Here is a 72,089-nt window from a genome sequence, read left to right as displayed (position 1 = left end):
CGGGACAGAGGTCTCAGGCCGTGAAATAAAGAGGAGCATGTCATCCGCAAATAAACTTACACGGAGCTCATGGCCGTGAACCAATACTCCAGAGTAATCTGGGAGGTGACGCAGTTTAATAGCCAGGGGCTCTATGGCGATAGCAAATAAAAGTGGAGAAAGGGGGCAGCCCTGCCTTGTGCCTCGGTGAAGAGGAATAGGAGCAGGCAAGTAGCCATTGCACATAATGCGGGATGAGGAGGGGGAATATAGGTTACGTATCATGTTGATCAGGTCCAGCGGAAACCCAAACTTATCCAGCGTCGTGTATAAGTGATCCCAACTGACAAGATCAAACGCTTTCTCCGCGTCAAGGGAGAGGACGTATTGGGGGTCGGGGTCTCCGCTGGAATGCAATCAGGTGGCCGCGGCAAGGACTTTTCGGATATTGTTAGTGGAGTGTCGGCCTGAGATGAAGCCAGTTTGGTCGGGGTGGATAATGGAGGGGAGCAATCCCTTTAACCTATCTGCAATGATTTTCGTAAACAGTTTATAGTCAACGTTGAGCAAGGAGATGGGGCGGTATGAACCGGGGAGATGAGGATCCCTCCCGGGCTTTGGAAGAAGACGTATCAGGGCTTCATTAAAGTATAGAGGGAGGGAATGGGAAGATAAAATTTTATTAAATACCAGGGTCAGAGGATTCAGTAATTTAGGTAAGAGCATTTTGTAAAATTCCCCAGAAAACCCATCGGGTCCAGGAGCCTTCAAGGGCTTTAGATGTTTGATTGCCGCCTCCACCTCCTGGGTAGTAATCGGCAAGCAAAGATCCCCCATCACCGATGCTGATATTTGAGGCAAGGAAATAGAGTCCCAGAAGGAGGTTTTAGCTGCTAAGTCGAGAGGAGGGGGGGAGTATATGTCGGTATAAAATTCTGAGAGGATCTGCGCCATGTCCACAGATTTGGTAGCCAACGAGCCATCGTCTCGTTTCAGTGTCTGAATCACTGAGGACGGCACTGAACCCCGCAGAAGATTTGAAAGAAGACGGCCCGTTTTATTGCCGTACCTATAGAAGCGATGGTTTTTGTTAAAGGTATGACGGTCGCCCATTAATGTCAATACAGCACCAAACTGGGACTTGCATTCTAAATATACCTTCTTTGTGATAGGAGACGGGCACTGTTTGAATTGTTGGTAGGCATCAGTCAGGCAGCGTTGGGAGGTCTTAAACTCAGAAAGAAATTGTTTCATTCTTGTGGAAACATATTCCACAAGCCTGCCGCGTATAACCGCCTTCGAGGCCTGCCAAAACAATAGGGGATCAGTTTCAGCAATACTTGCATTATCCAGTCTGAACTCCTCCCAGAACACCTCCAACCTGTTCCGAAATTGTAGGGAAGAGGTAAAGGAAGTGGGGAAACGCCAGCATTTAAAGGAGCCATAATCTAATGAGGTGGTAAGGGAAACCCAAACTAAGGCGTGATCAGAGAGAGAAATTGTTTCCATCTGTGCTTCAGTATTTTGGGGAATCAGGGAATCTGAGAGCAATAAAAAATCTATTCTGGACAGAGTGCCATGGGCAGCCGAGAGACATGAGTATTCCCTGTCAGTGGGATGAAGAAATCTCCAAGCATCAGTCAGATGCAGTTGTTGTGCAAAAAAGGGGACACCCAAGGTAGGAGGGGAGCGTGCACGAGCGGAGGAGTTCGAATCCATATAAGCGGAGACCACAACATTGAAGTCTCCGCCCACAATCATTGGACAGGGCATAAACGGGCACAGAGTTGTTATGAGACTCTTGAAAAAACCCTTTGAATATGAGTTTGGGGCATACACGGAACATAAGACATATTTGGTATTATGAAGTAAAATTTCAAGCACTAAAAATCTACCAGCAGGATCGCACAGGGAAGTGAGGACTTCAATATGCAAACTACGCCTAGCGAGGATCAACACACCCCTGGCCTTAGAAGAATAGGGAGCATCTGAGAGCACCTGCCAGCCCAGGACACCCAATTTCTGGGCCTCCGGGGCGAGGAGATGCGTCTCCTGTATAAACACCAAATCCATATGTAATCTATTTAAATAGAGCAGGATCTTCTTCCTCTTGATAGGGGAGTGGATACCCCCAACATTCCATGTGCCCACCTTAATAGCAGACATAAGGCATTAAGTAATGAGTAATCATGCAGGAGGACATCTTACAAGCCCATAAGCAATGTAGGGTGGGAAAAGACACAAGAGGAAGGGAGGGAGGGGGAAGACACAAAGATAGTAGAGACATAGAGATGAGATGGAGATATTAGACCCACCGGGGGGTCTCACAACAATATTTTTGCAACAACTTCACGGTATTACAATGAAAGTGACAATCGAGAGCAGCAAGGAGGACATTGCTCCCAGCCAGCAGCCACTTTAATGAGCAGCATAGGGAATGGGGGGGATGGGGGGGGAGAGGGAGGGGGGTATGAGGAGAAGGGTGTAAGGGAGGGGGGTGGGGGGAGATATGGAGTGGGAGGGAGGGGGGTTGGGGGGTAAGGGGTATGGGTGAGCGGTCAGAATGACATCAGCCTACCCTCAAGTGGATGGGTAGAACAGGCATTCAAGCATGTAAAACCATATAAAACTGGAAACCGGCATATAGGAATACATTGCATTAGAGGAAATTTATGTCACTTTAAGATTATATATACATCACCCAGAAAACCATTGGGGGAACAGCGAGAAGGTCCAAATAAGACTAACAGGGGAGCTCGTAGTCCACGGGGTGGGAAAGAGAAATAAATGTAAGATGATGGTGACCAAGCCAGGGTAACAATGGTGACAGGACAGTGTCCTTAAAAGACGGCTATTTTGGCACTTGGTCGGGGACTTCGGTTTCCGAGAGATAGGCAGCAGCATCCTCCAGGGTGTGGAAGTCCTTAAAGGATGTGCCATCGAAAATCCTCAGGCGTGCAGGGTAGAGTAGAGCAAACTTACGGCCCTCATGGGCCAATTTTGAGCAAGTGGGAGAGAACGCCTTGCGTAACCTGGTAAACTCCGGGGAGAAGTCCTGAAAGATTAATAATTTGGCATCTTCCCAAACAAGGTCTCTTGTGCGGCGGGAAGCAGACCACAGGGCCTCTTTATGGAGGTAGTTGAAGCATCGAAATAGCACAGCACGTGGTCGGGTGGATGCAGCGGAGCGACCAGGGCCTGTTCTATGTGCACGTTCCACCACGAGATCCGAGCAAACATCTTGGATTCCAAGAAGATCTGGGAGTGTGTGTCGAAGGAAGTGGTAAAGAGCTTGGCCCTTAATCGTCTCTGGGAGCCCGATAAGCCTGAGATTGTTTCTACGCGATCTATTTTCGAGATCGTCGATTTTTGACCATATGTTTTCCGATTTCTGCAGTTTAGCGGAGATGTCGGAAAGTTCAGCGATTTGCTGAAAATTTTCACCAGCAGTATGTTCCACTTGTAAAACACGCTTGGATAGTTGTTTATACTGGCTTTTGATGTCCAGGACAGCTTGCTGCAGCGCAGCAGCATGCAGCCGAGCCTGTTCTTGGAATAATGGCTGGACGGTCTCTTTCACCGCTCTGACAATGTCCTCATAGGACAAGGAGTGCCCGGGGGTGGAGGCGTGCAGGGACGAGCCTGGAGCTGCGGAGCCAGCAAGGGATGGAGAGACAGTGTGCACCGGGGTCAAGGGAGGAGCTGAGGTAACCGCCGCACGAGCTCCGGCTTCCAGGGAAACCGCGGCGGCCATTTTAGAGGCCGAGCCGCGGCTTTCAGATTTGGCACGTGGAGGCTTTCCTTGCATCGTGGGAGCCAAAAAACGTTCCATAGAGGGGGGCCGGGTGTACGGGGAGCGGGCCGGTATGAGTGACCGCTCAATGGATGCCCAGAACGGGCGATATGTTAAGGGTTAGTGGCTGCAGGCACCGGAGCTTCTAAGCAGCGTGTCACTCCATGCAGTGCCGGAACCGGAAGTCGGGCCAAAGTAATTTAAGTGTTCCAGGTTTGCCTGACTGCAGAGGTAAGCAGAGGATGCTCCTGCTCCCTCTGGCCGCTGGTCAGGGACAGCTATAGGGAATGATTCAGACCTGATTGTAGATGTGCTAAATTTAGCTCATCTACAATCAGTTTCTCTGACATACGGGGGGACGCCCTGCACAGGGCCTCGCATGTCAGATGGTTTCCCACCGCGATCCGGGTCACAGCGGCAGCATGTGACATGATGCAGCTGCCGCGGCCCGTCCCCGCAATGGTCCGGACATGCCTGCGTTGTCCAGACTGCTCCCCACCAACAGCATTCTAACGCTGTTAGCACGGCCCCCTCCCGCCCCGCGACCTCCTCTGCCTTTGAATCAGGAAGAGGCAACCGCAGCCCTGAGATGCTTTCGTATCTCACTGGGCCTCATGGGGTGTATACGCACCAGTGGCGCACCCAGGGGGGGTTTCCGAGCACCCAGAAACCCCCCTCCTCTAAAAAAAAAAACATTTATTTTTTATTTTTTTTTAGCTGCATGAGTATTATTAATGACTGTCTAGCGTCCTCTGAAGCCTGCTGTCTTCCTGGTGGCACTTGTAAGTGCAATAAAAGTTTACTTTATTTTAATTATAGTACATATATATCCATGTGCATACATATATACACATGTATATACATACATACATACATATAAACACACACACATATGATATATATATACATGTGTATATATATATATATGTGTACTGTATGTGTGTGTACATATATATATATATATGTATGCATGTTTAATATGCTATGTATATGTGTATATGTATGTGTGTGTGTATGTATGTGTATATATATATATATATGTATATATATATATATATATATGTGTGTAGATATATGTGTGTATATATATATATATAAGCAGAGACAAACGAGGCGGCACTCAAAGACTTGAAAAAAGCATCAAACGTGTATTTAGTGCTATCAACGTTTCGGGGACCACCTCCCCTTCGTCAGGAGGTGGTCCCCGAAACGTTGATAGCACTAAATACACGTTTGATGCTTTTTTCAAGTCTTTGAGTGCCGCCTCGTTTGTCTCTGCTCGTATACTGGGGTGACCCCCCGGGGGAAGGCACCTTAGCAAGTTGGTCCGGTGGGACTACTGGAGTGCCGGAGTCAAGTGATTGTTATATATATATATATATATATATATACACACACACACACACACACACACACACACACACACACAGACACACTAGTTTTACGGACCCAGCATATACTGGGTCACCTCAGTCCCCACCCCCGTGATTGGCTCCGCCCAGTTTTGGAAAACCCCCCCATGCATATCCTGCGTTTGCCACTGCGTACAGTGCGCCCGCTGTACGAGAGCACTCCCCAAAGGGCTTCAGACTGCGATCACTGCTGTTGCCATTGCAGTGAACGGGTCTGAATTAGGCTAAAAGACTAGCACAGGTGCGAGATTTTTTGAAAACTCGCACCTAATTGAATGTATATACAGTATATAGGTATTGCCCGTTATTTCATTAGCTATTTAAACCACATCCACATAACACAAACCACACCTCCAATATTATTGTTATGCCCATTTCTGCATTGTTTTCCCTGTGAAAAGCTGGGCCATTTTCTTGAGTCTGCCCCCCTGGCTGAAAGTTGCCAGTCAGCCCCAGTCTCCCTCAGTCAAATAAATACAAAGTCTAGGTTATTTGATCCTCCACATTTTCTGAGTGTTCTATAGTTTCAGGAGTAAGAATTAAAATCAACCGCCTCACTTTCATGCTCCTATGATCTTATCCTCCCCAGCTGTATTCGCTTGTTGGAGCCCTATCCCAAGCCTGAGCTGACACCAAGCGGCCATCTCCAAAGAGAACTTTGTTTAATGTATTTGGGTGGGACACCAGGTGGAAATCTAATAACTATGGATTGCTGATCACATTCCCACCGAACACCAGTAAGAGTCTATTGGTTTATAACGGTGGGCCATACACAAACCAGACCTGGGAAAGAAATCCCCATACAAGCCTCATGACAATAGTCACAAGCTTTGGACATGGATTGCTGGTCGGCTCCCTACAAACAGTAAAATGATATCCACAAGACCTTCAGACTCACAAGAGAATCCAGCCGGTCATTGTTATGGCGTGAACCAGATACTGCTCTCAGCAAGCTTAAGCTACCCGGGATATAGGGCTAGAAAGTAGGGGGAGATAATGTGATGTCACAGCCTGCACCTCGTGTCACACAGTATTAAAAGACACAGGTACTTTCTTAGCCCTGGTCCTACCATGGATTCCACTAATTGACAATCTGTTATTAGTTATGTCCTGGGCAATAGTTAAAAAGTCCATTGTTCTAAGTCCTCTGACTGTATAATCAGTATGAGGGTAAGCAGTAAACAGGTTATCTCTGGTGCTAAAGGTAAGGCCCATATTCACGGGCAGATGTGGGGAGAGATGTGCACACATCTCTTCCCCACCCCCCCCTCGCCGCTCAGCATAGCGTGATGTGTGCTGAGCGTGCGGTGGAATGGGGGGCCGCTCATTTCACCCAGCGGGTGAAATGAGCGACCTGCTAGATTGAGCCTGCATGCAGGCCAATCTAGCACCGGCGATAGCGACGCGCGGGACCCCGCATGGCTATCGCTGTGGGGGGTACACACGGAGAGATCATGCTTAAAATCTAAGCAATCTAGTCAGATTGCTTAGATTCTAAGCTGGGATCACTCCGTGAGTACCCCCCTTTAGTCTGATCCTATACATCCCACTGTGTGCTGTAACCATTGTCACACCCCGCGGGCAGCGGCGGCCGCGCTTACCGCTGCGGGTGTCCTGGATGGCCTGGCGTCTCTCCCCTCCGGCGGCCTCGGGGGTCCGGCGTCGGGTCGGCGGGTCTCTCCGGCGGCTCCCGGAGCGAGGGCGCCGCCATGCTGCTTTAGATTAGGTAGGCGGAGCGGGGCTGACGTCATCTGCCCGCTCCGCCAATCAGACCAAGGCGGGAGGTTCAAAGCCAAACGCCGAGCAGGGAGCCGGCGCCTGTGTATCATCGTTCTGCTTGTCTGAAGCAGTGATTTCCAGAGCTCCCTTGTTCCTATTTTCCGCTGTGTCTCCAGTGTCTCCAGTGTCTCCAGTGTCTCCAGTGTCTCCAGTGTTCCAGTGTCTCCAGTGTCTCCAGTGTCCCAGTGTCTCCAGTGTCTCCAGTGTCCCAGTGTCTCCAGTGTCTTCACGCACTTCCGTGCCTCCAAGCGCCCGAGCGCCATCACGCACCTCCGTGCCTCCAAGCGCCCGAGCGCCATCACGCATCTCCGTGCCTCCAAGCGCCCGAGCGCCATCACGCACTTCCGTGCCTCCAAGCGCCCGAGCGCCCGAGCGCCATCACGCACCTCCGTGCCTCCAAGCGCCCGAGCGCCATCACGCACCTCCGTGCCTCCAAGCGCCCGAGCGCCATCACGCACCTCCGTGCCTCCAAGCGCCCGAGCGCCATCACGCACCTCCGTGCCTCCAAGCGCCCGAGCGCCATCACGCACTTCCGTGCCTCCAAGCGCCCGAGCGCTATCACGCACCTCCGTGCCACCAAGGCGCCTGAGCGCCATCAGCACCTCAGTACCTCGGCACCTCAGTGCCTCTGTTCCTCAGCACTCCGGTGCCTCAGCACCATAGAACCTCAGCACCTCGGAGCCTCTGCACCTTAGTATCACAGAACTCCAACACCTCAGTACCTCGGTGTCTCAGCACCTCAGTGCCTTCAGCACCTCAATAATACCAGCATCTCTGTACCTCAGCACTCAGCACTTTCACTAGTCTTGTTTTTCAGGAGACCTTCATCATTCCTCCGTGCTTCCTGCTTACCGTCTTCATCCTGTATGAAGAAGACCTACATCCGGCCATCTCTATTGCGACCCAGTAGCGGTTCCTCTTCCCTGTCACCGGAAGAAGCCCCGAGTCCACAACACCCTTCGACCAGGTCAGTGATAGTATACACAGGCCACATGGACCCGGGGAATCGGAACCCAGAAGCAAGTGCCATCCAAGATCTGGTTTCCCGTGTACAGAGTCAGGAAGCGGCGCAAAACCAGGTGATGCGGTATCTCCAAGAGCTATCCGGCAGGTTGGATCAAATTCAGGTTTCCCTGGCTTCAGTAGTTCCAGTTCCAGCTCCAGTACCCACTCCGGCAGTCGTTCCTGTTAATGCTCACGCAGTGTCCGGTACCAGGTCACGCCTTCAGCTTCCCACTCCCTCTCGCTACAACGGCAACCCGAAGAATTGCCGTGGTTTTCTTAACCAGTGCGAGGTGCAGTTTGAACTCCTCGCACACAATTTTCCCACGGATCGATCCAAAGTAGCATACATTATTTCCTTGCTTGAGGGTTCAGCGTTGGAATGGGTGTCTCCTTTATGGGAGCGATCTGATCCTTTGGTTTCCAACTACACTAATTTCATCTCATCTTTCCGCCGGATCTTTGATGAGCCTGGCAGAACGGCCGCTGCCTCTTCAGATCTTCTTAGAGTTCGACAAGGCTCTCGTTCAGTGGGTCAGTATGTGATTCATTTTCAGACCATAGCTTCCGAATTGCGCTGGGATAATGATGCCTTACGGGCCGCTTTCTGGAACGGGCTGTCCGACCGTCTTAAAGACGAATTGATTACAAGAGATTTGCCAGATTCCTTGGAACAGTTGATCTCGCTCTGTGTGAAAGTGGATCTCCGCATGCAGGAACGAGTTGGCGAACGTTCTCGGTCTGATCGGTGCAGATTCCGGGCTCCTCCGTCTAAACCATCGGTTACGACAGCTCCAGACGAACCCATGCAAATTAATCGGTCTCGACTGTCTCCAGAGGAGCGACAGCGTCGGCGTGAGAACAAACTTTGCCTCTACTGTGGAGCCGCGGATCACTTCCTCAAGTCTTGCAAAGCTCGCCCGGGAAACGGGCAATCCTAGCCTGTTCCGGGGAAGTCAAGCTGGGTGTGGTTTCTCAATCTTCTCCAGAAGTGGACTGTTTACTCTCAGTATCTTTGTCTACTAAAACAAAAGTCAAGACCGTTATGGCTCTTTTGGATTCAGGTGCTGCGGGGAATTTTATTTCTCTTTCCTGCGCCCAGAGTTTGGGTTTGAAATTACAGTTGGTCGAACGACCTATTACTATTACAGCCATTAACGGGGTTCAAATTCCTAACGCCTTGATTACGAGTCAGTCTGAGTCAATTCAGCTACAAGTGGGAGCTTTACATCATGAACAACTGAAGTTTCTAGTTATTCAGGAAATGTCTCACGATCTCGTTTTGGGTTTTCCCTGGCTCAGGCTACACAACCCTCATGTCGACTGGGGGTCGACACAAATAATTTCTTGGAGTCCTTTCTGCCGATTGAATTGTCTTACTCCTGTCGTTCCACTCCGTGCGTCGGCCAAGTTGGACGTGGAGTTAGTTCCTGAGGCTTATCGAGAGTTTTTGGATGTCTTCTCGGAACAGGCGGCTGATAAATTACCTCCGCATAGGGCTTGGGACTGTCCCATTGAGCTCATTCCTGGGAAAATACCGCCTCGAGGTCGCACTTATCCTTTGTCGGTTCCAGAGACACAAGCTATGTCTGAGTACATTAAGTCGAATTTGCAGAAGGGCTTCATCCGTCCCTCCACTTCTCCAGCGGGAGCTGGCTTCTTCTTTGTAAAAAAAAAAGATGGAGGGCTGAGACCATGCATCGACTATCGTGGTTTAAATGAAGTCACCATTAAAAACAAGTATCCTCTGCCGCTCATCACAGAGCTTTTTGATAGAGTGCGTGGAGCTCGAGTATTTACTAAGCTTGACTTAAGAGGAGCATACAACTTGATACGTATTCGTCAAGGAGATGAGTGGAAGACGGCTTTCAATACGAGAGATGGGCATTATGAGTACCTGGTAATGCCATTTGGCCTCAGCAACGCCCCCGCTGTCTTTCAAGGATTCATTAATGAAGTCTTTCGGGATATGTTGTATCTGAATGTAGTAGTCTATTTGGATGACATTTTGATTTTTTCTAAGAATCTTTCTGAGCACCGACTACAAGTTAAGGAAGTACTCCTTCGGTTGCGCAAGAATCATCTTTATGGCAAGATCTCCAAGTGCACCTTTGAGGTTCCTTCTATTTCATTTTTGGGCTACATTATTTCTGGAACTGAATTGCGTATGGATCCGGAGAAACTTTCGGCCATCCGGGATTGGACTCAACCTCTTTCCTTAAAAGCAGTGCAACGATTTCTAGGATTCGCAAATTATTATCGGAAATTTATAAGAGGTTTCTCTACCATCGTGGCACCTATTACGGCTCTGACTAAAAAAGGGGCTGACCCAAGCAATTGGCCTTCTGAAGCAATAGCAGCGTTCAAACAGTTGAAGACCGCCTTTATATCTGCTCCCGTACTTCAGCAGCCAGATTTCCTAAAACCATTCTTTTTGGAGGTTGATGCTTCCACGGTAGGCATAGGTGCGGTACTCTCGCAATACGCCTCAGATGGGAAGTTGCATCCGTGTGGGTTTCATTCTCGCAAGTTCTCCCCTGCTGAACTAAATTACACCATCGGAGACAAAGAGCTACTGGCAATTAAGTCTGCGTTGGAAGAATGGAGGTATCTTCTGGAGGGTGCTAAACACTTAATCACAATTTTTACGGACCACAAGAATTTACTGTATCTAAAGACGGCCCAATGTTTGAACCCCCGTCAGGCGAGATGGGCGCTCTTCTTTACCAGATTTTCCTTTATCATCAAGTATCGGGCTGGAATTCTAAATACCAAGGCGGATGCCCTATCCCGTTCAGTGATGGCTTCCGATGAGGAGAATACTATGGAGAAGGCATTAATCCTCAGTCCCATCTCTATTTCTGCAGCTCCCACTAGGTTGGGCCCTCCTCCGGGAAGAATGTCGGTACCAGTTAAATTTCGACCGAGACTGTTGCAGTGGGCACACACTTCTAAGTTTTCTGGTCATCCGGGAATTCAGAAAATGTGGGAATTTCTGCGAAGATCATACTGGTGGGACACTATGAAAAAAGATGTTCAAGAGTATGTCAATTCGTGTCCTCAATGTGCTCAGCACAAAACTCCACGTCTGCCGCCTACGGGTTTGTTGCATCCTTTGTCCATTCCTAAAAAGCCTTGGACTCATATCTCGATGGACTTTGTTACTGAATTACCGCTCTCTAAGGGTCATAACACCATTTGGGTGATCATTGACCGATTCTCTAAGATGGCACATTTTATTCCGTTGACCGGATTACCCTCCGCTTCCAAGTTGGCCCTGTTATTCATCCAAGAGCATTTCCGCCTGCACGGGTTACCTCTGGAAATAGTCTCAGATCGGGGAGTACAGTTTACAGCGAGATTCTGGAGAGCCCTCTGTTCAACTCTACAAATTAAGCTCAAATTCTCTTCTGCTTACCATCCACAGACTAATGGGCAAACTGAACGCGTCAATCAGGATCTAGAGACTTTTCTCCGTATTTACCTTTCCCCTTCTCAAGATAACTGGGTGGAGTTGTTGCCGTGGGCTGAGTTTGCCCACAACCATTTTTATCATTCTTCTACTGGTGAGTCTCCATTCTTTATTAATTATGGATTTCATCCCCAAGTTCCGGAGTTGCCCATTTGTCCTCCAGAAGAAGTTCCTGCTGCAGCCTCAACTCTTCGACATTTCACTCAAATTTGGAGCCGAGTTCAGGCCAATCTTAAGAGGGTTTCCGGTCGCTATAAATTCTTTGCGGATAGGAAACGACGAGCAGCTCCTCAATATAAGGTTGGTGACAAGGTATGGCTCTCTACCCGCAATCTTCGTTTGAAAGTACCCACCATGAAATTTGCCCCAAGGTTCATTGGTCCTTTCTCAGTGCGGCAAGTCTTGAACCCGGTCGTTTGCAAATTGGAGTTGCCTTCCCACCTTCGAATTCCAAACTCCTTCCACGTCTCTCTCCTCCGCCCCCTCATTCTAAATCGGTTCCACTCAGCATCTCCTAGGCCAACTACTACTGTGTCTGAAGCTGGGACAGAATTTGAAATCAAAGCTATTCTTGACTCTCGTTATTTTCATAAGAAATTACAGTACTTGGTAGAATGGAAAGGTTATGGTCCTGAAGAGAGAAGTTGGATCAATGCTACTGAGGTAATGGCTCCCCGACTGGTTCGAATCTTCCATTCCAGACATCCAACTAAACCCGGAAAGTGTCCAGGGGCCACTCCTGGAGGAGGGGGTACTGTCACACCCCGCGGGCAGCGGCGGCCGCGCTTACCGCTGCGGGTGTCCTGGATGGCCTGGCGTCTCTCCCCTCCGGCGGCCTCGGGGGTCCGGCGTCGGGTCGGCGGGTCTCTCCGGCGGCTCCCGGAGCGAGGGCGCCGCCATGCTGCTTTAGATTAGGTAGGCGGAGCGGGGCTGACGTCATCTGCCCGCTCCGCCAATCAGACCAAGGCGGGAGGTTCAAAGCCAAACGCCGAGCAGGGAGCCGGCGCCTGTGTATCATCGTTCTGCTTGTCTGAAGCAGTGATTTCCAGAGCTCCCTTGTTCCTATTTTCCGCTGTGTCTCCAGTGTCTCCAGTGTCTCCAGTGTTCCAGTGTCTCCAGTGTCTCCAGTGTCCCAGTGTCTCCAGTGTCTCCAGTGTCCCAGTGTCTCCAGTGTCTTCACGCACTTCCGTGCCTCCAAGCGCCCGAGCGCCATCACGCACCTCCGTGCCTCCAAGCGCCCGAGCGCCATCACGCACCTCCGTGCCTCCAAGTGCCCGAGCGCCATCACGCACTTCCGTGCCTCCAAGCGCCCGAGCGCCATCACGCACCTCCGTGCCTCCAAGCGCCCGAGCGCCATCACGCACCTCCGTGCCTCCAAGCGCCCGAGCGCCATCACGCACCTCCGTGCCTCCAAGCGCCCGAGCGCCATCACGCACCTCCGTGCCTCCAAGCGCCCGAGCGCCATCACGCACTTCCGTGCCTCCAAGCGCCCGAGCGCTATCACGCACCTCCGTGCCACCAAGGCGCCTGAGCGCCATCAGCACCTCAGTACCTCGGCACCTCAGTGCCTCTGTTCCTCAGCACTCCGGTGCCTCAGCACCATAGAACCTCAGCACCTCGGAGCCTCTGCACCTTAGTATCACAGAACTCCAACACCTCAGTACCTCGGTGTCTCAGCACCTCAGTGCCTTCAGCACCTCAATAATACCAGCATCTCTGTACCTCAGCACTCAGCACTTTCACTAGTCTTGTTTTTCAGGAGACCTTCATCATTCCTCCGTGCTTCCTGCTTACCGTCTTCATCCTGTATGAAGAAGACCTACATCCGGCCATCTCTATTGCGACCCAGTAGCGGTTCCTCTTCCCTGTCACCGGAAGAAGCCCCGAGTCCACAACACCCTTCGACCAGGTCAGTGATAACCATGATATCTTGTCTCCACTCCTCATCAGACTCTGTGACATACTGACTGACCTGCTTGTATTATGAATAGACACGGTAGGGTATAAAAAGAGCAGTGTGCTTTACTGAGGGGTGTTATCATTAGAGAAGGTCTAGAGGAAAATAGCTGGAGCTGACTAGGCATTAAGGTGCCATCAGTGGGGAGAGTTTGTGGTGAAGGGCACTGTGTGAGCAGGCCAAAGGACACATAACTACTGCTGGAATGTAACAGAAGGAGACCACAGACATCTGTAATCATATTCTACTATGGGGACCTAGTAAGTGAGATTCCATCCTGGCTTGTAATTGTTAATGTTATAATGTACTGTGGCTATTTGCACTTAGGTTGTATACAGTGTTCCAGGGCAAGCTGGGCTTGGTTACATAGGAGTAGATGTGAAAGCAAGGCAAGGCAACACTGGTCCTTCTATGGCACGCAACAGTTTATACTGGAGGCTTTTGCCCTGTACCCTATTGAAACTAAGCCAGGCTAGCACAATCAGTAGATCATACGACTCTTGCTTGGTTTCATACATTAAAGTACACAAATAGGTGCAAAGCTACACACCTGTGAAGCATTGGTTGCTCAGGGGTAGCTTTCTCAGCTGCCATATGGGGAGCCCGGGTTTGATTTCTGGCCAATGCAGTACTGAGCCTTTGATGATATAGTGCATTTTGTGAAAGTGAAGCTAGCTATTTGCACTTTAGTGGTGCAGGTATACAGTGTTCCACATACAACAGTACAGGAAAAGGGCAAACAACTGCCCAATGTGGGGCTCAAACCCACAATTATGAGATTAAGAGTCTCATGCTCTACTCACTAAGCTAGCCAGGTTTGGTTACTGAAGAGTGGACTTGAGAGGAAGGCAAGGCAAGGCACCTTCTATGGCACATAACAGTTTATACTTTACAGTATTTTGCCCTGCAACCTATTGAAACCAAGCCAGTCAAGCACAGCCAGTAAATCCTGAGACTCCTGCTTGGTTTCAAACACTGAATTACACAGTGTAAAGTAAGTGTAAAGTTAAGCACCTGTGAAGCATTGGTGGCTCAGTGGTAGAAATTTCACTTGCCATGTAGGAGGCTTGGGACTATTTCATGGCCAATGCAGTCTGGAGGTATTGATGAATAGGCAGTGCATTTTTTTGTTAAAGTAAGATTGAGGCTGACCATTAGAGCTTGAGTGGTACAGGTTGTAGAGGGGGTTATTCATAGATGGATACAGATCTTGCTTCCAGCAGCAATATCTACATCCATATCCTCCTATGTTGGGGGCCACCCAGCATGTGTATAGTGCTGCCTCGCGATGTGTCTGCAATGTAATTGCAGATGCATCGATTTGAGGTTGACCCCCGCAGCTGTCAATCACTATCACCCCTTTCTCTGATGCTATAGCATGATGACGGTCGTGCACATGTACTATTGCGTGTGAGCAGACCAGATGGATACGGCTGCATACAGATGTGCAGCTGCATCCATCTCTGAATTGTTCCCATAGTCTTTCACATACAAAGGTACAGCAAACGGGTAGTTTTTCATCTGCCATTTATTATTATTATTATTATTATTATTATTACTATTATTATTATCCTTTATTTACATGTTGTCACATTGCATCCACAGCACCCAATTACAGAGTACATAAACAAATAAGCAAAACAAGAAAACAGTGACTTACAATTCAAGATAATATAGGACAAGTACAGGGTATATAAATATAGCTATGTCAGCAGAAAACTGAGGGATTTTGGGGCCGTCGAAGGGAGAATTGAAAAGATGATTGGTTAAGTAAGAGACAGAAAAGCACATGCGTGAAGAGGGCCCTGCTCATGAAAGCTTACATTCTAAAGGGGAGGGGCACATAGACAGGGGTGACACAGATGGGGTAGAAAGTGAACATGGGCCACAGAGGGCTTAGGATGAGAGATGGCTGGGTTTAGTGCAAAAGTGGGTCTAAAGAACCTGTTTGAAGTTTTGTTGAGAGGTGGAGGTGGAAAGTTTGAGGGGGAGAGGTAGAGAATTGCTTAGAAAGGGAGCAGCATGTGCAAAATCTTGGCAGTTTTGTGTTCTCCCTTCCCATCTCACTAACCCCTCCCACCATCTGTGCCATAAAGGAGCAATTAGCAGAAATTATTGCTCCATGTCCTGCATATTGATGGGAAGATAAAGCACCCCTTACTGCCTGCGGGACAACACAGACACCACCGATAAAACCCCCCACTGCTGGAGGATGAGTAGGGGTGCCTGTGTTCTGCTTTGCCCAGGGGCCTACACTGCTGTTAAAACGTCCCTGTTTGTGAGAAGTACTGATTGTGTGGTTTGAAGGAGAGGGAGGAGTCAATGATTATTCCAAGACATTGCACTTGGGGGCTAGTAGTGCCATCAATAGATAATTAAATTGTGGGAGGTGAGGTTGTGCAGGAGGGTGGGAAAATGATCACCTCAGTCTTCGACATGTTAAGTTTAAGAACACACTGGGAAATCCAAGAAGAGATAGCAGAGAGACAGTTGGATACACAAGTGAGGAGAGTGGGGGAGGGATCAGGGGAGGAAAGCAGATTTGAGTATCATTAGCATATAGATGATATTGTAAAGTCAAAAGAGCTAATGAACTCACCTAAAGTGGACATAAATGGGGTAATTCCAAGTTGATCGCAGCAGGATTGGGCAAAACCATGTGCACTGCAGGGGAGGCAGATATAACATGTGCAGAGAGAGTTAGATTTGGGTGGGGTGTGTTCAATCTGCAATCTAATTTGCAGTGTAAAAATAAAGCAGCCAGTATTTACCCTGCACAGAAATAAAATAACCCACCCAAATCTAACTCTCTCTGCACATGTTATATCTGCCTCCCCTGCAGTGCACATGGTTTTGCCCAATTGCTATCAAAAATCCTGCTGCAATCAACTTGGAATTACCCCCATAGAGAGAGAGAGAGAAAAGGAGAGGACCAAGAACAGAACCTTGGGGGGACACATACAGTTAGTGGAAGTGGGGGTGAAGGCGGAGTCATGAAAGGAGACAGAAATGGAATGACCAGAGAGGGAGGAGGATAGCCAGGAGAGGGCAGTATCATGCAGACCAATGGAGTGGAGGACTTGCAGAAGGAGGGGGTGGTCCACAGTGTCAAAAGCAGCAGAGAGGTCAAGGAGAATAAGCAGAGAGTAGTGGACCTTGGATTTAGCAGAAAGGAGGTCACTGCAGACTTGAGCGAGGCCAGTTTCAGAGGAGAAGATGGAAGCCAGACTGGAATGGGTCAAGCAGTGAGTGGAAAGAGAGAAAGGCAGTAAGGCTGTTGTAGACAATACACTCAAGAAGTTTGGAGGCAGAAGGGAGGAGACTGATGGTCAGTAGTCAGGCAGAGGGGATAGTGCCTGATGAGAGGAAGAGGTTGAAGAGGTAGCAAACATTCCAATTTATCAATAACAATACATCATGTGCATAGGCAATGTCTGGCACCCCAATCTCACATGCCTGATTCAGCGATCGCCGAGCAGGCTGATTACCGATTACTTGTCCCCTCTGCGCTGCACCCTGTCAGGACTGCATTACTGACCGGACGCCTGGGTTAATCAAGGGTGCCACTGACACCGGCTTTCAAATTCCCAGCTCCACCTCCATGTACAAAAAGAGTGTGATGTGACGTGATTACGTCATGCTGCTCGCACGCCCACCCGTCACACCCGCCATATACACACCTCTCTCCTTCTATGTTATGCCAACGCCAGCCACTGATGAGGATCAGCATGCAGCCAGCGTTCCTCTTAGGAAGACAAATTCAATACTGGCAGGCGGCCAGCAGCAGCATTGACGCGTCACTCGTTTTTCCAGCAGCAGCAGTACTAGTCTGAAACTGTGAGTGTCATTGAGTGACTGACTTGTAAGTAAGCTGCTGCAACTTGCAGGGGAAAGAGAGGGTGAGCCAGAGCAGGCTGAGGAGTGTAATTGCAGTGAGTGCCATCATGGGTGTTTGTTTGGTGCACGCCACAACATCTGACAATGTATCTGCTTTATTAGGATTGGTACAAAGGTGGATATTTTATATGCGTTGACCATCAATAGATGGTGCTAGACATGCCCAAAAGGCGGTGCTAGACACACTCCTCCGAAGGTGCACCCCCTAATAAAATGTGCTGTGCACGCCAGTGTGCATAGGCAATCTATTACAAAAGCTGATGCCTTATGCCTATGACAATGATATAACTATTTTATCACCCAATTAGTTAACTAATAGTTCAGTGAAATCAGTAGAGATAATCTGCAGGGTAATTTCAAATTCTGTTTACCTAATAATAACCATTAAAAAATGCAGCATATCAGGAGAAATAGTCTGCAGCTTTCAAACTTCTGTTTACCTAATAAAGACCATTTAAAAATGCAATCCTAACCTAGGATGCAAGATTTTCTGAGCACATTTCTCAAACATTGAAGAATCTGCACCATGGGTCTAATTCAGATTTAGAACATCTACGATCAGCCACCCGCATGTCTGGCTCTGCCCCTCACCCCCACAGGTACAAAAGTATCACATGGCGGCAATGCTTTTGTACCTGAGGAGTAGCTTCCTACCTGCGCAGCTCCTGCACGCTGGCAAGGAGCGACTCATCGCTTTTTAGGTCACAGCAGCTACGCGTGATGTCACGCAGCCTCCACAGGCCGCCCCCGCACGTTCCGGGCATGACTGCGTTGCCTGGACTGCACCCCCAAAATGTCGGCCAAACGCCGCCGGCCCGCCCCCTCCCACCCAGCTACCGCCTCTGCCTGTCAATCAGGCAGAGGCGATTGCTGTGCTGAGATGGCCATCGGCTCTCTGGCATGCGCAGTTCAGAACTGATTGCCCGCTGTGCGAAAACGCACAGCAGCAATCAGGTCCAAATTAGGCCAAAAAGTATCTAATTATATGTATTACCTATGCAATTTTTTTTTTACAGTTAAGTTTTATTTTTTCTCATACGTCCTAGAGGATGCTGGGGTCCACTTCATGACCATGGGGTATAGACGGTTCCGCAGGAGCCATGGGCACTCTTAAGACTTTTCAATGGGTGTGAACTGGCTCCTCCCTCTATGCCCCTCCTCCAGACCTCAGTTTTAGAAATGTGCCCAGGCAGACTGGATGCACTCCAGAGGAGCTCTACTGAGTTTCTCTGAAAAGACTTATGTTAGGTTTTTTATTTTCAGGGAGAACTGCTGGCAACAATCTCCCTGCTTCATGGGACTGAGGGGGCAGAAGTAGGAACCAACTTCCTGAAGAGTTTCATGGTTCTGCTTCTGGCTGACAGGACACCATTAGCTCCTGAAGGGTACTGAATGCTAGCTGTGACTAGATGCTCACTCCCACAGCACGCCGTCACCCCCCTCACAGAGCCAGAAGTCAGAAGACAGGTGAGTGTGAGAAGATAGATCTTCAATCAAGTAAAGGGATGGCTGAGGTACCACGCGGCTGGCGGGAGCGCAGCGCGCCATTGCTGCCCACACACACAGGCACTGCAGGGTGGAGGGCGCCCTGGGCAGCAAAATACCTATATAAACTGGCTAAAAGGGGGATTAAGTTGCCCAGGCACAGCCCTTCCCCCGCCAGTATAAATATTATGTAAACTCTCTGAGGTAAAAACGCGCCATTGCGGGGGCGGAGCTGCTTCCTCAGGCAGCCAGCACACTGCTCAGCGCCATTTTCTCTCTCTCCTCAGGCTGCAGAGACATCGCTGGTCCTCTTCCACTTCTGACTACAGGTATCAGGGTGCAAAACAGGGGGGGCACATGCAAATTTGGTGCTTTACAAGTGCGTTTACTGTGTAAAATAGCACTGCATGTCAGTGGGCATTTTGTGTTCACAAGCATTAGATACTGGTGCTGGGGTTGTGAACTGGCTGCTCCTAAACTGTGTCCCTCTGACAGATTTTACTGTGGGTCTGTCCCCTATAAATCCCAGTGTGTCTGTGTGTGTTGTGCACAGTCTTGTAATGTGCTGGCGCTGCCGACACTCCAAGAGCCTGCATGGGTGAAAGAAATACGTGATAGTATGCATCATATCAATAGGAGATTAGATAAGTCTGAATCTCATGCAGGATGCTGGAGAAAATCTGTGGAAGATGTGATTTTTCAGGGTTCTGTTCTTCCATCTACAGGTGACCCTCTGGGTCACATAAGAAACCGTTTGCAACTATTGTGAATACTGATACCGACACGGACACTGATTCCTGTGTCGACGATAGTGACTCCAGGGAAATAGATCATAAATTGGAAAAAAAGTATACAATATATGATTGTGGCTATAAGAGAAGTTCTGGAAGTCACGGAAGCCACTCCTGTACCTCAGGACAAGGCCTATTTCTATAAAGAAAAGAAATATAAGGTCACTTTCCCTCCTTCCCACGAGCTGAATACTTTATTCGAAGGGGTGTGGGTAAATCCCGAAAAGAAATTTCATATTCCCAACAGGATTCAGATAGCTTATCCTTTCCCTGTAGAGGACAGGAAAAAATGGGAGTCTCCCCCTGTGTTAGACAGTGCACTGTCCAGGTTGACAAAGAAGGTAATTCTCCCTGCACCTGGCACGGCTCTTGAGTTCACAAGCTGCTACCATGGCAGTATCGGCTCGGAGGGCATTGTGGATTCGCCAGTGGAACGCGGATGCAGATTCTAAATGGAATATAGAGGCTCTCCCATATAAAGGTGAGGCCTTATTTGGTGATGGACTGGATGCGTTAGTCTAGGCGGCTACCGCAGGTAAGTCGACTTTTTTGCCTTATGCTCCAGCACCGGCAAAAAAGACATATCACTCTCAAATGCAGTCCTTTCGGCCCAATAAATACAACAAGGCAAAAAGGTTCCCCCTTCTTTGCAGGTAGGGGAAGGGGAAGGGGAAAGAAGCCCACAGCGGCTTCAGGATCCCAGGAGCAGAAGTCAACCCCTACTTCTGCCAAATCTACAGCATGACGCTGGGGCTCCCTTGCGGGAGGCCGCTCAGGTGGGGGCACGTCTAAAACCGTTCAGCCAAGGTTGGATTCAGTCTGGCCTGGACCCCTGGGTTTTGCAGATAGTATCCCAGGGGTACAAGCTGGAGTTTCAAGACGTTCCCCCATGCCGATTTTTCAAATCGACTTTGCCAGCTTCTCTTCCAGAACGAGAGGCAGTAACAGCGGCAATTCAAAAATTATGTCAGGATCAGGTCATAGTCCTGGTACCTTTGTCACAACAAGGGGAGGGGTTTTATTCAAGCCTCTTTGTAGTTCTGAAGCCGGACGGCTCGGTCAGACCGATCCTAAACCTAAAAAAATCTGAATCTCTACTTGAAACGGTTCAAGTTCAAGATGGAATCACTCAGGGCAGTGATTTCCAGTCTGGAGGAGGGGGATTACATGGTGTCAGTAGACATAAAGGATGCTTGCCTGCATGTTCCCATTTATCCTCCTCACAAGGCTTATCTGAGATTTGCGGTTCAGGATTGCCATTACCAGTTCCAGACGTTGCCTTTCGGTCTCTCCACGGCGCCGACGGTATTCACCAAGGTGATGGCGGAGATGATGGTCCTTCTTCGTCAAAAAGGAGTCAATATAATTCCTTATCTGGACGATCTCCTGATAAAGATCTAGGGAGCATTTGCTATGGAACATCACACTCTCCCTGTCCATACTCCAACAACACGGTTGGATCGTAAATTTTCCAAAGTCACATTTGGAACCGACGACAAGATTGTCTTTTCTCGGGATGATTCAGGACACAGAAGTTCAGGGAGTATTTCTTCCGGTGGAAAAGGCTCTGGAAATCCAGAAAATGGTAAAAAAAGATATTGAAACCATCAAGTGTCTCGATCCATCAGTGCATTCGGTTGTTGGGGAAATGGTGACGGCCTACGAGGCCATACAGTTTGGCAGGTTCCATGCCAGAGTATTCCAGTGGGACCTGTTGGACAAGTGGTCGGGATCCCACCTACACTTGCACCGAAAGATAGTCCTGTCGTCAAAAGCCAGGATTTCGCTCCTGTGGTGGCTACACAGTTCGCACCTTCTAGAGGGACGCAGGTTCGGGATTCAGGGCTGGGTCCTGGTAACCACGGACGCAAATCTCCGAGGCTGGGGAGCTGTCACTCAGGGGGAAAGCTTCCAAGGAAAATGGTCAAGTCAGGAAGCCTGTCTTCACATAAACGTGCTGGAATTGAGAGCCATTTACAACGGCCTTCAACAAGCAGTACATCTTCTTCAAGATCATCCCGTGCAGATCCAGTCGGACAATGTAACAGCAGTCGCGTACATAAACAGGCAGGGTGGAACAAAAAGCAGAGCGGCAATGGCAGAGGTGACGAAGATCCTCCTCTGGGCAGAAAGACATGTAAAGGCTCTGTCGGCAATTTTCATTCCGGGAGTAGACAACTGGGAAGCAGACTTCCTCAGCAGACACGATCTCCATCCAGGAGAGTGGGGCCTCCACCAAGAAGACTTCGCAGAGGTGACAAGTCTTTGGGGAGTTCCTCAAGTAGACGTGATGGCATCTCATCTTAACAAGAAGCTTCAGAAATATTGTTCCAGGTCGAGAGACCCTCAAGCAACAGCAGTGGATGCTCTAGTGACCCAGTGGGTATTGCGGTCAATGTATGTCTTCCCTCCACTTCCGCTGATCCCCAAAGATCTCAGGATCATAAGAAGAACAAGGGTTCGAGCAAACTTCATTGCCCCAGACTGGCCAAGGAGGGCTTGGTATCCAGATCTTCAGGAGCTGCTCATAAAAGATCCTCGGCCTCTTCCTCTTCGCGAGGTCCTGCTACAGCAGGTGCCGTGCGTGTATCAAGACTTACTGCGGCTACGTTTCATGGCATGGCTGTTGAGCGCCGGATCCTAGCCCGAAAGGGTATTCCAAAGGAAGTCATTCCCACACTTGTTCAGGCCAGGAAAGGAGTAACGTCGAAACATTACCACCGTATTAGGAGAAAATATGTGTCTTGGTTCTGAATCCAAGAAGGTTCTTGCAGAAGAGTTTTAGTTGGGACGTTTTCTCCATTTTCTGCAGGCTGGTGTGAAGGTGGGCCTTCGATTGGGGTAAATCAAAGTCCAGATTTGGCCTTGTCAATTTTCTTCCAAAAACAATTGGCTGCTCTTCCAGAGGTTCAGACCTTCGTGAAAGGGGTTCTGCACATCCAGCCTTCATTTGTGCTCCTGTGGCACCATGGGACCTTAATGTGGTGTTGCAGTTCCTTCAATCGGATTGGTTTGAGCCTCTACAAGAGATAGAGTTGAAGTTTCTCACTTGGAAAGTGGTGATGCTTTTGGCATTGGCATCCGCAAGGCGGGTATCTGAATTGGGGGCCTTGTCTCACAAGAGCCCTTACCTGGTCTTCCATGAAGATAGGGTGGAGTAGAGAACTCGCCAACATTTTCTTCCAAAGGTGGTTTCATCTTTCCACATAAACCAACCTATTGTGGTGCCAGTTATTGCTGACACGTTGACTGAGTCGAAGTCTCTAGATGTGGTTAGAGCTTTGAAGATTTATGTCACTAGAACAGCTAGGATTCGGAAAACAGAGGCCCTGTTTGTCCTGTATTCTCCCAATAAGATTGGGTGTCCTGCTTCCAAGCAGACTATTGCGCGCTGGATCAGAGCTATGATTCAGCATGCACATTCTATGGCTGGATTGCCGTTACCTACGTCGGTGAAGGCCCATTCTACTAGAAAGGTGGGCTCATCCTGGGCGGCTGTCCGGGGGGTCTCGGCATTGCAACTTTGCCGAGCAGCTACTTGGTCAAGGTCAAACACATTTGCTAAGTTCTACAAGTTTGACACCTTGGCTGATGAAGACCTCAAGTTCGGTCAATCGGTGCTGCAGGGTCATCCGCACTCTCCCGCCCGTACTGGAGCATTGGTATAAACCCCATGGTCATGAAGTGGACCCCAGCATCCTCTAGGACGTATGAGAAAATAGGATTTTAATACCTACCGGTAAATCCTTTTCTCCTAGTCCGTAGAGGATGCTGGGCGCCCGTCCCAGTGCGTACTTTACCTTCAGTTTTTTGTTCATTAGAATTACACATGATTTGTTATACAGGTTGAGTATCCCTTATCCAAAATGCTTGGTACCAGAGGTATTTTGGATGTGGGATTTTTCCGTATTTTGGAATAATTGCATACCATAATGAGATATCATGGTGATGGGACCCAAGTCTAAGCACAGAATGCATTTATGTTTCATATACACCTTATACACACAGCCTGAAGGTCATTTTAGCCAATATGTTTTATAATTTTGTGCATTAAACAAAGTGTGTGTACATTGACACAATTCATTTATGTTTCTTATACACCTTATACACACAGCCTGAAGGTCATTTAATACAATATTTTTAATAACTTTGTGTATTAAACAAGGTTTGTGTACATCGAGCCATCAAAAAACAAAAGTTTAACTATCTCACTCTCACTCAAAAAAGTCCGTATTTCGGAATATTCCGTATTTCGGATATTTGGATATGGGATACTCAACCTGTATTAGTTTCAGCATGTTGCTGTAATTGGTTCATGCCTGTTGGCGTGTGTTATGTTGAATGCCATGTTGTGCGGCATGGTTGAGGTGTGAGCTGGTATGTATCTCACCACTAGTATTAAAGTAAATCCCTTCCTCGAAATGTCCGTCTCCCTGGGCACAGTTCCTATAACTGAGGTCTGGAGGAGGGGCATAGAGGGAGGAGCCAGTTCACACCCATTGAAAAGTCTTAAGAGTGCCCATGGCTCCTGCGGAACCGTCTATACCCCATAGTCATGAGGTGGACCCCAGCATCCTCTAGGAGAAAAGGATTTACCGGTAGGTATTAAAATCCTATTATTTTATTTATCTTTACACATTATTTTCAAAACTAAATTTCAAACTAGCATGTCTAGAAAAGGGTGTATTGTTTATGTTCTACAATGTCTGTAAAGGAAGTGGGTGTAGGTTTGTGTTTCAGATTGATACAATTTGAAATGATCAGTCACTTTCACAGCAATGTAGATGAGAGCCACAAATTCTATAATCCAGAAGTCAAAAGCTCAACTGAAATGATATTGAAGACGTTTTTTTTACTGCTGGCCCCTGTCCTGGCTTTAGAAACATGCATCAAAGGTTAGTACAATAATTGTATTCATGTCACCACTTAATATATTTATATGAATCAGTAGGCTGAGCTTTTGTACAGCTGCAGTAAAGTAACACTAACAAGTTTGATTGTTTCCATTTCCAGGATATAAAACACAGATACAAAAAAAATAATGGTCATGCAAAGAGGAATAACAGCAATTTGTTTAGATGGATAACTCAAGTTGTTTAGAGAATATGTTTTTTATACATTTACCTAGTGTTGAGATGTTCTACAGGATCTAACACTTGACATATACTGTAATGTATGATAAATGTTGGCAAACTAGCCAACAACTGGTTTGAATGATTATCATTTAGTTTTTAAATTGGCTGAAAAACTGTCTGGATCTTTGAGTTTGGCTATCAAATCTGTCTGATCCACTTGGAGGCAGTGAATGGAAAATGGGTTGGGTAAGATATGCCAGCGTATGGGATTCCAGTGGTCAGAAGACCGACCACGGCATCCCAATGGTGAGAGTCCCAACAGAGGTGAGGTTAGTAAACTTAATTACCACCAATGGCCCCCTAACCATCCCTTCCCGCAGCCTACACCTAACCCTCCCTCCCCCACAGCCTAACCCTAACCCTCCCACGGGGTGCGTACCCCTTAGTCCCCCTCCCCACAGCCTAACCCTAACTCTCACACACCCCTGCCCCCCACCACACCCTAACCCTAACCCTCCACACACAGCCTAAATCTAAACTTTCCCCCGGTGGCTTATTTCTCCGTTGGCCGGTGAAATCATTGTTTGGGATCCAAGTGGTCTGAATCCCGGCGCCGAGATAGTGATCAATGTCGGGATCCAGACCAGATCCCTGGAGAACACTTCATACTGCTTATGTAATCACTCCTGTCATCACTCAGTTGCTAATTCCCTCCTTCATGTTGGTTACAGTATCATGCAGTCTACGCAGGGCTGCCATAAGGGGGGACTACATGGACTCGAGTCCCAGATCCCAAAAGAGAGGGGGCCCAGGTGCCAGCACTGTGAAATATAGGAAGCAGAAATAAACTCACTTACAATGGGAGATTAAACAATTATGCACTATATGTTCCATGCGCTGAGACTATGGCATACAAGCATAAGCAGGCAACATACAATTAAAATGCTCTCCCAGTGGTCAGAGAGAGTGTCATGAGAAAACCTGGCATTTATATTTGTTTAGTGTGTTTACTACTAAGAAAAGACATGTGAAATCATACAGTATACATTTAAGGGTTGGGTATGTGTGACCAGCAGTCAGGAGAGCACCTTTCACCTTCCCGACGCTGGAATCCCGGCATCGAGATGACCATCACATAACTACATCCCTACATTTAAAGTACACAGTAAAAAAAAGTGTTACACAACACCATTGCTCACCTATTACACAGAGCAGCATAAAAGAAATCTGTGAGTGAGGCTTAAAATCTAATAGATGGCAACTCACTGTGCTTAATTAGTTGATGTCACTGAAGAAAGTCCGGAACCTGGATTCCTGTATGTCCGTGTGCTAACTACAGCTAACAAATGAGATAATAATCAACCAAGTACAATCTTGAATATGGTGCTACTTTGTATTACTGCCTGATTTAATACGCAGATTGACACATTAAACCTAGTGAGTGAGGTCTAAGAAACTATAGGAGTACATACAACAGCCACTCTAATAGAAAACAGCAACTAATTAATAATATAGCAGCTGAATATCTTGACGATGTGTTATAATGATAATCAAATTAACTAAGTACAAGAAGAATTGACAATTTATAACTCTACCAGAGACTATATCTTAATATCACAGAGTAGGAGAACACAAATAGGTTGAACTCGATGGACAAATGTCTTTTTTCAACCTCACAAACTATGTAACTATGTAACTATACTATCTAATGCCTGTCCTGTCTATCCACATCTAGATAAATTTGAATTGATCAAATACACATTAATGGTTTAGTATCATGGGATTACATGAATATACCATTAATAGGAGTCTTTTAATATATCAAGAACATTCAGTGACTGCTGGCAATATAATCAATTTGTGAGTTACATTTATATTAATAAATTAAATAATCCCATATGTACTAATTCCCCTAGCACAGTAGTGGTGATATAATTACATGCATGAGAACATCAGAGTTGTGGCTCAAATGATTTGTAACAATATACAGATACTCTTGGTAATGTGACAGCATTGTTACTAATAAATGTAAACATTTGTAGCAATTACACTCTTAGAATTGAAAGGATTGTGCTGCAGCTGATTGAATATATTGTAAATTAAGGAGATACAAACTAAAATAGTGATAATACAATTACAATGGATCCATGAATGTCATGACATGGTTATTCCAGTATATTACTATAGTCTACCAGCTGAATTATAGGATTATAATTATTTACCTGCTGGTAAATAAAAGTCTTTATTTTGGTGGTTTATATAATCTCAGAGGAGCCACATGAATCGATGTACTAGTAGTGGTGAGTCATATCCACAATAGAAGACCTAGATGAAGGAAAGTTGTGTTTACTACATTATTGGGAATAATAAAGATCACAGAGACATCAAGGACACCTTACTGTAATATATATATATATATATATATATATACATATAAATATATATATATACACACACACACACCACACTAACCAGCTTGGCTAACCTTTGAACACATACAGACTGGTAAGTGTCATTGTTAGATCAACTCTGCGTTATTTTCTCTCCTTATAATAGAGTTTTCTTACTACTGTACTGTATTTATGTTATACACTCATACACTTGCAATATTTATGATTCGTTCATTTGTACAAGTGGCCATTCCTACACCTACAGTACCTTAAGTGATTAATGATATATGTAACAGCTGTTAAGGGTAATATACAGTATACACAAACGTTTCAAATATTGTTAGCCTAGGTATCAGAGGTATTCCATTTTAAGTCAAATTTTTAAATTGGGTAGTCATTTATATAGTTCTTTTTTCTATGCCATTTTTAATCATTCACGTTTTTGGGGGGTTTATTTGTTTTTTTTTGTATTTTTACATTTTATGCACTTGTCAAGTGGCAGTTGATATTTTCTATTATTGTTGTGGTGGCTATAGATATGTAGGGTTACATTAACTAAGATGGGGGTTCAATTTAAAATGGGATGTTGCCCATAGCAACCAACCAGATTCTACTTCTTATTTATCTAGCACCTGCTAGAAGATAATACCTGGAAACTGATTGGTTGCTATGGGCAATATCCCATCTTAAATAGAACTCCCATCTTAGTAAATTTACCCCCATAGTGTTTAGTGATGACGCAATATTCCTGTGACAGCCAGGTGAGCCAGCTACAATGAACACGGTGTGAGGGAGTATTTAAAGCATGTTGTATTCACTCTTTGTATGTTCTTCCTGACAAAGCGCAACAGAGTGCTGAAACATTGAAAACTACTGTATGTTATGCTGATAGTAGTCTTATTTGGTCCGGAGGGAGATGGGGGGGCCTGCCTATTTTCTCAGTCAAGGGCCCAGAATTTCTGATGGAAGCCCTGGCTATGTAGCCTAGCCAGTTTAAAAATGGGTGGATAAGTAAAAGTTAATAGCTGCAACAAAGACAGACTTAATTTGCCTGTTATATGTCTTTTCCAGTGAGACAATGAGAATGCACTTACCCCTTACAATAATTTATATTGTGTGTGTGTGTACCCCTACAGTATGTCTGAAAGTTAACAGTATGTTTCCATAGTTAATGTACCTTCTGTGCTGTTTGTAAATACAGTACTGTAGCTTCACAGCAAAGTTAGCATTTGTGAGATTTTGTATGCACCCATTGTGCAAAAGAAAATAAGCCTGTAATTGGGGTTTCCAGTTACTCAGAAACCCCCCACCCCTTCCCTGTTTTTACTAGTGGATCGCACCCAACCTATGCATCAACTGGTTGATGTAAGTGATCCAGATGCATGCAGAAGGTTTCACACACACAACTCTGCAAGGCCTTTCTACAATTCTGTCTACAAACCCTCACATAATTTAGCCTAAGTGCGAACTCCCCATTATCAACCTGTTATGCTCATTCAGCTGCAAGTAGATTTGACTCTGAATTTCCTGCAGATGCGTACAATCAACTACGTTGACTGTGCAGAGAGAAAAATTATGCTCAAGGTTCCACAACCTTAGACTTGTTTGCATAAACCTCACTGTGAGGAAGAGCAAGCAGTCACTATATTAAAGTCAATTACAATATAGGGGTGAATGTCTGATTAGTGAAAGACCAGTAAAGAGTGAATTGCAATAGTTAATATAGGATATAATGAGAGCATGAATTAAAGTTTTAGCACTGTGCATACAGGTGCATTTTCTTTTGCAACTTTTTTGGGAGGCCACCCACAAATATCAAATATCTCAGGATGTGTCTAATGGGGTTGCATTGTAGATATCTGCTGCGGTTTAGCATTTTTGAACGCAAAAGTAGCCTCCTTCATTGTGGAGGACAGGTGGGGCAACAGTGTTGTCAGTGTCGGCAACACTGTTGTATGTATTAAAGCTAAAAAATAAAGGCCCTCTATCTTCCCCATAATATAATATAGACAGATACTGTAAGGGTACAGGTACTTGAAAGAGGGAAGTCCCCACGTAAGAGCTAATGTCTTGTGATAGCATTGATCACTAGACAATGTCACCCCACGCTAGGGAAAACAAACATTTTTGGTGGTAAACTTACCATATGCCCTAATCACCCCCATAATAACAGCTACCAAAGTTTGGGCATTCACGTTCATATTTGAAAGAAGGGAGTCTTTTCATGTTATTACCAGACAATATTACTCCACACTATGTGCCCTATTACACCAAAAATGTAATCTGTAAATATAGCCACCCACATATAAAAGAGGGAAGTACCTGCTTTCAAATTATGTGGCCCCCTCAGCAGCTATTGATGAAATATGGTATACTCTACTGTTGATCAGAGTAGTTCTTAAGCCATGCAGAACAAAAAAATGTAAGTGTGTACTCTAAGGGCCTAATTCTGAGTTGATCGCAGCATCAAATTTGTTAGCAGTTGAGCAAAACCATGTGCACTGCAGGGGGGACAGATATAACACGTGCAGAGAGAGTTAGATTTGGGTGTGGTGTGTTCAAAGTGAAATCTAAATTGCAGTGTAAAAATAAAGCAGCCAGTATTTACCCTGCACAGAAACAAAATAACCCACCCAAATCTAACTCTCTCTGCACATGTTATATCTGCCTCCCCTGCAGTGCACATGGTTTTGCCCAACTGCTAAAAAATATCCTGCTGCGATCAACTTGGAATTACCCCCTAAGCACTAAAAATAGTGATAATCAGAACAATTATAATAAACTCTACATTTCAACATGGGGTACAAATAAGGTGCTTAATGCATGTTTGGCCAAAAATGCATGCCCACCTAGCATGTCAAGGTGAACCTAATCAACTGGGTACATAACATCCCTAATACTCACACATTGTATCAATTTATCCAGAATTACCTATAATGGTTCCCATTATAATATGTAGACAGAAAATGCAAGGACCTATAGTAATTAAAATCACCTTAAGGGCAGGTGGGAGGGTTTGCTAGTCCAAGCAAAAGTCGTATCTACCATTATGTGTACGGGATCAGTATGATATCCCAGTATTTGAGATGCTTGCTGTCACATGACTGACCCCGGCATCTCGAAACCGAGAAAGCCAACACCTGTGGGGGGGTAAGTACACTAACCCTGCCCCCCCTACCGTAACCCTCTTGGGGTGGCAGCTAGGGCTAAACCTGGAGGGGGGGGGGCTAGAGCTAAATCTCAGGGGGAGGTGGCTACAGCTAACCAACCCCCTAGTGCCGAACCCAACCTCCGGGCCCTAACCCTAATACCTATCCCGATACTTACCTTCAGGTTGTCGGCAGTCTGTGTCCCGGCGCCGGTCTCCTGAACGGTGTCGGGATTCCGTCATCAGTCATATAACCACCGGCATCCCAACTGCTGGGACGCTAAACGCATCCCACTTGTACATATATACACAATTATAAAATAGTGGGGAGGGTATTATAGTGTATCCTTAGTGCTTAGAGTGTGGAACTCCATTTTCCTTTCTTCTGTGTGGCACTACAAGTCTCAGTATGCTAGAACCTCTTATTATGTTCAAAATTAGGGTATGCAGTCGCACCCCTCATCCTTAGCTATTGATCCAGCATCCATTTAAAACTTTTAGTCTAGACACAAATAAACATAAATAAATCTACCAGCTGTTTTAAAATATGTTATCTTAAATGCCATTTATGAAATCTAATGACAAACATAACATTGACACTATACTAATTTGCCTTCTCATTCTTGTACTAGTACATACAGTACTTTATGGCTTGCTACAAACTACATATTGTCCATTTGTATCTTTCTTTATATTATGAATATATATATATATATATATATATATATATATATACACATACTGTATATATATATATATATATATATATATATATATATATATACTGTATTTCGTCTCAGAAATCCACACACTTGTCTAGTAATGGAAACATCTTATTAATTAATATGTATTAGGACATTTGAAATCCTTTAAATATTGTATAATTTTATATTTTCATGAAATACTTCCATAATAAAAATTCTATGATTCAAAATACAAAATGCTTCTCCTTTACCCAGGGTCAGTTTAAGAGTGAGAGGCCCCTTGTGCAGTCTCTTTGCAGGCCCCCTATCCTCCAGCAGCACAGTAGACTGTGGTAGAGTCTACTGCACATGCACAGGTCTCCAGGAACATGGCGTCTGTGCTATATTCCTGGAGAATTCTCACCCACTGCACCATTTTCTTATTGACTTCTGTCTGCAACACCACCCGATGTGTGATTTTGAAGAGGTAAGTATATTTATATGGGTACTGTCAGGAATCTGACTCTTTAACGTGTTTCATGCTCAAAGTGTTTCAGCACTTACTTTTTCTGCATGCCAGGTTTTGCGGGAGCTGATACCTAGACATCATCAAAATGGATCACGTCAGCTGGTTGCAATCCATCCAATCTGAGTGATTCTTTTCTCAGCTGATCCTGACAGTCAATTAGAGACGTACAGTTCCTATGTAAGCCTTCCTTGGAGGTCATGTGATTGCTAGAGCAATAAGTCACAACCTGACTAATAAGCTCAATCTTGCAGCCAGTTATTCTGCTTATTGTAGCTCCTGTTTGTAGTAGAATTCAGTTCAATTGTTCCTGCATTACTGGAATCCTTGCCTGGGAAGCCTTCCCATCACTGACTCCTGAGTTCAATTGAGCTGAGTTCCTGTTAAACAAACTATACTAATAACTAGTTGCAGTAACCTACAGTTGTGCCTGTGTCACTACTGGTCTACTCACCCATCTGCTGACTTCTAAGTGCACAGTGTTTCCATCAGCTACTGGTTTAGCACACTCTTCATCCTGCTGCAAGAAATCTTGGGTCCTAGTCTGCAATTAACCCCTGAATCCTCAGTGATCAAGTATATTTTCCTGAGTGTACATTTTCCAGCTCTTTGTCACAATACCTGCATCCTGTATTACAGACTCTATCTCCCAGTATCCAGAGACTGTTTCCTACCACAGACTTCAGTGTTTCACTCAGCTCAACTTCTGTTAACCCAGCTACAGTGCTATCTCATTGGTAAACTACTGGTCCCAGTCAGTAACCAGTATTACTCATTTTCTCCAGCTATAGTGGAATCTCCTTGGTGGACCACAGGTTCCAGCCAGTTAACAGTACTCCTTGGTGTCTTCAGCTACAACACCATCTCCTTGGCGAACTACTGTTCCAGCCAGCAACCAGTATTACTCTGTGTTATCATTCATAGCTCTGCTCTAATGCTGTACTACTCATCCTTACCAGCAACCAGTTCTACCAGACACAGCACTACTCCTCTGGTGTATTACTGATTCCAGCTAGCTGGGAGTGCTATAGTGTGGTTCCTGCAATTCTACCAGTCATCTTCAAAAGAACAATAGGTCCTAGCCAGCTAGCAGTCCTGTGCTCAAAGCTGGTCCCAGCTGAGCTCTCAAGCCAAACTAGTTCCAACCAGCACCTGAAGACAAGCCAGTTTCAGCCCGGCACTTGAAGAAAAGCCAGTTCCAGCTTAGCACAAGAAATACCACCAGTTCCAGCCCAGTCCTGTATTATAGCTGGTCCAAAACCGGCATGAGAAGTACCAACGGTCAACGTAGGGTCAGAAGCATCTCCAGTTCCAGTCTGGTCCAGAAACTTCACCGGTACCAGTCAAGCCAGAAGCGTAATCAGTTCCAGACCAATCTGGTCAGAAGCAGTACCAATTCCAACATGTTCTAGAGCCAAAATTGGATCCAGTCTACTCAGAAGCTTCATCAGTTTTAGCCCAGTCCAGAGACATTGACGGCTCTAGTCCAGTCCAGAGATATCACAGGTTGTAGTTCGGCCCCATGAGTCATTCCCATTGAGCTAATATCACAGAATCTGCTCCTGCAAGTAGTATTTCAGTGTTTTGCTACTCCCTCTCAAGCCCATCTACAGCCACTGGTACCTGTACCCACAGATAAATTCAAATCAAGATAAGACAGATTCTGATATGTGCAGGGTTTGTAATGTGGACCCCTGGACACTACATACCACGTGGCACCACAAACACTGCACCCATTATAAATATGCCAATGCCTCTACCAATTTTTATAAACAGATAAGGGGCTAGCTTATTTATTAAAGGATCTGCCTTTGGAAAGATCACTAATTATTTATTCTTTATGTAAAGTCTTACATTCTCATCATCTTTTTAAATCTAAAATATTTAATACAAATTCCAGTTATTTCTTTCTTTTTCTGAGAAAACATGCTATAATTTGAAACAAATTTTATACAATTACAGTGTTTATGTTTTTTCCTGACTCTTTTTCTTTGGACCTAAAAGTAAATTCCAAATCATATTTCTGCACTCTATCAATGCTTTAAAGAGAATCCCACCATGGTTTCATACTTTCCAAAAATATACAAAGTCTGATTTTTTTTTATGTGTGTGTAACAGTTATTCCATGTTAGTATATCAACTTTTGCAATCAAGGTAAGTATTAAAATCAAGTCTTTATGTTTCATGGACCACACTACTATCCTTGACTGTTGGATGGTTTTATACTCTAACTATGGTCAATTTACTGCCACTAGCCATGAATAATTAAAGGGGTCACAGGACCCCCAACACCTTTATATAACAATTGCACGTAGGCCCGGCTATGTTTATGTCCATACCCTACTTTGGCAATTGATAACAGTTTATAGCATAGCCTAGCGGTCTAATAATCTCTTCAAAGTATTGTGTTCTGAGAGCATATACGAAAGACTAACAAAGGAATACTTTAGTTACAAAAAAGGGTACAATGGTTATTTATAAAAGAATATTACCAAGAAAACTTTTACAAAGTACATACATGTAAGTCATTTTCAAATAAAAAGGACAAAACATACACAGCTAACATGCAGCTATGGAAGGAAAATGCAGGGAATGCAGGTAAAACTTCAATGCGTCATTGATCTCCCAGTCTGAACCCAGAAGAAAAGCTAATCATGTTTTTTATCAGCAAAGTATCACACATTGGATGATGTCCTTGACTATTGACTGGCTAGTTAATTAGGTCTGGGATCATCCTTGAATTGGCCAAATCACCTTTAACTTAAATTCACATAATTGGGCATAACTTCCCCTTTGAAATGATGACATGGAATATGGGATGTCCATATTACTCTTTTTTAGCTACCATATGGTAGTAAATATTATGTGTTTGTGATGTGGGATTGGCTAGATAATTCATATATCTGAAATTACACTTCTGAGATATTTGCAACTCGAACCCCACATGCAAATCTACCTTAGCTATATTTCATATTATTTTCCACACCCTCTGCTATTATGGACGGATCATTTCAAGTCATAAGTCATATCAAATATGATGTGCCTTTAGTCTAATGTATTGTAGATTCCAATGTGTGAGGCTGAATACACTTGTGCTCTGATTACCCCCTAATTAGCTGTAAAAGATGGACAAAGGTCTGTGTCCTGTCTGGTAAATTGGCTTTTGCTGCAGTCCAGCCAACATGAGTTCATTAAAATTCTAATGAAGCTTGGCATGGCAATGAATTCCATTACCTTTGATGGTTCCTTCCAGAAGACTGGAATATTTGGTTAGTATTGTGACAGTCAAATGTTAATCTGATCTCCAGTTCCCGGGTCATCCTATGTCCCAGTTAACAATTCTTAAAATTAAGATATATCTCCTAAGTGTGAATACAGGCTTTCAAGAACATACAGAGATAAGTAACATCTACATGGTCACAAGATGTCTAGCTATGCATTCCATTAAGCACACAGACTCACCTCAGCACTTCATTAGTGTATTATCATGCTAATGGACTAATAAAAGCGTTCCTGTATCTGTCTCCTCTAACTATAATTGAAAAAGCCAGAATCATAGTCATAGGAATAAATCAGTCTTTTGACAAGTGTGTTGGAGATTCATAACTCACTTTTAAACAAAACATAACTTACAAGGCCATAGTTTTGATATACTCCAATTAATATTTATATTCCTCACAATATGGATGACATTATCCCTGATTGTGACTGCAATATTTTGGTAGCTAATGTGTAAGAAGTGACAAGTATAGGTAAATTTAACATTACAGTCATTATTATTTAAGTGATCAATGAAAATAGTTACCAAATTAGTATCTGCATCCCTCACAAAAAAAAGTAATTTTATATATACATATATAGTAATTAAATATATATTTATATATATGTATACTTATAAATACAGTGTGGGGTAGTTCAGCACTCCCTGTAAATCTGGTTTAAGCTGCCAGGTGCCCTCTGCCAGGTAGGGTAAACAGAAAAAAGAAACAGCGGCACTCCGGGTCTTATGTCATCAAAAGGTTTTGTATTAAGGCATTAACAAAAATGCAAAGACCAATGTTTCAGGGCCCATAGCCCCTTTGTGAAGGTGAACAACAAATAAACAGTGTGGTGTCTTACCTTAAGTAAGGGTAGAAACCCGCCAGTACGTGAAAGAAGAACGCCCCCGGCATCTCCATTCACACCGCGCTCCCGCGACTTCCGGCTCCTGCTGTGTGTGATGTCACGCCTCCCCTACGTCAGGTTGCTATGGTAGCAGCCGCCACTGAGGTACGTGAGCCGTGGCTGTCAAGGAATGTGAAAGGGCTATATTGTTAAAGAAACTGCTATACCTAGAAGTGAGCAATATCAGTTATAAATAGAAAACATTTAAAATTGAGCAGAGAGGAATGGTATGGGTAAAACAGAGGGGAATGTTATGAATATATCAGCTGAATGAAAAATACTAGAGAGAATGAGAAAAAGGCTTAAATAAATAGCACATTAGCGATTGGGTACAATACAGCCTGTATATAACCTAAACATATATAGCAGAGTTCCGCACTCACATCTCACTGCCTTCAGCGGGGTGCACTATGCGAGTTATCACCAAATCTGTGATCCCAGCGTAATTATAAACACCAATAAATAGGCACTTTCTATGCAGCGCTTGAATTTGCAACATATAATTTTTATAGGAATTTCAAAGTTCAAGGCTTCCATATCAATTGCATAAGCATAGAATTGTGACGTTTTGGTCCACAATTTCCTTTTTCAAGCATAACATCATACCAAGGGGTAAATTTACTAAGATTCGTGTTTTCCCGTTTGAGGTCAAAGTTCAATCACGAATGACATCGAAAGTGTAAATATGCAACTTTTTGAATTGATTACGACTAATTTACTAAGCTGCCATATTCTGCATTTTCGGGTTTTCCGATGTCGATGTCATTCGTTTTTTTAGGCAGTGTTTTACGTGAGTGACTTGTAAAACACTGCCGACTTTAATACAATGAATCTCGGCCGGATCTGAGAGATCTGTGCTGGGCTTCATTGTGCACTTTGTTAAACAAAAAAATAAAGTTTAAATGTAAAAAAAAAATTGCGTGGGGTCCCCCCTCCTAAGCCAAACCAGCCTCGGGCTCTTTGAGCCGATCCTGGTTGCAGAAATATGGGAAAAAAATGGACAGGGGTTCCCCCATATTTAAGCAACCAGCATCGGGCTCTGCGCCTGGTCCTGGTTCCAAAAATACGGGGGACAAAAAGAGTAGGGGTCCCCCGTATTTTTGAAACCAGCACCGGGCTCCACTAGCTGGACAGATAATGCCACAGCCGGGGGTCACTTTTATAGAGTGCCTTGCGGGCGTGGCATCAAATATCCAACTAGTCACCCCTGGCCGGGGTACCCTGGGGGAGTGGGGACCCCTTCAATCAAGGGGTCCCCCCCCCAGCCACCCAAGGGCCAGGGGTGAAGCCCGAGGCTGTCCCCCCCATCCAATAGGCTGCGGATGGGGGGCTGATAGCCTTTGTGAAAAGTGATTGATATTGTTTTTAGTAGCAGTACTACAAGGCCCAGCAAGCCTCCCCCGCAAGCTGGTACTTGGAGAACCACAAGTACCAGCATGCGGTGGAAAAACGGGCCCGCTGGTACCTGTAGTACTACTACTAAAAAAATACCCCAAAAAAGACATTACACACACACCTTGAAATTATAACTTTAATACATCCATCCACACCTCCATATACACATACTTACCTTATGTTCCCACGCAGGTCGGTCCTCTTCTCCAGTAGAATCCATGGTGTACCTGTAGAAAAAAATATACTCACATAATCCAGTGTTTTCGGCTCCTCAGTAAATCCTTTTGTAATCCACGTACTTGAAAAAAAAAAAACGGATACCCGACCACGAACTGAAAGGGGACCCATGTTTTCACATGGGCCCCCTTTCCCCGAATGCCAGAAACCCACTCTGACTGATGTCTAAGTGGGTTTCTTCAGCCAATCAGGGAGCGCCACGTTGTAGCACCCTCCTGATCGGCTGTGTGCTCCTGTACTGTATGACAGGCGGCACACGGCAGTGTTACAATGTAGCGCCTATGCGCTCCATTGTAACCAATGGTGGGAACTTTCAGGTCAGCGGTGAGGTCACTTTCGGTCAACCGCTGACCTGAAAGTTCCCACCATTGGTTACAATGGAGCGCATAGGCGCTACATTGTAACAGTGCCGTGTGCCGCCTGTCAGACAGTACAGGAGCACACAGCCGATCAGGAGGGTGCTACAACGTGGCGCTCCCTGATTGGCTGAAGAAACCCACTTAGACATCAGTCAGAGTGGGTTTCTGGCATTCGGGGAAAGGGGGCCCATGTGAAAACATGGGTCCCCTTTCAGTTCGTGGTCGGGTATCCGTTTTTTTATTTTTTCAAGTACGTGGATTACAAAAGGATTTACCGAGGAGCCGAAAACACTGGATTATGTGAGTATAATTTTTTCTACAGGTACACCATGGATTCTACTGGAGGAGAGGACCGACCTGCGTGGGAACATAAGGTAAGTATGTGTATATGGAGGTGTGGATGGATGTATTAAAGTTATACTTTCAAGGTGTGTGTGTGTAATGTCTTTTTTGGGGTATTTTTTTAGTAGTAGTACTACAGGTACCAGCGGGCCCATTTTTCCGCCGCATGCTGGTACTTGTGGTTCTCCAAGTACCAGCTTGCGGGGGAGGCTTGCTGGGCCTTGTAGTACTGCTACTAAAAACAATATCAAACACTTATCACAAAGGCTATCAGCCCCCCATCCACAGCCCATTGGATGGGGGGGACAGCCTCGGGCTTCACCCCTGGCCCTTGGGTGGCTGGGGGGGGGGACCCCTTGATTGAAGGGGTCCCCACTCCCCCAGGGTACCCCGGCCAGGGGTGACTAGTTGGATATTTGATGCCACGGCCGCAAGGCACTGTATAAAAGTGACCCCCGGCTGTGGCATTATCTGTCCAGCTAGTGGAGCCCGGTGCTGGTTTCAAAAATACGGGGGACCCCTACTCTTTTTGTCCCCCGTATTTTTGGAACCAGGACCAGGCGCAGAGCCCGATGCTGGTTGCTTAAATATGGGGGAACCCCTGTCCATTTTTTCCCCATATTTCTGCAACCAGGATCGGCTCAAAGAGCCCGAGGCTGGTTTGCCTTAGGAGGGGGGACCCCACGCAATTTTTTTTCTGAAAATTTAGAACATTTCCCCCCCCCTTCCCAATGAAAAACATGCACGGATATCATGGATCCGTGCATGCCTATACAAACACGGGATAAAAAAGCAGGTCTGTTTTTTTTTAGCACTTTTTCACGATTTGTATTTTATCACGGCAGTGTTTGGCTATTGTCGGCAGTGTTTGTGTTTTGCACTTTTTAGTAAATTCCCGATTTCTAGCAAATTGCAGGCGTATTTGACCGATGGTGTATTGATTCGTGATTTTTTCCTAGGACTTCCAAAATATTACGAATGCCCTCATCACTGCCGTGATTTTTGCTTAGTAAATTACCGAGATGACACTTTGAAGAAAAAACGGCATCTCGGTCCAAATCGGGATCTTAGTAAATTTACCCCCAAGTCTTCATCAATTTACACCAGCAGAGTCATCACAGCGGAAGTCAACATACCTGCTCCACGGCTGCCTTTTAACTGCCACCTCAGTGCTGAAACAACGCGGTGTCCGGTATATATTCAAAACTTTTTGAGAGCTTTGAGAACATCAAAGGGTATTCCCCTTGATACAACAAAAGGGCATAATTACATTCCAAATGTGAAGCACAACAGAATATGCTGATGCTATATAGAAAAATGTTAAAAATAACTGGGAACTGGATTTCACATACCTAACTCAAAGTTAACCCTTATCATTTTTTCCAGGGATAGTGCTTTACGTGCTTACCATTTTTCAGGTGAAAATCTGATGCCAACGGTCTGCGCAACTATAGTACAAGGAGTGCCTACAGTATGTACAGTTGTGAGCAGGGGTGTTTTAAGGGAGGAGGAGGCCCGTGTTCAGCCTCCTCCGTTCAGGCTCCCTCCTCTCTTCCCGGAGCGCTGTAGAGTCTGAGCTCTAGAGGGCTCAGACTCTACTGCGCATGCGCAGATCTCCAGGAAAATGATGCGGCGGCCATTTTCCCTGAGATTTCTCTACTGCGCATGCACAGAACTCTGTGAAAATGGCCGCTGAGCCATTTTCACTGTGTTCTAATAGCGCTGCAGATGCCGGCGCTGGACTTCTGAGGGGTAAGTATTTTAAAAATGGGTGCAGTGTGTACGGTGGGGGCCCCCTCTGGACTCAGGGGCCCGTGTACACCGCACACACTGCACCCATTATAGAAACGCCAGTGGTTGTGAGGCTTTATGCTCTCCTGAGATAATAGCTCCTTCATAGGATTTGCTAAGGAATCTAGCAGCACCTAAAGACAGTTTAACTATAACATAAAAACACATACCTAACATTATATAAATACATCAGATCATAACAAGTAATGGCAATAGAGGATTACAGCAGGTTTAAATCATTATTTTTGATAGCCGGCCTTCTACACTCACCACAGCTAACACTTTGTTCAATGCATAAAAACAATGCATATTAAAATGTATAATTTAAGTAAAAGAGCTGTTTATATCAATAAGTGCAACATTTAAATTTTCACGGTATTATTTTGATTAAACAAATTTTGGTCACCTAGGTACTCAAGTAGAGTTGGATGTGTGCCAGTTTTCGGGGGGGGGGGGGGGGGGGGGTTAAGATTTTTATACTGTACATGCATGCAAAAAATACATACAAAAACATCCATATAAACATTATTGGAGACTGGTCACTTGTGTCACTTATGCTGGAAAGGGGTCTTAATTAGTGATGTGCACTGGAAATTTTTCGGGTTTTGTGTTTTGGATTCGGTTCCGCGGCCGTGTTTTGGATTCAGACGCATTTTGGCAAAACCTCCCTGAAAATTTTTTGTCGGATTCGGGTGTGTTTTGGATTCGGGTGTTTTTTTACATAAAACCCTCAAAAACAGCTTAAATCATAGAATTTGGGGGTCATTTTGATCCCATAGTATTATTAACCTCAATAACCATAATTTCCACTCATTTCCAGTCTATTCTGAACACCTCACACCTCACAATATTATTTTTAGTCCTAAAATTTGCACCGAGGTCGCTGGATGACTAAGCTAAACAACCCAAGTGGCCGACACAAACACCTGGCCCATCTAGGAGTGGCACTGCAGTGTCAGACAGGATGGCACTTAAAAAAATAGTCCCCAAACAGCACATGATGCAAAGAAAAAAAGAGGTGAACCAAGGTCGCTGGATGGCTAAGCTAAGCAACCCAAGTGGCCGACACAAACACCTGGCCCATCTAGGAGTGGCACTGCAGTGTCAGACAGAATGGCACTTGAAAAAAATAGTCCCCAAACAGCACATGATGCAAAGAAAAAAAGAGGTGCAATGAGGTAGCTGTGAGACTAAGCTAAGCGACCCAAGAGGCCGGCGGAAACACCTGGTCCATCTAGGAGTGGCACTGCAGTGTCAGACAGGATGGCAGTTAAAAAAATTAGCCCCAAACATCAAATGATGCAAAGATAAATAAATAAAAAAAGAGGTGCAAGATGGAATTGTCCTTGGGCCCTCCCACCCACCCTTATGTTGTATAAACAGGACATGCACACTTTAACAAACCCATCATTTCAGCGACAGGGTCTGCCACACGACTGTGGCTGAAATGACTGGTTGGTTTGGGCCCCCACCAAAAAAAGAAGCAATCAATCTCTCCTTGCACAAACTGGCTCTACAGAGGCAAGATGTCCACCTCCTCCTCATCATCCGATTACTCAACCCTTTCACTGTGCACATCCCCCTCCTCACAGATTATTAATTCGTCCCCACTGGAATCCACCATCTCAGGTCCCTGTGTACTTTCTGGTGGCAATTGCTGGTGAATGTCTCCACGGAGGAATTGATTATAATTCATTTTGATGAACATGATCTTCTCCACATTTTCTGGAAGTAACCTCGTACGCCGATTGATTACAAGGTGAGTGGCTGCACTAAACACTCTTTCGGAGTACACACTGGAAGGGGGGCAACTTAGGTAAAATAAAGCCAGTTTGTGCAAGGGCCTCCAAATTGCCTCTTTTTCCTGCCAGTATACGTACAGACTGTCTGACGTGCCTACTTGGATGCGGTCACTCATATAATCCTCCACCATTCTTTCAATGGTGACAGAATCATATGCAGTGACAGTAGACGACATGTCAGTAATCGTTGGCAGGTCCTTCAGTCCGGACCAGATGTCAGCACTCGCTCCAGACTGCCCTGCATCACCGCCAGCGGGTGGGCTCAGAATTATTAGCCTTTTCCTCGCAGCCCCAGTTGCGGGAGAATGTGAAGGAGGAGCTGTTGACGGGTCACGTTCCGCTTGACTTGACAATTTTCTCACCAGCAGGTCTTTGAACCTCTGCAACACACGGCTTGACACCTGTTGTCCGCATTTCTGTTCAAATAATTCCACACTGAAGAGGTGATTTTTTTTTTTGTAATTTGACCAGGCATGTCTGCCGGAAAGAGAGATCCAACGTAGGCTTTAAACCTAGGATCGAGCACGGTGGCCAAAACGAAGTGCTCTGATTTCAACAGATTGACCACCCGTGAATCCTGGTTAAGCGAATTAAGGGCTCCATCCACAAGTCCCAAATGCCTAGCGGAATCGCTCCGTTTTAGCTCCTCCTTCAATCGCTCCAGCTTCTTCTGCAAAAGCCTGATGAGGGGAATGACCTGACTCAGGCTGGCAGTGTCTGAACTGACTTCACGTGTGGCAAGTTCAAAGGGTTGCAGAACCTTGCACAACGTTGAAATCATTCTTCACTGCGCTTGAGTCAGGTGCATTCCCCCTCCTTTGCCTATATCGTAGGTAGCTGTATAGGCTTGAATGGCCTTTTGCTGCTCCTCCATCCTCTCAAGCATATAGAGGGTTGAATTCCACCTCGTTACCACCTCTTGCTTTAGATGATGGCAGGGCAGGTTCAGGAGTGTTTGCTGGTGCTCCAGTCTTCGGCACGCGGTGGCTGAATGCCGAAAGTAGCCCGCAATTCTTCGGGCCACCGACAACATCTCTTGCACGCCCCTGTCGTTTAAAAAAAAATTCTGCACCACCAAATTCAATGTATGTGCAAAACATGGGACGTGCTGGAATTTGCCCACATGTAATGCACGCACAATATTGGTGGCGTTGTCCGATGTCACAAATCCCCAGGAGAGTCTAATTGGAGTAAGCCATTCTGCGACGATGTTCCTCAGTTTCCGTAAGAGGTTGTCGGCTGTGTGCCTCTTCTGAAAAGCGGTGATACAAAGCGTAGCCTGCCTAGGAACGAGTTAGCGTTTGCGAGATGTTGCTACTGGTGCCGCCGCTGCTGTTCTTGCTGCAGGAGGCAATACATCTACCCAGTGGGCTGTCACAGTCATATAGTCCTGAGTCTGCCCTGCTCCACTTGTCCACATGTCCGTGGTTAAGTGGACATTGGGTACAACTGCATTTTTTAGGACACTGGTGAGTCTTTTTCTGACGTCTGTGTACATTCTCGGTATCGCCTGCCTAGAGAAGTGGAACCTAGATGGTATTTGGTACCGGGGGCACAGTACCTCAAGCAATACTCTAGTTCTCTGTGAATTAACGGTGGATACCGGACACACGTTTAACACCGCCCAGGCTGGCAAGGCCTGAGTTATCCGCTTTGCAGCAGGATGACTGCTGTGATATTTCATCTTCCTCCCAAAGGACTGTTGGACAGTCAATTGCTTACTGGAAATAGTACAAGTGGTCTTCCGACTTCCCCCCTGGGATGACGATCGACTCCCAGCTGCAACAACAGCAGCGCTAGCAGCAGTAGGCGTTACACTCAAGGATGCATCGGAGGAATCCCAGGCAGGAGAGGACTCGTCAGACTTGCCAGTGACATGGCCTGCAGGACTATTGGCTTTCCTGTCTAAGGAGGAAATTGACACTGAGGGAGTTGGTGGTGTGGTTTGCAGGAGCTTGGTTACAAGAGGAAGGGATTTAGTTGTCAGTGGACTGCTTCCGCTGTCACCCAAAGTTTTTGAACTTGTCAATGACTTCTGATGAATGCGCTCCAGGTGACGTATAAGGGAAGATGTTCCTAGGTGGTTAACGTCCTTACCCCTACTTATTACAGCTTGACAAAGGCAACACATGGCTTGACACCTGTTGTCCGCATTTCTGTTCAAATAATTCCACACCGAAGAGGTGATTTTTTTTGTAATTTGACCAGGCATGTGAATGGCCATATTCGTCCCATGGACAACAGGTGTCTCCCCGGGTGACTGACTTAAACAAACCACCTCACCATCACAATCCTCCTTGTCAATTTCCTCCTCAGCGCCAGCAACACCCACATCCTCATCCTGGTGTACTTCAACAGTGACATCTTCAATTTGACTATCAGGAACTGGACTGCGGGTGCTCCTTCCAGCACTTGCAGGGGGCATGCAAATGGTGGAAGGCGCCACCTCTTCCCGTCCAGTGTTGGGAAGGTCAGGCATCGCAACCGACACAATTGGACTCTCCTTGGGGATTTGTGATTTAGAAGAACGCACAGTTCTTTGCTGTGCTTTTGCCAGCTTAAGTCTTTTCATTTTTCTAGCGAGAGGATGAGTGCTTCCATCCTCATGTGAATCTGAACCACTAGCCATGAACATAGGCCAGGGCCTCAGCCGTTCCTTGCCACTCCGTGTCGTAAATGGCATATTGGCAAGTTTACGCTTCTCATCAGACGCTTTTAATTTTGATTTTTGGGTCATTTTACTGAACTTTTGTTTTTTGGATTTTACATGCTCTCTACTATGACATTGGGCATCGGCCTTGGCAGACGACGTTGATGACATTTCATCGTCTCAGCTATGACTTAGTGGCATCAGCTTCAGCACGAGGTGGAAGTGGATCTATTTTACCCTCCACATTTTTGTTCTCCATTTTTTAATGTGTGGAATTATATGCCAGTAATATATCAATAGCAATGGCCTACTGTACTGCTATATATTATAGACTGGTGGTCAGCAAAATTCTGCACTGTCCTCCTACTATATATACTGCGCACAACAACTAAAATGCACCACAGGTATGGATGGATAGTATACTTGACGACACAGAGGTAGGTAGAGCAGTGGACTACTGTACTGCTATATATTATATACTGGTGGTCAGCAAAATTATGCACTGTCCTCCTACTATATATACTGCGCACAACAACTAAAATGCACCACATGTATGGATGGATAGTATACTTGACGACACAGAGGTAGGTAGAGCAGTGACCTACTGTACCGAACTGCTATATATTATATCGTGGTGGTCAGCAAAATTCTGCACTGTCCTCCTACTATATATACTGCGCACAACTAAAATGCACCACAGATATGGATGAACAGTATACTTGATGACACAGAGGTAGGTAGACCAGTGGCCTACTGTACCGTACTGCTATATATTATATACTGGTGGTCAGCAAATTTCTGCACTGTCCTCCTACTATATATACTGCGCACAACTAAATTGCACCACAGGTATGGATGGATAGTATACTTGACGACACAGAGGTAGGTAGAGCAGTGGACTACTGTACCGTACTGCTATATAATACTGGTGGTCACTGGTCAGCAAAATTCTGCACTGTCCTCCTACTATATACTACAATGCAACACAGATATGGAGCGTTTTTCAGGCAGAGAACGTAGATATTTTCAGCACACTGAGCAGATATTTGCAAGCACACTGAGCACAGATATTTGCAGCACACTGAGCACAGATATTTGCAGCACACTGAATACAGAAACTGAGAGAACGCTGCACATCCTCTCCCTATCATCTCCAACGCACGAGTGAAAATTGCGGTGATGCGCGGCTCCTTATATAGAATACGAATCTCCCGAGAATCCGACAGCGGGATGATGACGTTCGGGCGCGCTCGGGTTAACCAAGCAAGGCGGGAAGATCCTAGTCTGCCTCGGTACCGTGTAAAATGGGTGAAGTTCGGGGAGGGGGGTTCGGATTCCGAGGAACCGAACCCGCTCATCACTAGTCTTAATGGGGCAGAAAATTGCAAATCTGAAAGTTACAGCATTTGGAATCATTTGTATTTATCTTTTATATTAAAAATGTACAGTAACTTTCAGATTTAAAAATAAATATAAAGACAATTGTTCTTGTAACCTTACCTAGTGCAAATGAAATGATTTTGTGATGGATGCATGAGATATTTCTGACTCAATATAATTCCAGAAGTACCCTTAAATTTTCATATAGTACATCTTTTTCTGCATCATTTTCGCTGTTCCCTGTCAAAATTTCCAGGTACTGCTACGTGGATACACAATTCTTAAAAAGACAGCAAAAGTAACTATGATAGTATTTTAACAAAAAATTACAATATAATCACAACGTTAAAACATTGTTTCAAAACTACTGGATAACAAAGTCCATGCAATAACCAGAGAGAGTTTTAACAGCATTTCACTTGGAGCCCCAGCTTATCCACTACTTCAACCTGCACAAAAGAAATCTTATTTCTACCACTCCCACTACTGCCTGCCATGGCATTTTTGGTGGGCATACACTGGTACAAAATGCTGCTATATTGTTCTGATTGTACTTTTCTTGACCCAGAAATTCCTTTAGCTTTGCATGGCAGCTAAGGTCGGTGAAAATTAAACTGTAGTACTATGTCAGTCCTGACAGCAACAGCTACAGCAACCAGAAGTTTTGGGACTATCTAGGAGCCTCATTTTTATTTGTGGATGTTATCTATAGAGCACTGGACTAAACGGATATGTTCTGCCTGTCTCTCCCTCACACTATCATGCTATCATTCTGCTTCCTGGATCAGGTACACCACATGTACTGAGCATGCTCAATCAATGGTCAGAACATGTGTCATAGGGTGGATAACAGAGAGGGCAGCCCATTGCCCATTTCAGATGGCATTAGCGGCTGGGTCTAAGCTCTGGAATGTTTTGCATTTTGGAGTTTGCTAAATCCAATAACATAGCAGCCCCCACAGTATCCTATGAGGACTGCTTTGGAGCCAGAAATGAGAAATCCTGGAAAATATCAGAGGTATCTGCTGCGGTTTCTCCATCTTTCATCCTGGTGATCCTTAATATACAGTATGTGGATACCCCCCATAATGAGTGTTTTGTTTTTTGGATGGATAATCCACTGCTATCCTACCCAATAACATTCCCTATATACAGTTCACGCATAACTTTACATACCGTATATACTCGAGTATAAGTCGACCCGAATATAAGCCGAGGCACCTAATTCTACCACAAAAACCTGGGAAAACTTATTGACTCGAGTATAAGCCTAGGGTGGGAAATGCAGCTCTAGCCGTACACAGCCCTCAGTGCCAGATATGCCCTCATAGTGCCAGATATGCCCCCACAGTGCTGCCAGATATGCCCCCACAGTGCTGCCAGATATGCCCCCACAGTGCTGCCAGTTATGCCCCCACAGTGCTGCCAGATATGCCCCCACAGTGCTGCCAGATATGCCCCCACAGTGCTGCCAGATATGCCCCCACAGTGCTGCCAGATATGCCCCCACAGTGCTGCCAGATATGCCCCCACAGTGCTGCCAGATATGCCCCCACAGTGCTGCCAGATATGCCCCCACAGTGCTGCCAGTTATGCCCCCACAGTGCTGCCAGATATGCCCCCACAGTGCTGCCAGATATGCCCCCACAGTGCTGCCAGTTATGCCCCCACAGTGCTGCCAGTTATGCCCCCACAGTGCTGCCAGATATGCCCCCACAGTGCTGCCAGATATGCCCCCACAGTGCTGCCAGATACGTTCCCTCCCCAAGTGCCAGGTATGCCCCACAGTGCTGTTACTTACCCCTCCGTCGATCCCGCGCTGTCTTCTGGAGGGACACGAAGCACACAGCGTGCGCGGCTCTCCTGTGTCCCTCCTGCATCTTCGGCGGCCGCGGCGGGTCTATTATAGGAAGTGCCGGTTCGTGATCAGAGGTCACGAACGGGTATTTCCTGTAATAGAACCGCCGCTGCTGCCGCCGGACATGCAGGAGGGACACAGGAGCGCCGCGCGCTGTGCGCTCCATGTCCCTCCTTCACACTGCTCTGCCTCTGCCTGCACTGACTCGAGTATAAGCCGAGGTGGCTTTTTCAGCACAAAAAAAAGTGCTGAAAAAGTCGGCTTATACTCGAGTATATACGGTATTTTCTCTTTCTTCACTTTCACTTCATGCCAACCCCAGGCCAACATTGCTGTGTGACTATATAATACAGCCCACCAAGAACCACTGCAATCTGACTTGACCAATATGCAAAGTGTAGCACTTATACTTGTGTATCAATGCCTATTTCCCTATAGATTGTAAGCTTGCGAGCAGGGCGCTATTACAGCTTTGTCTGTCAGGTATTACCTAGTATTGTTTTTTTACAATATTGCTGACAATTGTAAAGCGAAACAGAATATGCTGCCACTTTACAAGTTAATAAATAGATGAATTTTAATAACTATGTCCCAATTATAAGGTATTTTTCACTATAGGCAGCCAAAGCACCAGCAGAGTTGTGTACTGTACATCACTTTGGAAATTATGCTCTGCCTTAAGGCCAGTACTCACTGGCCGATGCGGGAGAGATATGTGCTTAGTGAACCGCTCAGCACACATATCTCCCGCCGCTCAGCACAGCGCGATGTGTGCTGAGCATGCGGGGGGAGACGGGGGTGCGCTCATTTCACCCAGCGGGTGAAGTGAGCGACCTGCTAGATTGGCCTGCATGCAGGCCAATCCAGCACCAGCGATAGCGATGCGCGGGGCTGCGCATCGCTATCGCTGTGGGGCATACACACGGAGCGATCATGCTTAAAATCTAAGTAATCTAGTCAGATTGCTTAGATTTTAAGCAGCGATCGCTCCATGAGTACCCCCCTTAACAGTTACGTCAAGAGTTAGATAATGTAATAATTGTGATAATTGTTTTTTTTTGTTTGTTTTTCTTTTAAGGTGCTTCAAATGTTATAAAGCAACATCCTAAACGCATATTTGTTAATTCTGGTGAAACTGCCATCATTAACTGCACCGTGACAAAGCAGATGCAAATTATAGGCATTTATCTAAGAAAACGTTTCACAAGAATAATGTACATCAACGATTCTAATAAATGTATACTAGAAAACAATTATGAGGATCGCTTGACATGTTCTGGGTCGGTTACAAACTTCAGTGTAACCTTAAGGAATCTGACAGAAGATGACACTGATTTTTATCTGTGTGATGGAGCAGGAAACACCGAGGATATCTATGGAGAAGGAACTTTGCTTATTGTGCATGCGGCATTAGGTCAGTAGTGAGCGTTTTCACTTCTCATTGCTAATAACTTTAATGCTGCACATATTATAGCCTATAAAAAGTTACAACTTTTGCCGATATACATTATACAGTCATTTCATTTAATTGTATGTACTCTTGCTAACAGAATTGCTTCCTACAATGTGCATGCTGTATACATTAGGGTAAACTTTACGGGCTATTTTGGCATCTATTATTGATCAAACATTTACAGTACTTAGTGGCAAAGCTAAGTGGTTTAGATGAAATGTAAATATGAGCTATAGATGTGGTCATGTGAAGATATGGCAGTCTTCACGATCAAATGAGTGATAATATGTGGGTAAGTGTGTTTACTGTAATGGTGATTTGTAATCAAAATGAAGTTGTAATGATGTAGGTTGTGTGGGTAGATAAAGAATTCTAGGTGTGAATGAGAGAGTGAAAAGAATGCTGGAGAACTGAACTCTGTAAAGGAGAGACAGAAGAAATTGTGAAGTGATAGTGTAATCAGGAGAGAGGAAGATATCAAAGTGGGTAAAAGGAGGGAGATGTATAGTGGGCAGAGAAGAGAGGGAGGCAGTGGTAAGAGAGGTGATGGCACTACAGGTGACTTGGGTTGGTGAAGTGACAAGAAAGGGGCACTTGGGTGATGTGGTCACTGCAGAGAGAGGATGGGCTGGGCTAAGATGTGATGCGGTGTTGGTATGAGATGTGTGCTAAGAGCTGCTGATTAATAGGGATAGGGGCGATGGTGTGACTAGGTGTGGGTTAAGATTTGTAACCCCCTGTAAACAGAGGGAGGAGGGGGAACCGGGGAGACGGGCACATAAAGGTGCAGTGTGGAACGTGCAGTAGAGAGAGATGCTTAGATAGATTGGGTGAGAGAAAGTGAGATGGATCATTGTCATTGTCAGCAACCAATTAGCACTGAAATAACATTTATAATCTGCATACTATAAAATTATACAGAGCAGCTGATTGGTTGCCAATCATTGTGCTAAGTTTTCCTAAATTTTGCATTTTAGTTCACAAATAGCATAAAGGAGATTTAGGATTTCTTTTTGTCAAAAAGGAATTGGCACAATATAAAGGGGCTGATTCAGTATCAGTCGCTGAAGTTTGCTTATCAGTGATTTCCGCACTTCTGCACATGTGCGCATGCCACTGCGTGCATGCTCGAGGACTTAAACTGCGTTTGCAGTCGATTTGCAGTCTAGGTGACGTGGGGGGCGGTGACGGGGGTGTCATTGCGGCATTGGGGGGTGCGGTCTGGACAACGGAGGAGTATCCAGACCATGTTAGGGGCGGCCCACGGCTCTTGCTTGACATCACACGCAGTCGCTACGACCCAAAACATAGTGGCCCGGTCACTGCCTTTGCAGCTGCAAAGGCAGGGGGCGACACTGAAGGACCAGGCATGTGGGGCAGCCTTGCCCTGCACTGAGCGCCCCTCTGTATGTTAGTGGAAGGGGTTTTAGTTTCGTGATTTTTCCCAAAAGTACAACTCAGTCACAGATGAAGCATAGCGATGCATGGAGAAGGGTCACTCATATCAGACCTATCTTTTACTTGTCTAACCTAGATTGCTTACTTTATGATTCTCATAACACATAATAGTTGTGAATAAGTTAGGCCTTTCTTCATGGCTTGGTGATGAAAGCTTGCATCAGGTACCGTACAAGGGTATTTTCCTTGGGTTTTATTATAACTTTTAGTAGATAAATCTCTGCCAGTGAGTGTGATGAGACTTAAGGAAACGTTATTACTGTTTTGCTGAATGCCAACATAAATTGGATGGTTCCAAATACTGTATGTCTTTAAGAAAGTCAACAAACTTCAACTATTTTTCTTCCCTTCCCAGCCCAATTCGAAATAAGCCTTTGATGTAGTATCGTTGCACAAACTGAGATAGAAGTTATAATAAGAGCTTAGGTGGAAATAATAGCTCTATAAACCTTAAGTATAAATAATTTGGATGACTTGATAAGTTTAAAAAGACAATGGTAAAATTTCAAAATAACCCAGCGCAACAGAACCATTTTGTTGTCCATAGATTGGTGGAGGGTACATTGTGCTCTAACTTTACCATAATGGGCCGCATGCATATGGGGGTTCCCTGGTTTGAAATAGGAGAGTCTCTTCTTTCAAATCATATGTACCCTTAGTATTAATTGTCTTGGCATTTGATCAAAGAAATAAGATGCAAGCTTAGAGATTGCGGCTAGCTAATTATCCTCGAGCATAAACGCATTGTGGTGGAAACTTTTTTAAGTGTAGTACTACAGGAATGGAGGTGAAAAATTAATGGGAAGAAGAAGGTTAGTGGAATACTGACTGAGAATTCTGCTTTAAATAATATCGCAAACACCTAGCTAGTGGACACTAGAAGTATACTCTAAAAAGCAAGTTAGAATATCTGGTTATGAAATGTAGAATATAATATTGATATGTTACACAGTAATTTCCAACACAATTTACATGAGAAACCTTAAGCAAAACAAATAAAACAATCACAAATTAATTGTGAGATAAAAATTAAAATTACAACTTGCTACCATTTTAGGATTGCCTGCTTCATTAATTTTAACTTTTAACATTTTCTCATATAGACCTATAGCTTAACTTAAAAAATCATGTCAGAACTTTGAAACATTTTAATGTAACAATATAATATAAACAATAATATTAATAATATAGGTGTGTCCGAATACTTTTATTACATTTGGTAGATATGCGCTTTCCATTAAAAGTTTATATGGAATGCACAAAATTGATCCTATTAAAAGATATAGGAGAATGCCAGTGATCACCACCTTATAGCCTAGGGGTGGGCAAAATACGGCCCGCGGGCCGGATGCGGCCCGCAAACCGATCCTGCCCGGCCCACTGCCTCCCACCAGCGAGCAATGACAAGCGGCCCGACCAGCTGAGCTGCTTGTCATTGCTCTGCACTGCAGTACCTCCAAGCTACCAGCGGCGCCTCTCTCACCTGCTGCTGCGTTGTAGCAGCCTCCTCCAGAGTCCCCAGTGACAACGGCTGTGTTCAGCCGAGAAGGGGGCGGGGCTAGGTGCCGATGAGGGGCGGGGCTACACGGGACAAGAGCCAGACTGCTACAGGTCCATCATTCCTGCCACTGCCAGCCAGATCAGTAAGTTAATGGGAAAAGTGAGAGAAAGTGTGTGTGTGTGTGTGTGTGTGTGTGTGTGTGTGTGTGTGTGTGTGTGTGTGTGTGTATATTTGTGTGTGCGGGCAGTGGCGTCAGACTGTTTTTAGGTTTGGGGGAGAGATCTTTAGCTCTCGCTGTACCAACCCCTCCCGTGTTCTATCACTATGTTAACCCCACCCCCCCCGTGTTCTGTCACTATGTCACCCCCCCCGTGTTCTGTCACTATGTCACACCCCCGTGTTCTGTCACTGTCACCCCCCCGTGTTCTGTCACTATGTCACACCCCCCGTGTTCTGTCACTATGTCACCCCCCCCGTGTTCTGTCACTGTGTCACCTCCCCGTGTTCTGTCACTGTGTCACCTCCCCGTGTTCTGTCACTGTGTCACCTCCCCGTGTTCTGTCACTGTGTCACACACCCCGTGTTCTGTCACTGTGTCACCTCCCCGTGTTCTGTCACTGTGTCACCTCCCCGTGTTCTGTCACTGTGTCACACCCCCCGTGTTCTGTCACTGTGTCACCTCCCCGTGTTCTGTCACTATGTCACACCCCCCGTGTTCTGTCACTGTCACCCCCCCGTGTTCTGTCACTATGTCACACCCCCGTGTTCTGTCACTATGTCACCCCCCCCCCCCCCCCCCGTGTTCTGTCACTGTGTCACCTCCCCGTGTTCTGTCACTGTGTCACCTCCCCGTGTTCTGTCACTGTGTCACCTCCCCGTGTTCTGTCACCGTGTCACACCTTTCCCCAGGGGCCATAAGACACTGGATAATTTGCTTGCTGCACAATAATTATCCTAAATAAAATGTTACTGTGTAAAAAGGCTCTCTACCTGCCGTAATGTGTGTAAAAGGGGCTCTACCTGGTGTAATGTGTGTATGTGGCGCTGTGTGGCGCAATTTGAATAATGGAGACTATTGTGCAGCCTAATAGGAATCTGTATTATTTTTTGCCCACACCCCTTCCACATGAAGCCACGTCCCTATATTTTTGGCAAGTGGGGCGAGCTGCTATTTTGTATGTGGCCCTCGGATACTGACAGGAAATGTCAAGTGGCCCCTCAGCTGAAATAATTGCCCACCCCTGTTATAGCCCATGGATTCAAAATAGAAAAATACTGTCAGTCAACAGGTAACTTCACTCTACATATGCCTGCTCTACACCTTTATCTCAATTAAATAATATTGTCCATCAAATTAAATCCTTTTTTCTCTTTATGGATGTGTGTAAATAAGCACATTCAAGTGCCTAGTCCTTACACAATTAGGAATAACCCGGGCCCACACAGCCTCTCATATTGGATTGTGCAATGTTTTTTGTTCTTGTATATTTTTAGGGGAAGGATACAGTAAGGGGTTAAACTTGAATAAGTAATGTCTATGTAATAGTAGTACTTAATTTGTAAATTTAAAAAAAAAGAGAATACCAAAATAAAAAATAAATTGAAATTCAAAAACCTCACTCTGAGGACATTAGAAATAATCTTTATAAATTAAAGATTATGGAGCCCAGACAACTGTCAGAACTGTCTTCCTGAGAGTTTCAGCATAAATAAATAACTAAATAAATAAATAAATAGGTAAATAGACGGTACTATGTAAAATTGCTAGAATTTTTGTCACTGTGCTATTTCACATGGATCTCTAACCTCCAGCCTACATCCAAACTCTATGCACAATAAGGTTTAATGTTACATACTGGCACCTATGATTTTCCCACCAAATAATTATCTGCCAAATGAGAAACAAGAAAAAATTAAATGCATTGATATATTTATCATTCTCTCTTTAGAAAATTATGTTAAAAAAGAAGAAAATTATACAGACACTGTCACTGGGAATTCACTTCAATTTGTTCATGTGCCATATATCATCACAATTTTAATTCTGTTTATTCTCTTGGCTGTTTCTTTGGTGTTTATCAAATTCAAGATATCTGTAAGTATTATATTTTCAAGCCATTAAATTGGTCTTTGCTTTTCATGGGAGAAAACACATGTACTTTAAATATATAGAATCAAAGAAAATATAAAGGTGAAGAATTTGATAATTGGTTGCTTATCTTTCATGTCCTTTCCCTTCTGAGACAGGTATACACTCACACGGGGGGGTTTCTGAGTACAATCGGCGCACCTCATCGATTTTTTTTTCCATGGAGGAGCTCAGGGCATCCAGCTGTACAAAAGTACAGTCAAGCAGGCAGCACAGGCTCCTCTCCTAACTCACACACCCTGCATCGGCTGCCTCTATACCTGTCCCCTTCCTCCCACATACTGCATCTCTGCCTATCCCCCTCCTCCTCCTCCCACCTCCTGAGTCTCTCCCTATGCCCCTCCTCCTCCTCCCGCCTCTTGCGTCTCTGCTATCCCCTTGGTCCTCCCATGTCTTGCATATCCCCCTCCTCCATCTTCCTGCGTCTCTGAGATATACCCCATGACTGCCTAAGTCTTGCAGGGCTGCAGGGAGCCTGCCAGAGCAACTGCACATCACGGGGGGTTGAAGAGACAACGGGGCCTCTTCTCTACCTCCAGGTAACTGCTCTACCAGGAACCTCTCTTCATTGTGTTGCTGCTGATCTCTCTCTCTCTCTCCCCTTGTCCCCTTTCTATCTCTCTCTCTATTCAAGTCCCTCTCTCTCCCCATGCCCCCACTATTCTCATGCCCCTCTCTCCTTCCATGCCTCCCTCTTTCTCTCCAAGTCCCTCTCTGTCCCCATGCCCCCACTCTTATCATGCCCCTCTCTCCATGCCCCCTCTCTCTCTATACCACTTCTCTCTCTCCCCATCCTTCTCTCTCTCCCTCACTCTTTTCCCATGTCCCCCTCCCTTTCTCCCCATGCCCCCTTTCTCTCCCACAGCCTCTCTCTCTCACACACACCCCATGCCCCACCCTCTGTCCCTCTCCATCTCAAGCTTCAGCAGTACCACCTGCATGTGTCATATACTGTATATATAGCAAGGAACTCCATGCCTCCCACATCTACTTAGATGTCACTGATAATGATGATCTTGATGTTATGAATTTGATGGCTTGTCTTCCAGATGTTTGGAGGAGCTCCATGATGCCATGCTCAATGATGACCTCTGCAATGCCAACATCTGTAGCATATTATCAATACTCACTAGCCTTTTCATACAGAGAGTTTCCTCATGACATAAAGTCATTATTTGCCATGTAATGATGGCATTCTTCTGTGAAGAATGCCTTGCAGAACTTCTATGCACATTGAGGTCACCAAAGGCACCCTGGGTGTGAAGTCACCAAGTGCAGGATATAGATGCCCTCGATGACAGCTAATATTGAGTGGATTGTTGCTCTTTGTGCTCCCTGCAATGCCTTACATACTCATTCACACTGCATAATGTGCAAGACCTTCCTTGGTACATAGTTGCTGTATATAATTTTGATTGGAGGGGGAAGGAGCACTAGGTGCTAGTTGATACATACTCTGGCTGGTTCAAATAGATTATCTACACAGCCTTAAAGGGCCATATTCACAGCCCGATTTGGGGAGAGATGTGTGCTGAGGATGCGGGGGGAGACGGGGAGGGCCGCTCATTTCACCCAGCAGGTGAAATGAGTGACCTACTAGATTGAGCCTGCATGCAGGCCAATCTAGCACCAGCGATAGCGATGCACTGGGCTATCGTTGTGGGGGTACACACGGAGAGATTACTGCTTAAAATCTAAGCAATCTAGTCAGATTGCTTAGATTTTAGGCAGCGATCACTCCGTGAGTACCCCCCTTAAGAGTACTACAGTAATTAATAAGATGAAAAGACACTTATCTGTGCATTGTATATCACATCAGCTTCTTAATGACAATACTATGCAATGGGACAATACACACACAACCAGCAGCCCTCACGTTTCAGAATCACATGGGATGGTTCAGAGGGCAGTCTATTTTCCAAAAACAGATTGGAAAAATATTCTAGAGATAGATTTGGAAAAATCCTGGCACTCATCAATGTATGTATGTATGTATGTATGTGTATATATATATATAGATAGATAGATAGATAGATAGATAGATAGATAGATAGATAGATAGTTCCCTGTTAGAAAGAACTAAAAATTGGAAAATATATGACAATAGTGAAATTGGCGCTTTGGGGTTGTATCTGCTCCCAATAATTATTTGAACCAACAAATAGTTCAATACAGTGATGAAATATAATATTTTGACATATAAAATAATCAGTGCGTTCCTCTATGAAGATTTATTTAAAATTCATAAATAGTTACATCAATTTCCATAATTATACAGATATTTTATGGCAACTTCCTCTTAACGTTGACACAACTTGGAGGTCACAATAAGAGTTAATATACAGATATTTCTTTATGGTCTCCTCCTTCTATAATTGTAGATTGGAGGTCACGTCACATACACAGATAATCCAAGACGTTTCGCCTCATGCCGAGATTCATCAGTGGTCTATCTACAATCGTAGAATATAATTTTTAGGACATTTGTTCACATAATATTTACAATTTTATTACAATAAGATAAAAAAAATTGGAACACATCTGAAAAAACATAGGCCAATAGAACAACAGACCTAGGAAAAAACAGGGGAATAGGAAGTAAGAAAAAAAAATAATCCGGTATTGGAAACCTTAATTTATAAGGACACATACCTTATTTTACGGGTAGTTACCATCACTAAATTAATTAAGCAGTGGACAGAACTGCTCTTGGACACTCACATCAACCAGAAAGACCACAAAGCACATAAATATGTGGTCCACAATGTCTATTTGAAAAAACATTATCATTTGTACATATTTCACAATAGTAACATTCAATTTTGATATAAATTGTATGTGCAAGGGAACACATACCTGGTAAGTTTCTACACTCTAGAGACAAGTTCTAGTAAATATCCACTAGGTAACTAATTAGTTTCAAGTGGGTTGTTAATTACTGAATTATTCACAAGGTAATTTTTGATCTGGCATATTAATTCCAGCGCTAAATTTATTTCAATATTTAACACACATATGTGTAACACTTATTAATATGGCACTATAATGCATGTAGTTTTTGTCCTCATTGCCAAGAAAATTTTAAATTACTATATTGTTTTATGATATATTCAATACATGACACCCAAATGTGATGCCTAATCATAATTTGCACTGACATGCACTAAATCCCCATGGTGACCGTTTATCTTAATGCTTGTCCATCTTTTACTGGTGGAATGCAAACAAATATGGCGCTGGAACGCACATAGTTCCGGTTTCAGCATCATGTGAAAATACCAGAAGGTTTTCAGAGGTGGATTGGACGTTACAGGTCACGTGACATACAGTCACGTGACCGCAGTAGGATGGCTGAGCAGAGCCGAGTGACTGGTAACTGGTCACTTGGTGTTATGCACACCAGTGCCAGCAGGAATGTACTGGTGTCTGAACGGTGAGGGATGCAAAACAAATGAACTCACAGACAGACTGGGGAATATGACATTACATACACAGAAGGTGAAAGGGTAACAAAATAAACACAAAATGAACAGAGAAGCCCAAAGGCTAAGAAACTGGGTGTCTCTCTAGTATTAGGAATGCTCAGATGGAAAGAAGCGAGATGTAGTGAATTAATACGTAGAGAACCCGAAATGCTGTTGCTAAGGGCAACAGCAAAACCCTAAAGGGTTACCAACGGGTGTGGCAGTAAACTCCTTGGTCAGAGATGGAATAATAGACACAAGGAGAGTCTCCACAATCCTAGTCCTCACTTGCAGTGCACTGGTTCAGCTTACTGCCACTAAACTGACACCTGAACACCTTGCACAGTGAGAAAGGATTTTGGCAGGCAAGTCTGAGAATACAGCCGCAAACTTGCTAGGTTCACAGAGTAGCAAAAGAACCCCAGCAGGTTAAACGACTGACTCCAGTCTTACTGCTAGGTCTGGATTGGCAGAGTGTAATACCAAATCCCAAGGCCTATTTGCAGTAAGCAACAAGCAAATACAAAGTTTACACAGTACTAGCTAGCTTTCAGGAACTGACTAACCAACAAAGATTCAGCAGCATCTGCCTAACCTGAGAAGAGGGTTTATATAGCAGGTGCTGTCCACGCCCCACTCAGAACTCACAGACTGTGAGCACAAAAACCAGCACCGGATCCCCTGCCGTGCACAGAGCCTGTAACCACTGCACAGCAAAAGACCCGAACTGGAGTATCAGCTACGCTCAGGTTACTCCGCTAGCACTTGTCTCCCGGTTGCCATGACGACGTGGCAGCACAGAGCAGGAGACCCTAACAGTACTCCCCCTCTGACGAGGGGTCAAAGAACCCCTACCACCGGGTTTATCGGGGAACTGCGAGAAGAAAGAGCGTAACAGTCTGGGGGCATGAAGATCACAACTGCGCACCCACGACCGCTCCTCCGGGCCATACCCCTTCCAGTGCACCAAAAATGACAGCCGACCGCGAACCATCTTGGAGTCAAGAATCCTTTCAACAACAAACTCCCTCTGGCCACGTATCAGAAGAGGGGAAGGTCTTCCACTGGAAGAAGGATTACTAATCGCCCGTTTTAAAAGGGAACAATGAAATGTTTTATTGATACCCAAAGAACGGGGTAGATCTAACTGAAATGCCACCGGATTGATAACCCTAGTGATCTTATAAGGACCGATGAACCGGGGGCCTAACTTATGAGATGGCTGTCTCAACTTCAAATTCTTGATAGACAACCAGACGAAGTCTCCTAATTTGAAGCTGCAGGGTCTTTTCCGCTTATCAAAAACCCTTTTGGTCACTAGACACAGACACAAGGGCTTTCTTCACTTTCCTCCAAATACCTCTAAGGACCGAAACCACAGAGGAACCACCAGGCGTGGAGTCCTGGGGGTCAAAAGAATTGGCCTTAGGATGATGCCCATACACACAAAGGAAGGGAGAGATCCCTGTAGCAGAGTGAGCCGCGTTGTTATAGGCAAACTCCGCCATGGACAGATGAGCAACCCAGTCAGTCTGACACTTGGAGACATAACACCTGAGGAACTGCTCCAAGGACTGGTTCACCCTTTCAGTCTGCCCATTAGACTGCGGATGGTAGCCTGATGACAAGCTGACAGAAATCTGGAGATCGGAACAAAATGCCCTCCAGAATTTGGCCACAAACTGGGATCCGCGGTCCGAGACCACATCAAGTGGCAACCCGTGGAGGCGCACAACATGCAGCATAAATAATTCAGACAGGCGTCTGGCCAATGGCAGCCCAACCAATGGAACGAAGTGCGCCATCTTCGAAAACCTGTCAACGACAACCCAGATGGCTGTCATCCCCGAGGATTTGGGCAAGTCCACCACAAAATCCATTGAAATGTGGGTCCATGGCTTAGATGGAATAGAGAGTGGATGTAATGGGCCAACAGGAACCCCTCTAGGAGTCTTATTTCGGGCACAGATGTCACATGGAATGGATATGGATATGGTGTTTAGCGCATCCCTAGCTTGAGCATTAAAATTATACTGAATATTGTACTCTGTAAATAATGTCCACAGTGAGACAATGTAGGTGAATAAAAATGCACAATTTATTTGTTTAAAAACGTATAATCTTTTTTTTTTTTAAATTATTACAATAACCTTTGGGTCTGTGCAGCGGTGGGTACACTGTACTCCTAAAATCTCTCCCTAGTACCGGTACACAGAACAAACACACAACACAAAGACAAACATAAATAGTCCTGTGGGCACACTTTTAAGCGTTTTACCCCACTGGTGTGAAATTCTATTTGTAGACCAATTTCTCTGCGGTCTTGTGAACTTGGAAATACTAGATAGTGTGGGCTTTACAGTTCTTGTATGTGAACAGTCTCTGCAGTGATTGCCTTGTCCCGTCACTGGAAACAAATGTCTACATGAGTAGGGCAGCAGCTGTGCCCGAGTCCTGGAAATAAAGTCCCCACTGGCAATAAGAGCATTAGGTAAAGGGATCACCCTTTAACCTACCTCTATTTCTGTTGCTGCTGTGTGGGGGTCCTCGTTGGTGGTGTAGTGGACGAATCTGTAGTCTGCCGGCAGACTTCCGAGCTCTGTTGACCCGTTTGTGCAGTCTCTGGAGCCGGATCGATGATTCCGCAATCAGATGTCACATGCCCGAACCCACTGATCCACATCCCTAGCCACGAGGGCCACCACACCGCCCTAGATAGCAACTCCCGAGTTCTGGCAATACCCGGGTGACCTGCCGACTTCTTGGCATGGAATTCCAGGAACACTCGCTGTCTTAACCTAGGAGGCACAAACAAAAGACCTACCGGAAGGTCTGGAGGAGCCTGCTCCTGTGCTCTAAGGACTAATGACAAGAGGTCCTGGGTAATGCCCACTTTAATACATGATGGGGACACAATGGGCAATGGCTCCTCGGTGGTCTCCTGGATTGGAGCAAAACTCAGCGAGAGCGCATCAGCCTTGATGTTTTTTGACCCAGGGCGATATGTTATCAAAAAATTAGAGCGAGCAAAAAACAAAGCCCATCGTGCCTGCCTGGCATTGAGGCGCTTCGCTGACTCTAAATATGCCAAATTCTTATGGTCGGTGAGAATTGAGACCACAAACTTAGCCCCCTCAAGCCAGTGTCTCCACTCCTCGAGTGCATCCTTAATAGCCAACAATTCCCAGTTACCCACGTCATAATTCATCTCGGCAGGCGAAAATTTACGGGAAAAGTAAGCACAGGGATGAAGGCGATTATCAGACACCCCCATCTGAGAGAGCACTGCCACAATACCCATCTCAGAGGCATCCACCTCCACCACAAAAGGACGCTCTGGATCTGGGTGTCGCAGCACCTTGGCCGAGACAAATGCCCTTTTGAGATGGGCAAAAGCCGCTTTGGCCTCACAAGACCAGTGAGCAACATCCGCCCCTTTCTTAGTGAGTGCCACCAAGGGCGCCACTATAGACGAAAATCCAGCGATAAATCGTCTATAAAAATTCGCAAAGCCCAGAAAACGCTGAAGTGCCTTCAAACTAGTGGGCTGCGCCCAATCCAGGACTGCCTGTACCTTGGAACCCTCCATTTGGAAACCTTCTGGGGAGATAATATATCCTAGAAATGCGATTTGCTGAACTTCAAATTCGCACTTCTCCAGCTTCGCCCCAAGCCGGCGGTCTCTGAGTTTCTGGAGGACTACGCGTACATGCTTCCGATGTTCCTCCAGGGAATGGGAGAAGATTAGGATGTCATCTAAGTATACAACTAAGAATCTATCCAAATATTCCCTGAGCACATCGTTCATGAAGTCCTGGAAGACTGCCGGGGCATTACAGAGGCCAAAAGGCATCACCAAATATTCATAATGCCCTGAGTGGGTATTAAAGGCAGTCTTCCATTCATCCCCCTCTCTTATTCGGATTAGATTGTACGCACCGCGTAGGTCAATCTTAGAAAAAATGGTGGCAGTACGAAGCTGGTCAAACAAGACCGAAATGAGAGGCAGTGGGTATGAGTTTTTAATCGTGATACGGTTCAATTCCCTGAAGTCGATGCAGGGTCGCAATGAACCGTCCTTTTTACCCACAAAGAAGAACCCCGACCCAACTGGAGACTGTGAAGGTCTGATAAATCCCTTAGCCAAGTTCTCCTGAATGTACTCTGCCATAGCCTGAGTCTCAGGACGTGACAGGGAGTACAACCTGCTCTTGGGAAGCTTAGCATTCGGCAACACATCAATGGCACAGTCATAGGGGCGATGGGGAGGTAGTACCTCTGCAACTCTTTTGGAGAACACGTCCGCAAAATCTGCATAACATCCTGGCAATCCTGGCAAACTTAGCTGCGAAAGCCTGACTGGAAGGCTCAAGCAACTCCTGAAACAATCAGTACCCCAACTAAGAATCTCCCCAGAGACCCAGTCAAATTGAGGATTGTGGGCCCTTAACCAGGGTAACCCCAACACCAATGGGGCAAAAGAACAGACAGTCAAATAAAAGGACAATTTTTCAGAGTGTGTGGCTCCAATAAACAAAGAAATCTGGCTAGTGCAAGAGGTAATTTTACCCTGGGATAATGGTTCCCCGTTTAACCCACAAATCTCAATTTCCGATGCCAAGGGTACTAAGGGAACAGAGTGTTTCAGGGCGAATTGGCGGTCCATAAAAACCCTGTCGGCCCCACTGTCCACAAAGGCCTCAGTCTTGACAGTTTGACCGAGGATCTTCAAGGTCACCGGAATGATAAAAGTCTTCTTGGGAAATTCTGACTTCTGGCCTGACAGGATATTTCCCATCACCCTCAGGCCCTGAAGTTTTCCGGCTTTTCTGGACATGATACTACCACATGACCTTTATTCCCACAGTACAAACATAACCCCTGCTGTCTCCTCCGCGTCTTCTCACGCGAGGAGAGGCGGGTAGCCCCAATCTGCATAGGCTCCTCGGAAAATTCCTCAGAGTCTGAGGTTCCCTTGGGAAAGAAGGAAACCTCGGTCTCCCTTTCAAGCCTGCGCTCTCTCAGCCGTCTATCCACCCGAATGGATAACTGCATGAGCTGATCCAAGCTATCAGGCAAGGGATATTGTACCAGTTGGTCTTTTAACTGGTTAGAAAGACCTCTTCGGTACTGGTGTCTCAGGGCTGGGTCATTCCACTGGGTATCATGGGCCAACCTCCGAAACTCCGTACAATAAACCTCAACAGGCCTTCGCCCTTGCTTAAGGATCGAAATCTGAGCCTCGGCTGAGGCCGTCTTGTCAGGGTCATCATACAACATGCCCAGTGCCGTAAAAATAGCATCAACACTTTTAAGCGACGGACAGTCAGGCTGCAACCCATATGCCCAGACCTGTGGGTCTCCTTGTAGCAAGGAAATCACTATGCCCACCCGCTTAACCTCCGACCCAGAAGACTGAGGCCTAAGCTGGAAATATAGCTTGCAGCTCTCCTTGAAACAAAAGAACTGCGAGCGATCTCCAGAAAAACGATCCGGGAGATTTACTTTCGGCTCGTTAACCCATGAAGGTACTGCTGCTGCGGGAGCTCCGCCAGCGGCCTGTGAGGTGTGCATTTTAATGGACAAATCATTAAATTGTCGAGTCAGGACCTGCACCTGATCGACCACCTGTTGCAAAGTATTTTGAGGGGTATGCTCCATATTCCCACAAAATTTCAACAGGAGTATTGGGCTGCTGAATACGTTATGCACACCAGTGCCAGCAGGAATGTACTGGTGTCTGAACGGTGAGGGATGCAAAACAAATGAACTCACAGACAGACTGGGGAATATGACATTACATACACAGAAGGTGAAAGGGTAACAAAATAAACACAAAATGAACAGAGAAGCCCAAAGGCTAAGAAACTGGGTGTCTCCCTAGTATTAGGAATGCTCAGATGGAAAGAAGCGAGATGTAGTGAATGAATACGTAGAGAACCCGAAATGCTGTTGCTAAGGGCAACAGCAAAACCCTAAAGGGTTACCAACGGGTGTGGCAGTAAACTCCTTGGTCAGAGATGGAATAATAGACACAAGGAGAGTCTCCACAATCCTAGTCCTCACTTGCAGTGCACTGGTTCAGCTTACTGCCACTAAACTGACACCTGAACACCTTGCACAGTGAGAAAGGATTTTGGCAGGCAAGTCTGAGAATACAGCCGCAAACTTGCTAGGTTCACAGAGTAGCAAAAGAACCCCAGCAGGTTAAACGACTGACTCCAGTCTTACTGCTAGGTCTGGATTGGCAGAGTGTAATACCAAATCCCAAGGCCTATTTGCAGTAAGCAACAAACAAATACAAAGTTTACACAGTACTAGCTAGCTTTCAGGAACTGACTAACCAACAAAGATTCAGCAGCATCTGCCTAACCTGAGAAGAGGGTTTATATAGCAGGTGCTGTCCACGCCCCACTCAGACCTCACAGACTGTGAGCACAAAAACCAGCACCGGATCCCCTGCCATGCACAGAGCCTGTAACCACTGCACAGCAAAAGACCCGAACCGGAGTATCAGCTACGCTCAGGTTACTCTGCTAGCACTTGTCTCCCGGTTGCCATGACGACGTGGCAGCACAGAGCAGGAGACCCTAACACTTGGCGCAGCACTAGAAAACAATCAGGCTGTAGTTCCCTATTAGGGGTTTATTTACATCGCACCTTCTCTTCCCACAGATTGGACAGATTAAAACTGTCAAATCTAGTCTATCCCCGCACCGTGGCATTATGGGATGCGGCAAAGCATTATGGGGCATTTCATCAATTGTGTGTTTTTTCTTTTTCTGTACTCCTTTTAAATTTAATAATGGACTATTTTCATTGTTTAACATGTACACCTTTTGTCCTTGGCAATATTAAGTATATAAATGTAGTCTAAGTAGATAATATTACCATTTGATTTGCAGCTTTCACTGATGTACAAGTGTAGATATATCACTGATAAAGTCTCGGCATGAGACGAAACGCGTTGGATTATCTGTGTAATAATTATTGGGAGTAGATACAACCCCAAGGCGCCGATTTCATTATTGTCATATATATATATATATATATATATATACATACTAATAAAAGTTACATTTTTAGATAATAAATACATTTTGTGCACCAGAAAAAAAGACAATTCTTTCATGTTCCTCTTTGTTTCAAGTTATACTTATTGTCCGTGAAATAACCCCCCCAATTATGATACATTATTAATAATTTATATTTACAGTGCTTTAACCTGCAATTTACATAATGCTGGTGTAGAAGTACCCTATGTCCCCAATCCCCCTTTTTTTAAGTGATAAAACATATTTAATGTTATTACTGCTATTCCTTAAAATTGTATAAGCACAATAGACAGTAAGTTTTCCGTTTAGATGAATGTAGTGAGTTTGTTCCTAAGACTGTTTCTTGATTTTGCCTTTTTGACGTTTGACTATGTTTTCGTAATTTTTTTTTATCTTGCTTATTTTTTTACACAGAAGAAAAAACAAAGCTTCAATCAAAACACGTATGTGGATATGACACAAACCCTCCGTCGAAACACAATGGGAAATTCAATCATGTACACGAAATATCCAAATAAAGCTATTGCTTGTTAATGTGAAATCTTATAAAAAAAATAATAACTTTAAGTCAGATATTGCCTTTTCACCAGTTCATAATGCAACTTACAATAAGAGAAAACTTTTTTATGAGGAGCCAGATGTAACAAAAAAGTATTAAAACAATCGCAAAGAGCCCTTTAGCTCATGACTTATGTCAAGTCATAAAAGAGACTTTAATTAAGAGTATTTTAGATGACAAAGGTAAATGTAAATAATTAATGGGTAGTATAAATGCTATAATATGCAGGAATTTTACTAGCCCACAAAGGGCCTGATTTAGAGGTGGACGCTATTGCAGTAGTGACTGCATCTTTTGCCACAGCCACTGCTCCATCTGTATGCTAATGCCATGCCAGATGGTTATCCTACTGAGATGCCCACCAGCTGCAGTGATAAGCCACCCCTGTACACACAAGGTGCACCATCAGTCGCACCATCTATCACACCATCGGAGCTCTATGGAAGTGCAGAATCTCTATGTGGACATGGCCGCTAGTGTCAGTTCAACTGCATCTTTAGATGCTCTTGCTGACCGTGACATGCTTGTGACATGCCCGTGGAACTCCCATTGTCTGGCTTGCCACCTCTACAGTTACCGCCCAGAAACACCAATCGAAAATCCATACAGTACTGTAGATCTGTCTGCTTGCAATTTTGATCCGCGTCTCAGAGCGGTAAGCATTGGGACACATGCATAGAGTGACTTGGACACACGCACAGACTGAAAACATTGCCCACTTACATCCAGTGACATCCCTGCGTCCACCTCTGAATCAGGCCCAAATGTTACACAAACCATCTGCATCAGTGGTTCCCAAACTTGGTTCTCAAGAACCCCCAACAGTTCATATTTTCCAGGTCACCTAGCAGGTGCACAGGTGTACTCATTACTCACTGCCACATTTTAAAAGATCCACAGGTGGAGCTAATTATTTCACTTGTGATTCTGAGAGGAGACCTGGAAAATGTTGACTTTTGAGGACTGAGTTTGGGATCTATATGGACAAACATCAGAAATCTGAATTGGGGCAATGATCAGTATATATGTGTGGTCATCAATGCAAATGGAATTCACAGCTTCTTCTAATTTTTCCGGTTCGTAAACTACCTTATTTACTTTTAAATGATTTCTAATGTTTGTTTATGCCCAGAATGCATTTAAATTATGCAGACCAGGACTGTGACTGTGATTCTTTGTATTACACATTCATCAAGTGATCTTACAATGCCGGAGTGTTACATTGTATTCATTTTCAAACTAGTGGTTTTGACATTTTTTAATGATGGACATTTGCAAAGAAAATTGGCCCAGTTTTATTGTCATTGATATTCTATGAGGCTTTCTTAAAGGATATCACCAAAATATTCTTTTGATTCTCTGTAACAGGATTTTGGCAAGCAAGTTGGAAATACATGAGATAATACACATGGTAACCAAGAGGGGAGGAATGGGTAGAAAGCACGTGTGACCATGCATGTCTGGGGGAAGTCCTGCCAGAGCAACACCCCACTCAGCAATGCATCATCTTCGGAAGACCATAGTATCTAAAACAGAGGTAGCTATGCCTGCCCCACTCCCACATATACATACACACACGCACTTGGTCATGCCCCAATAGAAGCGGGACCAAAAGATCTCTCAGATATCCTGTTAATAAACAGATTTATAATGCTATGCTTATATAATTAGTAGAGATGAGCGTGTTTGTTTCTTAGAGAACCAAATCACCCCCCCCCCCCCCCCCCCCCCCCCCCCCCCCGGACTTCACGTCACAAGCGCGGATCCGTGTCAGGCTTAGGATTCCCCGCCTGACTCGGAAACCAGAACGAGGCAAAACGTCATTATCCCGCTGTCGGATTCCCGTGGGGTTTGGATTCCATATAAGGAGCCACGCGTCCCCGCCATTTTCACTCCGGCATTGGAGAGTGTAGAGAGAGGACATGTCTCCATCCTCAGTGTCCTCAGTGGTAGTGTATTGTGCTGCATCTGTCCAGTCACAGTGGTGGTGTCCTCTGCTGCCATATGTCCAGTGCTGCTGTATAAGTCCAGTCCAGTGGTGCTGTGTTGTGCTGCATCAGTCCAATGGTGGTGTCTTGTGCTGCATCAGTCCAGTCACAGTGGTGGTGTCCTCTGCTGCCTTATGTCCAGTGTTGCTGTAAAAGTCCAGTCCATTGCAGTGATGCTGTGTTGTCCTGCATCAGTCCAGTGGTGGTGTCCCTGTGCTGCCGTATATGTCCAGTGATACTGTCATATATGTCCAGTGATACTGCCATATATGTCCAGTGATACTGCCATATATGTCCAGCGGTACTGCCGTATAAATCCAGTGATCCTGCCGTATAATTCCAGTGGTACTGGCGTATAAGTCCAGTCCAGTGATACTGCCGTATATGTCCAGCGATACTGCCGTATATGTCCAGCGGTACTGCCGTATAAATCCAGTGATCCTGCCGTATAATTCCTGTGATCCTGCCGTATAATTCCAGTGATCCTGCCGTATAACTCCAGTGGTACTGGTGTATAAGTCCAGTCCAGTGATACTGCCGTGTACGTCCATGGATACTGCCATATATGTCCAGCGGTACTGCCGTATAAATCCAGTGATCCTGCCGTATAATTGAAGTGATCCTACCGTATTATCCCAGTGGCACTGGCGTATAAATCCAGTGATCCTGCCGTATAATTCCAGTGGTACTGGTGTATAAGTCCAGTCCAGTGATACTGCCGTATATGTCTAGTGATACTGTCATATATGTCCAGTGGTACTGCCGTATAAATCCAGTGATCCTACCGTATAATTTCAGTGATCCTGCCGTATAATTCCAGTGGTACTGGTGTATATGTCCAGTGATACTGGTGTATATGTCCAGTGATACTGCCGTATATGTCCAGCGGTACTGACATATAAATCCAGTGATCCTGCCGTAGAATTCCAGTGGTACTGGCAAATAAGTCCAGTCCAGTGATACTGCCGTATATGTCCAGTGATACTGCCGTATATGTCCAGCAGTACTGCCGTATAAATCCAGTGATCCTACCGTACAATTCCACTGATCCTGCCGTATAATTCCAGTGGTACTGGCGTATATGTCCAGTGATACTACCGTATATGTCCAGTGATACTGCCGTATATGTCCAGTGATACTGCCGTATAAATCCAGTGATCATGCCGTATAATTCCAGTGATCCTGCTGTATAATTCCAGTGGTACTGGCATATAACTCTAGTCCAGTGATACTGCCGTATATGTCCAGTGATACTGCCATATATGTCCATAGATACTGCCGTATATGTCTAATGATCCTGCCGTATAATTCCATATAAGTCCATATAATTCTGTATTCCAAGTCCAGTCCAGTGGTGCTGCCATATAGGTTCAGTGGTGGTGTCCTGTGCTGTATATTATTTAATCCAAATAAAGGGGCTATTAAATATTTAATCCAAATAATTTTCACAGGTTTTGCCCTGTGTGGTGTAGGGGTACGCTCTCCTGTACCGCATATTGTTATATAACTCCAGAAAACTAATGGAGAAAAAAAAATTGGAGGATAAAATAGGGAAAGATCAAGAACCACTTCCTCCTAGTGCTGAAGCTGCTGCCACTAGTCATGACATAGACGATAAAATTCCATCAACGTCGTCTGCCAAGGCCGATGCCCAATGTCATAGTAGAGGGCATGTAAAATCCAAAAAGCCAAAGTTCAGTAAAAAGAACCAAAAAAATTAATTTAAAAGGTCTGAGGAGAAATGTAAACTAGCCAATATGCCATTTACGACACAGAGTGGCAAGGAATGGCTAAGGCCCTGGCTTAAGTTCATGACTAGTGGTTCAGCTTCACATGACGATGGAAGCCCTCATCCTGCAGCTAAAAAAAATGATAAGAGTTAAGCTGGAAAAAGCACAGAAAATAAGATTTTAAACCTACCGGTAAATCTTTTTCTCGTAGTCCGTAGAGGATGCTGGGGACTCCGTAAGGACCATGGGGATAGACGGGCTCCGCAGGAGACATGGGTACTTTAAGAAAGACTTTAGGTATGGGTGTGCACTGGCCCCTCCCTCTATGCTCCTCCTCCAGACCTCAGTTAGAGAAACTGTGCCCAGAGGAGACGGACAGTACGAGGATAGGATTTTTGTTAAACCAAGGGCAAGATTCATACCAGCCCACACCATTCACACCGTATAACTTGTGTATAAACTAACCAGTTAACAGTATGTAAAAACAACATAGCATCAGTCGGAGACCGATGAAAACTATAACATAATCCTTATGTAAGCAAAACTATATACAAGTCTTGCAGAAGTAGTCCGCACTTGGGACGGGCGCCCAGCATCCTCTACGGACTACGAGAAAAAGATTTACCGGTAGGTTTAAAATCTTATTTTCTCTTACGTCCTAGAGGATGCTGGGGACTCCGTAAGGACCATGGGGATTATACCAAAGCTCCCAAACGGGCGGGAGAGCGCGGATGACTCTGCAGCACCGATTGAGCAAACAGGAGGTCCTCCTCAGCCAGGGTATCAAACTGATAGAACTTTGCAAATGTGTTTGAACCCGCCCAAGTAGCAGCTCGGCACAGCTGTAGTGCCGAGACCCCTCGGGCAGCCGCCCAAGACGAGCCCACCTTCCTAGTGGAATGGGCCTTAATCGATTTTGGTAACGGCAATCCTGCAGTTGAATGAGCCTGCTGAATCGTGTTACAGATCCAGCGAGCAATAGTCTGCTTGAGGCAGGAGCGCCAACCTTGTTGGCAGCATACAGGACAAACAGTGCTTCTGTTTTTCTGACCCTAGCCGTTCTGGCTACATACATTTTCAAAACGCTGACCACATCAAGGGACTCGGAATCTTCCAAGTCTCGTGTAGCCACAGGCACCACAATAGGTTGGTTCATATGAAAAGATGACACCACCTTAGGCAAAAATTGAGGACGGGTCCGCAATTCCGCTCTATCCATATGGAAAACCAGATAGGGGCTTTTATGAGACAAAGCCGCCAATTCCGACACTCGCCTAGCCGAAGCCAAGGCTAATAACATGACCACCTTCCAAGTGAGATATTTTAACTCCACTGTTTTAAGTGGTTCAAAACAGTGCGACTTAAGGAAACTCAACACCACGTTAAGGTCCCAAGGCGCCACCGGAGGTACAAAAGGAGGCTAAATATGCAGCACTCCCTTCACAAAAGTCTGTACTTCTGGGAGAGAAGCCAATTCTTTTTGAAAGAAAATGGATAAGGCCGAAATCTGAACCTTAATGGAGCCTAATTTTAGGCCCAAATTCACTCCAGTTTGTAGGAAGTGAAGGAAACGGCCCAGATGGAATTCTTTCGTAGGAGCATTCCTGGCCTCACACCAAGAAACATATTTTCGCCATATACGGTGATAATGTTTAGCTGTCACGTCCTTCCTAGCCTTTATCAGAGTAGGAATGACCTCATCCGGAATGCCCTTTTCCGCTAGGATCCGGCGTTCAACCGCCATGCCGTCAAACGCAGCCGCGGTAAGTCTTGGAACAGACAGGGCCCCTGTCGCAACAGGTCCTGTCTTAGAGGAAGAGGCCCCGGATCTTCTGTGAGCATCTCCTGCAGATCCGGATACCAGGCCCTTAGTGGCCAATCTGGAACAATGAGAATTGTCTGTACTCCTCTTTCTTATTATTCTCAACACCTTTGGGATAAGAGGAAGAAGAGGAAACACATAGAGCGACTGGAACACCCACGGTGTCACTAGGCCGTCCACAGCAACCGCCTGAGGGTCTCTTGACCTGGCGCAATACCTCTGCAGCTTTTTGTTGTCTATCTGGGCAGTCCCCACTGACTTGCAATCTGTGCGAAGACTTCTTGATGAAGTCCCCACTCTCCTGGATGCAGTTCGTGTCTGCTGAGGAAATCTGCTTCCCGGAATGAACACTGCTGATAGTGCGCTTACATGATTTTCCGCCCAGCGAAGAATCCTGGTGGCTTCTGCCATTGCCATTCTGCTCCTTGTGCCGCACTGGCGGTTTACATGAGCCACTGCGGTGATGTTGTCTGACTGGATCAGAACTGGTAAGTCGCGAAGCAAGGTCTCCGCTTGACGAAGGGCGTTGTATATGGCCCTCAGCTCCAGGACGTTGATGTGAAGACAAGTCTCTTGACTTGACCAAAGATCCTGGAAGTTTCTTCCTTGTGTGACTGCTCCCCAACCTCGGAGGCTCACGTCCGTGGTCACCAGAACCCAGTTCTGAATGCCGAACCTGCGGTCCTCTAGAAGGTGAGCACTCTGCAGCCACCACAGGAGAGATACCCTGGCCCTGGGGGACAGAGTGATCAACTGATGCATCTGTAGATGTGACCCGGACCACTTGTCCAGTAGGTCCCATTGGAAGGTCCTCGCATGGAACCTGCCGAACGGAATGGCCTCATAAGATGCCACCATTTTTCCCAGTACTCGAGTGCAGTGATGCACTGACACCTGTTTTGATTCCAATAGGTTCCTGACCAGAGTCATGAGTACTTGAGCCTTTTCCGTTGGAAGATAAACCTTTTTCTTGTCCGTATCCAGAATCATGCCCAAGAAGGTCAGACGAGTCGTAGGAGCCAGCTGCGACTTCGGGATATTGAGAATCCAGCCGTGTTGCTGTAACACCTTCAGTGAAAGTGACACGCTGTTCAGTAACTGCTCTCGTGATCTCGCTTTTATGAGGAGATCGTCCAAGTATGGGATAATTGTGACACCCTGCTTGCGCAGGAGCACCATCATTTCCACCATTACCTTGGTGAAAATTCTCGGGGCCGTGGAAAGCCCAAACGACAATGTCTGAAATTGGTAATGACCATCCTGTACCGCAAATCTCAGGTACGCCTGATGAGGTGGATATATGGAAACATGAAGGTACGCATCCTTTATGTCCAGAGATACCATAAAATCCCCCCCTTCCAGGCTGGCGATGACCTCCCTGAGCGATTCCATCTTGAACTTGAACCTTTTCAAGTATAGGTTCAGGGATTTTAAATTTAAAATGGGTCTGACCGAACCGTCCGGTTTCGGGACTACAAACAGGGTTGAGTAATATCCCCTCCCTTGTTGAAGTAGGGGAACCTTGACCACCACCTGTTGAAGA

The 72,089-nt window shown here is 45.4% G+C and overlaps 1 protein-coding gene and 1 long non-coding RNA gene across 3 annotated transcripts; one reads left to right on the top strand and one right to left on the bottom strand.

The window, feature by feature from the left end:
- The first annotated feature begins 24,316 nt into the window (after positions 1–24,316).
- On the top strand, positions 24,317–64,988 carry LOC135057877 (uncharacterized). 2 transcript variants are annotated; one of them, XM_063963602.1, is made up of 4 exons: positions 24,317–24,462; positions 48,446–48,781; positions 53,729–53,874; positions 64,862–64,988. In XM_063963602.1, exons 1-4 carry the CDS (start codon positions 24,324–24,326, stop codon positions 64,979–64,981), a joined length of 741 nt encoding a protein of 246 aa, XP_063819672.1. In that variant the 5' UTR covers positions 24,317–24,323; the 3' UTR covers positions 64,982–64,988. The 2 variants fall into 2 exon arrangements, with proteins under 2 accessions (XP_063819672.1, XP_063819673.1); XM_063963603.1 differs by lacking the exon at positions 53,729–53,874.
- Positions 26,871–39,120, bottom strand: LOC135057876 (uncharacterized). Its single transcript, XR_010244432.1, has 3 exons — positions 39,023–39,120; positions 35,509–35,673; positions 26,871–26,967 (listed from the first exon to the last, which is right to left on the bottom strand). It is a non-coding gene; the product is annotated as an uncharacterized LOC135057876 (long non-coding RNA).
- Positions 64,989–72,089: the final 7,101 nt, after the last annotated feature.

The sequence above is a fragment of the Pseudophryne corroboree genome, chromosome 3, assembly GCF_028390025.1.
Source record: "Pseudophryne corroboree isolate aPseCor3 chromosome 3, aPseCor3.hap2, whole genome shotgun sequence".
Classification (NCBI taxonomy): Eukaryota; Metazoa; Chordata; class Amphibia; order Anura; family Myobatrachidae; genus Pseudophryne; species Pseudophryne corroboree.
This window is presented reverse-complemented; position numbering and strand designations above follow the sequence as displayed.

Excerpts from the sequence above, each read along its gene's own strand:
- LOC135057877 (XM_063963602.1), top strand. The coding sequence starts at position 24,324 with ATGATCAGTCACTTTCACAGCAATGTAGATGAGAGCCACAAATTCTAT. Across the intron at positions 24,463-48,445 it reads TTTAGAAACATGCATCAAAG|GTGCTTCAAATGTTATAAAG; the intron begins GTTAGTACAATA and ends TTTTCTTTTAAG. Across the intron at positions 48,782-53,728 it reads TATTGTGCATGCGGCATTAG|AAAATTATGTTAAAAAAGAA; the intron begins GTCAGTAGTGAG and ends TTCTCTCTTTAG.